The sequence below is a fragment of the Populus nigra genome, chromosome 4, assembly GCF_951802175.1.
Source record: "Populus nigra chromosome 4, ddPopNigr1.1, whole genome shotgun sequence".
NCBI classification, from domain to species: Eukaryota; Viridiplantae; Streptophyta; class Magnoliopsida; order Malpighiales; family Salicaceae; genus Populus; species Populus nigra.
Genome location: NC_084855.1, coordinates 3,946,259 through 4,000,813, shown reverse-complemented (window position 1 = coordinate 4,000,813; position 54,555 = coordinate 3,946,259). Strand labels below are relative to the sequence as shown.

The 54,555-nt window shown below is 33.2% G+C and overlaps 7 protein-coding genes across 7 annotated transcripts; 2 read left to right on the top strand and 5 right to left on the bottom strand.

Moving 5' to 3' along the window:
• Positions 1 to 3,285: 3,285 nt before the first annotated feature.
• Positions 3,286 to 6,364, bottom strand: LOC133690903 (GDSL esterase/lipase At4g10955-like). The gene is made up of 2 exons (XM_062111182.1): positions 5,853 to 6,364; positions 3,286 to 4,506 (listed from the first exon to the last, which is right to left on the bottom strand). Exons 1-2 carry the CDS (start codon positions 5,993 to 5,995, stop codon positions 3,483 to 3,485), a joined length of 1,167 nt encoding a protein of 388 aa, XP_061967166.1. The 5' UTR covers positions 5,996 to 6,364; the 3' UTR covers positions 3,286 to 3,482.
• A 1,007-nt stretch (positions 6,365 to 7,371) lies between these two features.
• Positions 7,372 to 8,639, top strand: LOC133690605 (uncharacterized). Its single transcript, XM_062110834.1, has 3 exons — positions 7,372 to 7,684; positions 7,944 to 8,015; positions 8,097 to 8,639. The coding sequence occupies exons 1-3, from the start codon at positions 7,495 to 7,497 to the stop codon at positions 8,393 to 8,395; spliced, it is 561 nt and encodes a 186-aa protein (XP_061966818.1). The 5' UTR covers positions 7,372 to 7,494; the 3' UTR covers positions 8,396 to 8,639.
• A 1,675-nt stretch (positions 8,640 to 10,314) lies between these two features.
• On the bottom strand, positions 10,315 to 13,201 carry LOC133690604 (cytochrome b561 domain-containing protein At2g30890-like). The gene is made up of 4 exons (XM_062110833.1): positions 12,335 to 13,201; positions 11,964 to 12,125; positions 11,282 to 11,430; positions 10,315 to 10,972 (listed from the first exon to the last, which is right to left on the bottom strand). Exons 1-4 carry the CDS (start codon positions 12,473 to 12,475, stop codon positions 10,669 to 10,671), a joined length of 756 nt encoding a protein of 251 aa, XP_061966817.1. The 5' UTR covers positions 12,476 to 13,201; the 3' UTR covers positions 10,315 to 10,668.
• Positions 13,202 to 17,452: 4,251 nt separating this feature from the next.
• Positions 17,453 to 25,095, top strand: LOC133692296 (protein VACUOLELESS1-like). Its single transcript, XM_062113133.1, has 15 exons — positions 17,453 to 18,437; positions 18,520 to 18,810; positions 19,015 to 19,154; positions 19,626 to 19,731; positions 19,825 to 19,917; positions 20,938 to 21,027; positions 21,162 to 21,275; positions 21,372 to 21,479; positions 21,610 to 21,683; positions 21,940 to 21,994; positions 22,855 to 23,036; positions 23,733 to 23,862; positions 24,106 to 24,208; positions 24,475 to 24,572; positions 24,674 to 25,095. Exons 1-15 carry the CDS (start codon positions 17,652 to 17,654, stop codon positions 24,836 to 24,838), a joined length of 2,535 nt encoding a protein of 844 aa, XP_061969117.1. The 5' UTR covers positions 17,453 to 17,651; the 3' UTR covers positions 24,839 to 25,095.
• Positions 25,096 to 29,712: 4,617 nt separating this feature from the next.
• On the bottom strand, positions 29,713 to 34,594 carry LOC133690482 (3-hydroxyisobutyryl-CoA hydrolase-like protein 5). The gene is made up of 16 exons (XM_062110706.1): positions 34,376 to 34,594; positions 34,095 to 34,136; positions 33,819 to 33,902; positions 33,661 to 33,729; positions 33,209 to 33,272; positions 32,948 to 33,021; positions 32,792 to 32,875; positions 32,577 to 32,661; positions 32,341 to 32,426; positions 31,902 to 32,023; positions 31,745 to 31,805; positions 31,536 to 31,634; positions 30,636 to 30,737; positions 30,484 to 30,525; positions 30,048 to 30,154; positions 29,713 to 29,933 (listed from the first exon to the last, which is right to left on the bottom strand). The coding sequence occupies exons 2-16, from the start codon at positions 34,125 to 34,127 to the stop codon at positions 29,870 to 29,872; spliced, it is 1,176 nt and encodes a 391-aa protein (XP_061966690.1). The 5' UTR covers positions 34,128 to 34,136; positions 34,376 to 34,594; the 3' UTR covers positions 29,713 to 29,869.
• A 2,071-nt stretch (positions 34,595 to 36,665) lies between these two features.
• Positions 36,666 to 39,065, bottom strand: LOC133690606 (large ribosomal subunit protein eL20-like). The gene is made up of 4 exons (XM_062110835.1): positions 38,910 to 39,065; positions 38,693 to 38,808; positions 38,513 to 38,576; positions 36,666 to 37,298 (listed from the first exon to the last, which is right to left on the bottom strand). The coding sequence occupies exons 1-4, from the start codon at positions 38,922 to 38,924 to the stop codon at positions 36,957 to 36,959; spliced, it is 537 nt and encodes a 178-aa protein (XP_061966819.1). The 5' UTR covers positions 38,925 to 39,065; the 3' UTR covers positions 36,666 to 36,956.
• Positions 39,066 to 47,868: 8,803 nt separating this feature from the next.
• Positions 47,869 to 49,667, bottom strand: LOC133692266 (4-hydroxyphenylpyruvate dioxygenase). The gene is made up of 2 exons (XM_062113083.1): positions 48,468 to 49,667; positions 47,869 to 48,286 (listed from the first exon to the last, which is right to left on the bottom strand). Exons 1-2 carry the CDS (start codon positions 49,613 to 49,615, stop codon positions 48,100 to 48,102), a joined length of 1,335 nt encoding a protein of 444 aa, XP_061969067.1. The 5' UTR covers positions 49,616 to 49,667; the 3' UTR covers positions 47,869 to 48,099.
• Between the last annotated feature and the right edge of the window lie 4,888 nt (positions 49,668 to 54,555).

The window sequence follows — 54,555 nt, the reverse complement described above, 5'->3', positions numbered from 1 at the left end:
TTTTCTTTAAATATTTATACTTTATTTTTTAGAGCATTTATCATATAAAAATAATAATAAATATTTTTATTCTTGAAATTTAAAGTTCATTATCTCATTATTGCAATTCCTTAATAAAAAATCACTAACTTTATTATTTAAGAATTTCTAAACCCTACTAAAAAAGGATTGTTTTAAAGGTGTTGAGATTTTTACTACCAATCATCTACTTTTTGAGCTTTAGAGAAAAAAATATTGATATGAAACGATAATTACCCACTATTTAAACACTAAAAATTCTCATTACTGGGTATATTAAATTTTAAAACGTCATCAATTTCTTTCACCTTAAACCAGCATTAGGAGTTGACCTACTCCTTCCATGTAAATACAAACGCTGGCATTCTTCATTTGATTGGTTCAGTGCTTTGACAGTTAGAGACAGATAGAGAGACAAAGGGCACAATATAATATAAGTTGGTGAGTGGATGGAAATTCCTATTAAGAAATTGTAGTGAAGAAAAATAGAGATCATTTTCAGATTCTTTAATTTAATTACGAACTCTGTCTTGTCCTGTCTCCACAATTCTTAAGCCTCGTAAATACGTATATATATATATATTTATAGCTCTTGGTATCTTCCGCTTAAGCGAAGAAACCTGAGCAGATTTCGAACTAAGTAACACTGAAATAATGGGAAAGAGAGTAAGTCAAGCATCGACGAAAATCTCTAAGAACGAGAAGAATCCACTCAACAGCTTCATAAAAGTTTTGCGGCCGAAGGTCTATATCACTGACATCTCAAGCTTTAAGAGGCTTGTTCACGAATTAACTGGAAATGGAAGGACGATTCCCTCTCCACCACCTCCACCTAAATCTCAAAAAGTACTTGAGATTGTTGAGGTTGTAAATGTTGAAGCTCATGGAGAACCTGATCAGTGTAGCATGGAAACATCCTTGGATGCATCGGTTGATTTGTTTGGGTTTTGCAATCAGTTAGTCTCTTCTACCGAAGAACTAAATCAACCTTGCAAATACGGAGAATCTGAGAGTAGCATGGAAACGTCCTTTGATGAATCGGTTAATTCGCTTGAGTTCTGCAATAAGTCAGTCTCTTTTACTGAAGAACTAAATCAACCTTGCAATCATGGAGAACCTGATAGTTGCATGGAAACGTCCTTTGATGCATCGGTCGATTCGTTTGAGTTCTGCAATCAGGTAGTCTCTTTTACTGAAGAACTAAATCTACCTTACAATCACGGAGAGCCTGAGAATAGTATGGAAACATCCTTTGATGGATCGGTCGATTCGTTTGAGTTCTGCAATCAGTTAGTCTCTTTTACTGAAGAACTAAATCAACCTTACAGTCACTTATATTTTGATGACATTTCATCAGATCATGATCTAACGATAAATAAACAGACAGATTTGCTAACAGATCAAGATTTCGAGTCCCTGCTACTGGGTATCGAGCAGTATCCTTTCTCTAGCAGTTATTCCCAGATTCACCAGATAGAGGAGGTCAGCATATACGACTATGAATTATCAGGGATCTTTTGAAGGGTTTTTTCTTTCTGTAGAATAGCAGAAAAGCAAAACCTCTGCATGGTTTTTGCCTTGTGATATAAATCGCTTTTTTCTTCATTCTTAGTATATATATATGATTAATACACAGGGAAGGCTGTGTGCACCATCGACTCCCTGTGTATTCTTTGCATATATAGAGAGACCACTATTATGTTCTTGAATTTCTTTGCTTTGTATATTGCATGCATGCTGCTGTATAATTATGGTAGAGTAATATTATTTCCCCGCATTGCTTTGTAAATCTATTTTGGATTTGATGTGATTTCATGGTTGTTAAGATATTAAATCATTATTTACCTCTTTAATCCATGCATGCTAGTTTTGGTCTTTCTAGGTCATGGAACAATTGTTTACTGAGACCTCCTCTCAAGTTTCTATAACCGTGGATATATTGAATTTAGACACGCATTTATCAGAAGACAAATATGGAAAAAGAAAGTACGTAGTTGAGAGCTTCAGTAGGATCATTAAGAGGTTTTGAGAAGAAATAGAAGATGAGAAACATGAACAGAATCCAATTAATGGTGTATATATTAAACAGGCATTTACCCTCCCACCCCCTCTGGGTTTGGCTTATCAGAAGATGGTCTGATTAGGCTTATCTCTATAATTAGTTCTTGAAAGATATCTTCGCCTGCCTCTCTTAGCTGTTCTTGTTTCTGGTTTTCACAACTAAATCAGTTGGTAAAAAATTGTTTGGTGTTTAAACAATCTGAGTAAAATTAATTTAATATTGTATTAAAAACCAATATACAAATGTATTATATTCAGAGGCACAAAATTTAAAAACAAAGTAAATGATGCATTTATTTGGATGAAAAAAAAAATATTGCTGTCAAAGATTATACCCTCTATTATTCAACTAAATTGTCCCTTGCTTGATGGAAAACCTTTCAAGTTTCTAACACCACGTCCTTAAAATATCACACTACCCTTTAAGGTCTGCCAATAAAAAAAATCGATTTTTTTCTATGATATAAAAATCTAAAGCTCTAGAAAAAAAAAAAAAACTGAAGCAAGCATGGAGATATATGTGCTGTTTTTGATTTTTTTTTTCCAAAAAATTATTTACAATTATCTCAAACCCGAGTCAAACACTGGGATTTTTCCGGTGTTTACTTCTCCGACATCATTATGTAAAAAAAAATCTTTCAATGTGAGATTTAGAGGTTTTTAGGTTTAAAAATTTATCAATTAAATTTTTTTTAAAATTAATATTTCATTCAACCATAATTAGTTTTAGACATGTTAATGTTTATATTAAAATACTTGTAATAGAGAATATTTTTCAATAAAATCTTAACCTCAACTATAATTGAACCTTACTTTTTAATTTGAACTCAAATATATTTCAAACCAGTATTATTCAGATTCTTTTAACAGTTAATTGTTTGAAAATGTAAGACATGATGACCTCTATTACAGGACAATTAAATTTCCGCAAAAAGAAGAAAAAAAGTGCAATTTTTGGTACTAACATCTGAGAACCTCGCTGCAGTAAGATCGTGATTATGAATCTTTTACAAAATACAAGTAAGAGAAGATAAGTTGACAGAGAAGTTTTCATTATTGTGAGGTGAATGAACTTTTGCCATCTTCAAACTTCGGTATGGGGGAAGAAAATGAAATCTTCTGTCTTATTATTCTTCACACGTCAAAGAAAGAAAGGAATGAATTACAAAAGATTATTGTGAGAAGAAAAAAGATTAAATGATGAAATGCGGGTACAACCTTTCCATGCTTGAATTAGATGAACAAGACAATCTATGAATACAATTTTGCTTAATTTGGTCTTTTCTTTTTCCTTTTCTGTTTGCTATCTATCAGATACAGATTACAAACAGAGAATGGTAGTGTGAAAGAAACAGGAACGAAAACGAGGTATTTGGCAAATAACGAAAGCATATAACCTTATGTCATTGTGGCATTCGCTGTGTTGGTTGTGTAGCTGGGAAAGTATACAACGATTTCAGCTGCCTGCTCATGAGCTTGCTGTTATGTAGAGCCTGTTGAAGTTGCACATCATCAGACCACCATTGCTCTAATCCATGAGCCTCAAGAAACTTCTGTTTTCCCTTGGACATAACAAACAGCTTCGCAGCAACTTGCCCATTTGCAGGACCTGCATTCTCCTTGTCAGCTTCTTTTTTATCTTCAGTTCCATCCGGGTCAGTGTAGGAGCAGCAGATGTAGTCGCTATTGTTCACGTAGAAATTAGGCGCCCAATTTTTTAATCCCATAGAAGTTTTGTAACCCAAAAGAGGTATCCAACCCCTCAATCCTAAAGTAGAGGTCTTCTCTCCGTCATCACCGGTTGCCTGTGTTTCACCGTTTGAAGGAAGCATTGACTTAAATCTCTTCCAAGCAAACCCAGCCTTCTCTCCTATGTTTCTTAAGCTCATTGCCATGGAAACAGAAGGTGGGTTAAATAAATGGGCCTCCACATACACACCTTCTTTAGCTAATGCTTTTCCCACCTGGAGAGCAAAACCAGCCCCCAAGGAATGACCAGCAACACATACATTGCTGCTTCCATACATTTCAGCAACTGATTTTAATGCCTCCAACGCTACTTTGAATCTGACAGAACCTTTCAAACTTTCCCATGCCAGAAAACGGAGGTCATCCTCAATATCCCTCCGGATTGTTGGGCCTTTGAGTAATGTTCCTCGGAGTGCTAAAACAGCCTTTGGTGCTCCGCTGGGTCTCATAAGGACCATGTCAGCTAATGCTGCAGCTCGATCCCATTCTAGGACCGCACCAAATATAGATCCATCTCTTTCATCGATTAAGGTTTGGGTCAATTTGTATTTGAAGCCTCGCCACCAATTTGGAGCTAGCGCATTTTCTTCTGTTCTGTTCTCTTGTCTGTCAATTTCAAGCAAGTAAACTGCTTGAATGAAGCAGGAAAATACAGTTCGCTTGTAGTTCTCTTTCTTCCTGTATACAAAGATCATCTATGAGAAACAAAATATCATGGATATTGATAAAGATCATATATTCTGACAATAGATTGCAGGCAAATTCTGTAGGTGAGTATGTTCCTAGCAATTGAAAACCACCAATAAGTAATGTTCCTACTTAAGTTGTATATCAATGAATGAATGTGTTTTTACCATAACTGGAGGAGAAGAATAAAATGCAAAAAAGGCAAATGAGATGCAATAAACTCATTATCCGGTCATAACAAAGGAGAAATTTAAACCATTTACCAACCTCCTTAGGAACAAGAAGAAAAGAATATTGCATTTTGTGAGCCAGCAGATTAGGGCATGATTCTGCATTACAGAACCCGAAATCACTGATAGACAATCACAAAATCATCATTGATAGGAAAGATCCTCACGCACCCAGCTCACATATATATGTTCCTCCTCCAAATGATCACAAAGTACATATAGCTAGGGTTTTGCTCCTTTACTAACGCATTCTATCATTCAAAAAGGGCTCGAAATCCACGACTGGACAAACTTTAAGAAATCCTAGTCTTTCACTTGCTCTCCGCTCTGCCCTATACTCTTGTTCGAAGAAATTACATGAAACAAAAGAACAAAGCTAAAAATATGCAAGATTTATATCCCGTCAATGATCTCCACGAGTAATTAATTAACCAATTAGCCTCTAGAAGTCCAAGATTCAATGACCTCTACTACTAGAAATCTTGTTCTGTCCTAGACAACAACGTTCTCCAGCAAAGGAAAGTCCAAGAATAATTAGAACAAATAACTAAATAGCTACAATCTCCAAATCCAAACATAACCCGAATCCCACATTCCAGCTAAAATTAAGGAATCCCGGTAATTTGGTCTCAAAAAAATGATTATTAATTTATTTTGAGTATTGATGAAGGAATCCCACTGATGGTGGAGTCTCAACATTGATTATGTGATTATATAATCCACAATCACCTATCACAAAGAATAGGGGAATACACAATCTATACCACCAGTTACATTAAGTAAAAATAAATAAAGAAATCCAACAAAAAACCCCAGCCCTGTAAATCCAGTACACTAAATTCAACCAAAGATCCATCTGATTGAAAAAACTTACCAAAACTATCCAGAATTGATTACCATCTATAACAACCAGGACACAAATATGAACTTATAATCAGGCAGCATAAATAAGGAAGTTACTGCATCAGTATCTTAAACCCAGATGCCCATTTATGTCATGCTCTATGTTTCTGATTATTCAAATCTAAAATTGATCAAAACCCACTTATTACTTGTACCCACACGAAGAGAAAAAAAAGTAGTAAAACTAATAATAACAACACTGACCAACTAGAACTGATAAGGTCTCTCCAATTAGGAGAAGCCACATTTCGAGGTCCGGAGACATGAAACGCATATGGGTGTGCTTCTTCTTCTTGAACCACCACCATATCCCTCTCTTGTACTTCACCACTACAACTGTTTGCCATTTCCAGTTTATCCTTCTCTTATTCTCCGTATAGTTTGGTTTCTTGAGACATAGACAGAGATTGAGAGAAGGAAACTGTGCGTGGATTCGGTTTCGCTGAGATTTGATAAGTTGCCTTCTTTCTCAGCTTTTTAATTGGTTAGCTTTGCTTACATGGAATCTGATTCTCTCCCTGTTTGATTCAATTGCTACACTATTCAATTTCTTTCTTTCAAATCACATTATTTGAAAGACTAACGCCTGGACTCGCATCCACAACGGTCATATTTTTCTCCAACGTTGTCGGTTTATAACTAAATGACTTTTTTGTCCCTGGAAAGTGTTTTTTGTTCCCGAATGAGTATGAAAGCGTGTGTGCTGTGTCTACTGTCTCTGTCTCGGAGAAGGGAAAGGAGCCAGCCAGCCAGGTTCCTTCCCCGGGCTCTATCTTCCACTGGAAGTAAAGTTGATGGGTTGTAGGGGTATTTTTGGTATTGACGATGGGACCTTCTGGGGTCTTCAGCTTCGGCTTTATTCTGGCTGTGGTTCTTACATTTTAAAAATATTAAAAAATTTTATTTTAAATTAATAATTATTTTGATACACTAATTTTAAAAGAAATTTAAAAAATTAATATATTTTCAAGAAAAAAGAAGAACAACATTCCTATATATCCTTGAATGGGTGGGTTACAGTTGTACGCTTTTGATAGGATGTTAATGGTTACGTGAACACGCTTTCTTTGGGACATACTATTTTCTCTTTTTCAATAAATTGTTTTTCTATGGTGATTACAGTTTTGTTGCGGATGATGAATTAAGGGGTGTTTGGCAGTATTATAATATTTATTTTTTAAAATATTATTTGTTTGAAAATATATTAAAATAATATTTTAAAAAAATTTTAATTATTTTTTATATCATCTAAAAATTAATAATTAATAATTAAAAAACCGAGTATGATAGTAAGGTGGCTTTGTGGTTGATTTATTCAGAAAAATCAAAAAATAATAATTAGATTTTGCTGATTTTTGTTTAAAAAACTGAATCTTTTGATTGATTCAGTCCTGATTTTTTTTAAAAAAATTCCAGTTTAATTATTTTTAAAAAATGCTGGAACAATAACGACTCAAAATCTCTAATCCATCATGAAATCTCCACGTGTGCGTGAATCTGATCCTGACCGTTGATCATCAAGATCCAATACAATGTAATGAAAATAGAAAATAACAGTAAGAGAACAAATAACCGGGAAGCCCATCTGGACTCCGATGCACTGGATCCCGACCTCCTCCCAGGGCCCATACAAGTTATAATTGTAAATTGTGGAAGAGAGCTCTTCAGATTCTGGCCTGTTTATTTTATTTTGAAAGAAAAGAAATAAATATTTCAGGTGGCTAAAATACGGGAGAAATTTGAAACTAGAACCTCATGAATTATTATAGCCTCACAATTACAAAGCAAAAGGAACTGAATACTCGAAATCTGTGGTAGATTTTTGACAAAACAGAAGTAATAATCCATGGCCTTGAATTTCAGTGCCTCTTCTCTTTCCCATGTATCCTCTTCTACCACCGGCCCTCAGTTCCTAATCCCAGCACACAAGCACCTCCTCAAGCTCTACCCCTCTTCCTTCTCTTGTACTAAAACCTCTGCTCAATCGGAAGGTGCTGCAAGTGGAGTTACAGAGCAAGACCCTTCTTCCTTTTCAGGTATTTTCCCTGTTGTTGCTCTCTTTTTAGTATCTCTTTAAGGTTGTTCTAGTCAAATTTGTTAGTACAGTGCCAAAAATTTCAAGAATTCCAAAGCAGGAGAACAATTCAGAGCCCTTAATGCTAACGTGTTATTTACTGCCAGTCCTGGTTCCAAATATTGTAAAATTTCTTGTTAAAACTTTTTGAAGGTTATTGAATTGGATAAAGGATTTGGTGATTGACCCTATCGTGTGATTTTAATGTTTTTGCATTGAAGGGTCTCTGCCTTCCACACGCACACAGCTCGATCTCCTGGAACAACTCACCTCTGCCACCCCACCCGCTGATGGTATGTGAATTTTATCTCTACAAATCTGTTCCATTCATTTTAGATCAGCAATAGTCTGAATTTACTTGCTTCACTGATCAGGTTATGAGAGTGATGGTGGTTCTGGTAAACTTACAATTCGTGAGCAGCTGGCTCAATTGGTTGGAGAAGGAGATAATGATTTCAGCATTCCATTGGGTAAAAAAAACTTGAAGAAAGTTAGTGCCAAGTTCTTAACTGTTTCACAGAAGAGAAACATTAGAAGACAAGCTTACCTAAATCAAGTATCTCAAAGGAATGATTCAGTTTTCTTTGCCACCATCGGAGCTTTCATAATTCTTCCGCCGATTATAATCTTAGGAATTGCCATATTAACTGGTTATGTGCAGCTTTTTCCATGATACTATACTCCTTAAATTGTTGTAGAGAAATTATAGCTTGATACTCCCATATATAAAAAGCTGTTGCTTGTTAGCTAGTTAGTTATAAGGTTGTCATAAGTTTCACATCTTAAGAGGAAAAAAAAAAGCTGAAAACTATGAAATGAACTGTTGATAGCATTAGAGTGCTAGTATATTTGAAGGAAACGAAATCGTTCTGTTTTGCCATCATCACATTTGAAATACAATTTTGTTCTTTTGTTTATGGTGGGTGTTAGAGACCAGTCATTGCAAAATCTTGCATCTTCATAAAGAGAGATGATGATAAAGGTGAAAGAGCCAGTAATTTCTTGAAATGATGTGATATACAATTTGAAATTCTCTAATCAGTGATGGCATTTAAGATGAGTTCTTTAACACCGGCTAATGTCTACCTGTTTCATATGAGGATTTGGTGGGTATTGAACGATATCTGACACAAGATTTGTCATAAATCACTCACAGACTTAGTTTCGTGTCTCTCATTTTCATGTCTGCCATAAAGGTGTGATGAACACTATTCTAAATGTGTGACGGGTTGTTGAAAGCTACAAGCTAGCATCAGTGGTGAATGTTGACTTCAAACTAGAGAGAGAGAACCTTCCTTGCACATCTAATGCTATCATGCATTTTCAGAAAACTTCTGCATAAAGAAATCAAATACATAAATTTCATTTAAACTCTAGAACCTTGAAAGTGACCATCTTTCTGCTTGATGAGGACGAAGTTCAATTCTTAGATAGTGAGACTCGCATCTTGGGAGAGAAAAATTCATTTCTCTGATTCATCAATCAGCTGCTTACAACCATGTACACTACTACTCACCAATGGTGATGCCGTTTCCCCTTCCTTCAAATCCAATTTCTGCATCATTCTGTTTTTAACAGAGTATCAGATCAGCTTCTCTGGCTAATTCCCTATCCTTTTACTCCCAGCTAAAGTCATTTCTCAGGAAGGGCAAAGATCCGCTGTCTTTATGTATAATTTCTCCGTTTCTGAACCAGATCAACTTTAGCTGGAGCTTTTCTTGCACAGCATATCAATTATTGCTCATGATTAGTAAATATAACAGGTCCTGCCAACATATGAATACAGTCCTTCCTGCAGAAACTTTAGTAAACTGCACATTTGCTTAACAGCTAGTAACTATTTTATATCTCAAGATTATTGAGAGAGATTCATCAAGACGTCTTAGTTGCCTCCTTGTTCCAAACGGGCAAGCAATGGTTTTTAATAGTGTCAAGCATGTACAGTTGCCAACGGATGTCGCTGTTTTCAACACAAAGATGTGAAACCAGCCACCAAAGTCTGGAAGAGAAACAAAAGATTAATAAAGCATTGTAAACACACCACAAGAGAGGAAGAGAAGAGTGAGAGAGGAAAAGTAATCCCACAAAATTATAAGGTATTTGTGAGAGAGTAAATAAGGTGTTTTCTCCTATTAATAGAGAGATTTCAGTTGTTTTCCTATTAGTAGAGAGAGGTTGTAATTCTCACATTACTTACTAAAATCCTTCTATACTTGCCCGTGAACGTGGCCAAATTGAGTAAACCACGTAAATTCTTATATGTCTAATTTCTTATTTTATTCTACTTTTTATTTTTTATTTTATCAGGTTTGCATGCTATTATCTTAACCAAAGATACTTTTGATCCCAGCGGGATTGTGAACGAGGACACAATAATTAACAAGGCATTATGATGGCTTAGAGAGAGTAAAGAGGAACTACAGAGCTTGATAATTATTGTAAGATCCAAATTTCTCTTTCTTTTCTCTTGACTTGTATGGAAAATAAACAGCAACAGCTTTCTTGTGAACCATATTACCATCTACCAGATCAGATTTATCCTCTCAGGATTTCTGTTCCACATCGTCTTAAATTATTATCAAACCAGTTAGATATCGGAAAACTGTATTTATACTCCATGAAAAAGGAAACCATAGATACAACGCTAAAATCCCAACATGGTCAAGAAATCTATATTCAAATTTACAACTGTTGAACAATAGTAGTTCACCAAAAATGAAAAGGCAAAAAAAGAAGAAGCATAACCCATCTTATTAAAACTTGCTAGAAATCTCCGATCCAACGTTCAATGCTTCCAAATACGGGTCCTTTGCAGCGGAGAATATCCAACGATAAGAAAAACTAGAGGTGGGCATAATTCTCTGTTAGTAATATCTCCAAGTTCTCCTTTTAAAATCCTATTATAGCGGGGCCATAATTGTTTTCAACGGCATTTTATCTACTTTCTCAGCAAGACTCGGTTGTTGATCCCTTTTGCTTTTCTCCTGGAGAAATTACTTGATGAGTGGGCCTCAATGGTTCCAAAATGACTCCTTGCTTATGTATATAATCCCATTTGTCTTGGAACAGGTAAAAGAAAATAATGAAAGAGACCTCGGTGGTGAAAACTATAGTCCAAATATGTATTCTTCTTGATGTTTTCTGATGGTAAGCTTGTAATCCTGTGTATACGTTGACGATTCCCAAAAGAGATACCGCAGTTCCAGTTATCCAGTGCACAAAAAACCACAGACCTCTTCCTTTAGATCCTCTGTATATGAAGACATTACATATAAACTCAGATTCTTAGCTAATTGAGGCTGGCATATATTATTTAACTTCTCATTAATTACTACTCTTCCAATGTGTTCTTTCAGCACTTTCTATGACTAAGCATCAAATTGAGATACTTAAATAGTAAATGTAGTATATATATGCCCTTCATACTATACGGGTAACTGATACGTCTAGCCTCAGGTGACTTCAACTAGCAGGCCTGGAAATGGCCGAGTGAGGTTGAGTAAGTTGTAAATGCCTAAGAATATGAATATAAAAAATACAATGAAGCCCGATAGCTTACCTCCTCGGTCGTAGAAACCCAATGAGTGCTTGTAACCATACCATACCATATAGGCCTACGCCTATTCGTTGATGGTGATTGTCGAATGAGTTGTTGAAGTTTTTTATGGACATTACTGCTCCCGCTGTGGAGAGAAGTACAGAAAGCATCTGCTGAACACAAATTACTCATTCAATATATACATGAAATTCTACACCATGGTCATGTAGTAAATTTAAAAAAGTAAAGTTGTTATCCTCACTCGTGTGTAAGATGGCTTTACCTATTCGTTTGTGAATGGCCTAGAGACACCTAATGTCATAATTCAGTACCATGAGTATGCTAAATTAAGATCATAAATCCATGAACTGCCAATCAACTATTACTTTATAATCATCGTCTTTACTTCCCTCTCAAGTAGTAATGAGATTAACAACAAACCGTGGGCTACATAAAATACTTGCAGAACAGGAAACAGTTCTACTTTGTTTCTCTTTCATCATCATTAAAAGCTAAAGAGTGGGGTGTCGACCTTAAATAAACAAAGCTCAAAGCTTTAGTGATATCTTTTTGTAACCTGTACAGAGATACTATTTTACATATGAAAGTAAAAGGAACAAAATTAACCTTAATCGTGGGAAAATTGAAGAGGATAATGGAACCATAGTTACAAAAAGAAAAAAAAAGAGGAGAAAGAACCTGCCTGCGAAATGGAATGAACATAGAAAAGAATCTTAAGCCGTCGTCCGCATGCCTCTCTGTGTGACATTCTGATAGCGATCACCCCAACAGGCATTAGAAATCCCATTGAGGCCCACAGCAGAAACCCATGGAGTGTAATCTCGAACAGCAGTTTAGGACTTGACTGTTGTTACAGAACATCAGTCAGTTTTATTGGAATCGCAAGATGGTAACGGGCTAGTTTGTAAAATTGAAATGAACGTGGCATATGTATAAAGAAAAAAAAATGAAAAAAAAAAGAGTGCAGAAGATGATGAATTTCAATTCTGAAACATCAGGAATTAGATAATAAGAACTTCACCTAAAAAATAACTATAAGCAAAACATGAATACCTTATGAATGATGTTCTTGTTGCTAGTAAGATTGCCTGTGGTTTTCAAGTGTTCTTGAGATGAAATGACAAATGGTAGGAGAAGAAGAATAACAAGACTCGCACAGATGGTGAAAGAAACCAGTTTCTGTAGAAGTTGCATTGTTTTTCAGAAAGCACAGCAAAGGACTTTCTGTAATTCTTTTTCTGCTATTGACACCGTGAACTCCAGTTGGAGGCTAAGAGGTTTGGTGCATTAAAATGATGTAAAGACACAGAAAAAATGGAGCAGTAGCGCAACTGAATGCGTTTTTGATGTATTTCTTACAAGAAAGGCAGGTTCAGCTTCATGAATTCTCTCCAGATATAGCAATACTAACTTGCCTTATCGAGAATTATCGGTAATTTCACCTTTCTCTGCTTGCCTGCCGCATACAGATATACCAACTAGACAGGCTTCTAGAATGTTATTTCAAGAAACAATAATGCTCATATGTTGAATTTAAGAATTTCAGGATGAAAGGTTATTTTTACCAAGACAAAGTAGGATGTTTTAAATACAGAACTCTATGTATTGCATGGAGGTTGATGCTTTTAGGTGGGGGGATTCGACTTTCGAGTAAGAAAGAGGTTATGGGCATGGCATGGGTTGCAAATTTCAACCAAGTGGGGTTCACTTTGACAGACCTTTTGATTTAATGAAAGGGAATGTAGGAATCACAGAGCAAAAGGAAGGTCGGATTTCAATGGAGGACAGAAGTTTGAATTTGTAAAGTGAGTCTATGAAGGTTACACTAGCAGACACTATCTTCTGCTTTATTCCCGCGCTGCTTGGCATACATATAGCATTAGCGTCATGGCATGCTAGAAAAAACCAATACACCAACCCACAAAACGAAAATAATTTGATAAAAGAAAACACAAATACATTTTTAGTTTTGTGAAAAGATAAGATGATTTTTGGATTGCATATGTAGTAAACTTTAGTGCTAAATAATGGTTTATCGGCATTTAAATAGACAACCTAGCTAGGCGGCTTTCACTGAAACAGATGATTTCATAGACATCCATCGTTTTAACCCCTTGCTATTTTGGCAGGCTTTTTTCTCCAAATCATCATCCTACAGACCAAACCAACCTGTAGCATAGATAACTGATAAAGAATAATAAAATCCTGATGAGTTTCTCTGTTGGTATTTACAAACACTTAAAAAAAGACTTGCTCCTAAACGAAGGTACGTAGCAACTCTCAAATCAAGAAAGGTAGACCAAGACAAGCTTAGCCCATCCACACAACTTTTTAGCTGTGAGAAATCTAGCAGTGATTGCGCATATAGCTGAAGTGGTCCTTCCCTTGTCAAATACTGCAGCTGATTTTCTTCAAGCTCATGATGAAGGTTTGGAGTTTCTACCTGTTTTACACGGCTAATTCCTAAAGAAAGAGACAAGTAATTGTCTCTAATCAGTTTTGCATGTGATTCATTCCACCCACCCCCATGCCACCGTTTCTGGGCGTATGTACCCGCTCTTGCTAGCTAGATCTGAAGCATCGCAGCTCAAGTAGTGGTTGATATGAGGCGTATGTGCTAAAACCATCAAACCTAGATTATGGTTTTACGGACAAGACTTGTGACGCATGCATGGTTTAAAGTACCCTAAACATTTACAAGGACACAGCCCGAAGTACAATAATCATGTGGATCGCATACCTATATATAAGGTAATAATATAAGCTTGCTGTGATAATAAGGATCGATACAATCAAGAACTCCAGCAATAATAATAATCATCATAAATATAATAAGCTAATATCAGTATTGGAACTAGTTTTGATTAATGTCATCACTAGTTAGAATAATTAGTGTCATGAATTAAATAGATAACAATATATTTTTGCTTTTAAATGTTGTTATTAATCATCTTTATAGTGTGAAATAGCTAGTCATAAAAGTTTCATTTTATTTCGATTGTAAAACTCTGACTAATTTCATGGGTTAACTCAAAATCTAAAATGATTCAAGTTGAAAAAATAGATAAAATAAGAAATGATCCGATCAAAAATCTAAGTCGACTTGGGATAAGATTCGTTCAAGACTTAACCCTCAAATTATGGAATCAGCCCGGATTGACCCCGACCTATTACTTAAACAATACTCGAGTTGATCCCGGATTGAGTTTCATTCCTATGATTTTATCAATTAGGAAAAGAGCCAACCATATCATTTTGTGATACATGTCACATGTGATTCAACAGCAACGTTCACCCGTATAATCATTACTGAGTTGAAAGGAAATCATAATGTATTTTTCAACTTGCTGTATGAGCTCATTCTAGTTGGAAAATCAATAGCGTTGAAAAATGATAAAAGCTATTCACCTGCCTTTATTCCAGAGAAGACATATCTGAATAATACAAGGCCGAAAACCCAGGTCTAGCGAAGGGAATGCTTCTTTGACAAAGTGGTTCTGAAGAATAATCGAGTGATTGTCCAAAGAAAAAGGCTCTGTTCTGTTGATTTGAGCTCTTAACCAACTTTATTGTTTTGTCAATGGAGGCTTATATGTTGAATGAACATCATGCTTTGGCCTTTATGTAAAGAGATTGGAAAGATGCTAGGACGACTAGAGTTTTTAACAGAATTGGGTGGCCAATAGAGACAGTGACAAGACCCTGTACCCAATGAGAATGATCGGTTTCATGCTGTTCTTTCATAATTAATGATCGGATCGAATGTTTCTCAGAAATAAATAAATAGATAGATAGATAGATCCTTGATTGGTGCCTCCAATGCTGATTTATAATTACTGAAGATGGCAATCAGTTCCATTTTGATTAACTAAAGTCGAACTTGATGATTTCTGTCCTTCTCACTTGAATACCACTCGATTTTTATCTAATCAGATGGGGAATTGAGTAGCAATGAGTTCATCTTCTTAAATCTATGAATTTTCAACTTAAGAGATGAAAACTTTTTAATTTTTTACTTGAAAGATTTAGTGGTTATTATTTATACTCTCTAAATTTTGTAATTTTTACAAAGAAAAAAAGTTCATGTAATAGATATTTACTTGAAAAGTTTTTTGGATCTACCATATTTGGTAAACCTATATTTTCATAAACTTGGCTAACTATGAAGTCCAATTTTTTTAAGTATGGCATGTTTGTCAGACCTATGTTTCTTTCGACTTGGCTAACTGTCACGTTCAAGTTCATTGGATCTAGCATATTTATTAAATTCACGTTTTCTTGGACTTGATTGACTATCAAGTCCAAGTTCTTAGGGTCTAACGTGTTCGTTAGGTCCACGTTACCTTGAATTTGGCTGACTGTCAAACCTAAATACTTTGGATTTTGCATATTTGCCAGACACATTTTATTTAAGAAGATTTTTATTTATCTTAACAAAAAACTAAATGATCAATTTTCAAAGTGTTTTTTGCTTAGAAATATATTGAGATAATTTTTTTATTTTTAAAATTTATTTTTAACATTAACACGCCAAAACGATTTGAAAACACTAAAAAAAGTTAATTTAAAGTAAATATAAAAAATCAAAAGCATTAAAAATAGATTAAAATAATATTCTTTTTATTTTTTAAAATTTATTTTTGATATTAGTATGTTAAAATTTTTTAAATTTTTAAAATATATTTTGTATTGTTATATCACGGTAAAATATTTAAATTTTTAAAAAATTATTTTAAAACGAAAAACGAAACATTCTCGTAATATCTCCTCACAAACCCCAGTAAAGTCAACCCACAAATCATGGTCGTGTACTGGTGCTAGGCTTTATCCTTCGTGCAAGGCAGACTAGTTAAAAAATTCGGTTACTGTTCATTTAACATATTTTTTTGAATCATTTAAGTTAATAGCTTTTTGCGTTGTGGTTTTACGTGAAGTTTATTATAGTTTTTTACTCTGATAATAATTGATTTTTAAAATATTTTTATTTAAAAATATATTAAAATAATAGTTTCTATTTAAAGGGAGTAACGCTGAGGTCACATGTTTGACACTTATGACTGTGGCATTTGCTTTTAAATAATAATTATTTTTAAAACAAATGATTGACAAAGAAAAAATATGTTCAGGTATGCAGGCTTCTGTATGACTGAGAGGTAAGTATTTTTTATTTGGTTTGATTTTTATAAAAAAAATAATCAAATTGAAATTTTAAATTTTTTTAAAAAATATAACCGAACTGAAACCGGTTTAGTTTGGTTCGATTCTTTTAGGATAAAAACCGGTTCAATCCAGTTTGGCTCGGTTTTGATTCGATTTTTTTCAGTTTGACTCAGTTTTGGCTATGGTTTTTTTTTCTAGTTTGGCTATGTTTTTTCGGTTTGAATTTGGCTCAGTTTTTTCAATTTTAGATTTATAAAACCAAACCGAACTTGTCAGTTTTTTCAAAATTTTAATCAGTTTAATCGGGTTTTTTTCACAGTTTAGTTTTTTCAGTTATTTTTTTTTGTTTTCTCGATTTAATCAGTTTTTTGATTTTTTTGTTCACCCCTAATATGATACATGCCTAAGCTTTTTTAATAATGCCTAGCATAGTTCATGCAATACTAGGTTTTTTCTTATTTTTTTTAATAGGCCTCTTGGCTTTTCTTCTTTGACTCTTTATTTTTTGTTTTTTTTCTTTTAAAATTAAAATTTTTAGTTCATTTTATTTTTTAGTATTAAGTTGACTGTAAATTATTTTTTATATTATATTATAGAATAAAACATTAATTCAACCCAATCAATTTTATAATTTAGGTTGCAAATTTTGAGGTTGATCAAGGTGAATGTTTTTTTTTTCTAGAATAAGTTCATGTTGAGGTAACTTAAAAATTATTTAATTTAAAACTCGATATAGTAAAATAATAGGAATATAAATTCAAATAGCCAGCAGTTAGTAACTACATTAGCCAGTGCCCAGTAGGCCCTATGTTGCATTCTCAAATAGGACTCCAAATTCTCATGATCGAATACGGGCCCGTTTTATTACTCGAGATCGGCTTAAGGAGCCCACTACCTAAGCACGAGCCTATTAAGCCTCACAGACTACCCTTTCATCTTATGTAATAAAAATAAATTATTCTTAATAAGATTAAAATTATCTGAAAGAAAATGGATTTGGGTCGGGTTGGTTCGACAAGGGAAAGGATAACCCATTTTCAGTCGGACCTACAAATCATTTGCAGAAAACAATTGTAATCGATCATGATGACGAGAGCATTCCCAGCGTCTGCCGAAAAAGATGATCAGATCGTCCTTGTAACATAAACAGCATCGAAACCTCTCTAATTCACCGTTCAGAAACCCTAACTTCTCAAATTTTCCTCCTCCAATGTCAAACGTCTCTGTCGCGGCTGAATGGCAACTCCTAACAGACCGGTATTACAGAAAACCCGAACTCTACCCAATGCGATGGAAACACATAGACTTAAGCCGTAATAAAGTAGCCTGCGCACCCTTCGGCGGTCCAATCGCTTTAATTCGTGACGATTCCAAAATCGTCCAGCTCCACGCCGAATCCGCCCTCCGAAAACTCCGAATTTTTAACTCCGCTGGTGTTCTCCTCTCTGAAACAGTCTGGAAACACCCAGGCGGCCGATTGATCGGAATGTCATGGACCGAAGACCAAACCCTAATTTGCATAGTCCAGGACGGCACGATCTACCGTTACAACGTCCACGGCGAGTGTCTAGAACCTAATTTCTCCATGGGAAAAGATTGCTTTGAACAGAATGTGGTGGATTGTGTGTTTTGGGGGAACGGTGTCGTGTGCTTGACGGAAGCTGGGAAGTTATTCTGTGTTCCTGATTTTAAGGAGATTAAGCCTTGCAAGCTCGCAGAAATAGGGGTTGGCGTTGAGGAATTGCCACATTGTATGGCGGTTATAGAACCGCAGTATACAGTTTCGGGTAATGTGGAGGTTTTGTTAGGAGTAGGAAGTGGATTTGTGATTGTTGATGAGGATGAGGTGAGGTTCATTGATGAGGAAATAGTTGGTGGTGCCGTGCAGAAAATTGCTGTTTCCCACAACGGGAGGTTTTTAGCGTGTTTTATGCATGATGGGAGATTTCTTGTTATGAATACTGAGTTTATAAATTTTACTAATTATCAATGTGAGGTAATTTATGTTGTGTTTGGTTTGATCCTAAGGTTTAACTTGTGTTTTGTTTGGTTTTTTATTAATGTGTTGAAATGTGCAGTCTGCGCTTCCACCGGAGCAGATGGCTTGGTGTGGATTGGATAGTGTGTTGCTTTATTGGGATGATGTGCTTTTGATGGTAGGACCTTCTGGGGATTCTGTATCATATTTTAATGATGAACCTGTAATTTTTATCCCTGAGTGTGATGGAGTGAGGGTATTGTCAAATACGAGTATGGAGTTTGTACAACGGGTGCCTGATTCTACCGTGTCTATATTTAAGATAGGAAGCACGTCTCCTGCATCATTGTTGTTTGATGCTTTGGATCATTTTGATAGGCGAAGTGCTAAGGTACTTGTCTCATTGTTTGCAAACAGCTGTGCTTTACTTTCTTACTTAGACTAACAAATGGGTGGACCACTTGCTTAAAATGTTTTTATAGTATTCTTGCTTACATTTGTGGTCTATAAATGGGTATGCTGGCCCACATGAACCATTTGGTTATGAGTTTCAATAATATCTCATGTGAATTCCATCTTCCATTGTTTTTACCAGGCTGATGAGAATTTGAGATTGATACGCTCATCTTTGCCTGAGGCTGTTGAAGCATGTATTGATGCTGCGGGTCATGAATTTGATGTTTCCCGTCAGCGGACGCTGCTAAGAGCTGCGAGCTATGGTCAAGCCTTTTGCAGGTGATTTTGATTCAGAAAAAAAAGATATATACTCATTAGCTGTATATACCTCTCATGATGGCGTGAATTTATTTTGTTGTGTGATTCCTATCATTTGTAAAGCTTGACAAATTTTCACTAAGGCAAGAAAGCAAATTATGGTTGGCTCATCGAGATTGATTTCAATTTCATATTGCACTTTTGTTAACGTGGCAATGGATGGTTTTGGGAAACTAACTAGTCAGATTGTTGCCTGAGGCTATTGTGGTGCAAATTTCTATTTGGAACAGTTGCCTCTTGATGTGAACTGTAGTGAGCTTTACTTTTAGCATGAATCTTTTTTTTGTGGTGAAATGGAAAAATATGCGCTGATTACTTTGTGCTCATTTACTTGATTATAATTCGTAGCATCTATGATCTTAAAATAGTTTTTCTTTTTTTTTTCTTTTCTGATTTCTGTTCCCAGCATTGATATCCAGTTGGCTTTGGCAGCAATTTTAAACGTGACCACATTCAAGAGATGTGCAAAACTTTGCGCGTCTTAAACGCCGTACGTGACCCTGAGATTGGCATCCCTCTAAGTATCGAGCAGTATAAGGTTTATGATACTTCCTGACTTAAGTTGTCAATTTCAAATCTGAACTTGCTTGCTGCTTGTCAATATAATACTGAATAAACATTTTGTGGTCAGTTGCTTTCCGCACCCGTTCTGGTTGGTCGTTTGATTAACGCTCACCAACATCTTCTTGCACTGCGGATATCAGAATACGTAGGATTGAATCAAGTAAGTTTAGTCATAGATTGTCTCTTCATTGTTGCATTCTCTGGGACTTTGCCAATTAGGTTCCTCTTCCACAAATCAAAGCTTAAAACTGAACCTTGACCTAATTTCTTTGACGAGAAGACGTTAAGTGTTATTTTTGGGTAACATTCTATTGGGAAGATTTGTTGACTTTTATTAACATTATATTGGGTAAATTTTTATATATCATGAATACAACAAACCTTGATGTTCAACTAATGTAGAGCAGCTTAGGTTTGGTGGCCTACGAAAGAGTCCCGATGAATCAAGCTTGGAGAATTAGGGATTTTAGGTTGGAATTAGGGTTAGGGCTTGATGTATGTGGAATCAGGATTTATTACTGATATGTTTCAGGTGGATTTGGATTTTTTACTGTATCTGTAGAAACTAGAAAGTAATCCATGTTTACTTTAGCAGTAAGAAATAGCAGAAAAGATACTTAGAGAATAGAGAAGAGGAAGAAAGGGCAATGGCCACAACCCTCAAAACTAAATCAAAATATACACTTCATTCTATTATTGAAATCCTACATTACTTAGAATAGCTCTTTTAGAGGCACCAAAACCCCTAGCAGTCCTAAACTAAGAAGAAAATAGAAAACTTAATAGGAAAAGGAGACACGCATACTAGAAAAATCCTACTTAATGTTCTCGTTCCTAAATAAGCCAAGTTTCCTAAATAGATATAATTAAGTAAATAAAATCCCAAAGAAATCTCAAAAAAAAAAATTAAAATAATTTATTAATCTCTTTCCTTGGCTGCATCATCAGGAAACATTAGAGCCACTAATTGGTAATTGTTTATATGACTGAGTACTTGTGGCCCCTAGTTTTTGCATCCATTTTGTGACTAGCACCAATACTTGGACTTCCACAGTTCTATTATATACATGTACTCTGTTCTCTAACATATTATCAACTTGGTTATAATTTGCCTTCTAGGAATTCTAGAAAGCAAATCATTTATGTGTGCATTCACCTTCTCCTGATTGTTTTTATATAGGAAGTAGTAGTAATGCACTGGGCATGCGCAAAAATAACAGCTTCATTAGCAATTCCTGATGCAGCCCTCCTTGAAATCTTACTTGATAAGGTTTGTGCTTCTCTTGATCATTGTTAGATTAACATCAAAAACTCTGGAAATCAACAGCTCTCTTCTTCTTGTGTTTTTTTTTCTTCTTCTAATGTCAATGCAACACATCTGAAATGATGTTCTTTGAGTTGCAGCTGAAATTATGCAAGGGCATGTCCTATGCAGCTGTTGCTGCTCATGCAGATAGGAGTGGCCGCCGGAAGTTGGCTGCAATGCTTGTTGATCATGAACCACACTCCTCAAAACAGGTTTTTTTTTTAATATATTATAGTAGTTGTTAATATTGTCCTTTTGAAGAGATGACTGTTTCTGAGGTGTTACTGATTATATTTTTTTCACTTTAGGTTCCTCTATTGTTAAGTATTGCGGAGGAAGAAACAGCTCTAGTGAAGGCAACTGAAAGTGGTGACACTGACCTTGTTTATCTTGTCCTATTTCATATCTGGCAAAAGGTAATTGCTTCCTCTAAATTTTATAGACTAGCTTCTAATTTTGGGGATGTATAAATGGAGCATAAGCAAAAGTACTTATTGATTCATCAATCACTTGAACCATCCTAGATTATTTTTCTTGTTTATCCAGAGTTCAGCCTTGGAGTTTTTTGGAACAATACAAGCCAGAGCCCTTGCTCGTGATTTATTCATAGCTTATGCACGGTAGGTAAAACATTCTAGTAGATTTTTTTCTAAAACTAATTTTATGATTTGTGTGTTTTTAATCTGTTATAAGAAATCAATTTGCAAAGCTTTTCTCATCCAGTAACCAATGTCATTTATCTGCTCAGTGCATACTGACATGTTTTTTCTTCCCTTGTTTCTCATGTTGTATAATAATGCATGAATCATTGGAAGACTTTTTTCACCTCCCTTTTTACTGCATGATTACATTTAGTCCCCCCCCCCCCCCCACCAGGTATTATAAACATGAATTCTTGAAGGACTTCTTCCTATCAACAGGACAACTTAAAGTAAGTTCAAGTTCTTCCCAACTGGTTAAGAAACAGTGAATTTTTTTCTGTTTTATTTTGAATTGACTTCATGGAATAGAGTAGCAAGTGATAGTTCGGTATTCATATGCTGCTTTATGTAAATGTGTGATAGCTAGAAAAGGGGTTTTATTTGGTGATGAATTGCCATAACGAGTTCATAATGGTTCTACTCATTTAGCATGGTAAAATAAATTTAAAATGTCAAAAACAATCCTTCATGCTTGATGCTTGATCCTTCTACTAATTTCCTTGTATCCATGTGAAATTTATATGTCATTGCCATAGAAAGCATGTCATCATGACACTGTTCCATAGCTAAAGGTTTAAAGTTCATTAAAATCTCAATCAGCTTAGTGGGTGCAAATATGATCCTCTAATTTGCAATATATTGCAAGTAAATGGGCTCTATGTGCATGCATGCACATGTGGGTTTTCTGAGGGAGGCAAATATGGTTATGGATGACAGACCACTCCGGGTTTAGCAAACAGTAGTTTCAAATTTTAATGTAATTTGACTAAAATGAGGCGATCCAATTTCTTCAGGAATCAATGACTAATAAATTGCTATGAAATTGTGATTTGTATGTAGGATGGGCTTCTCTTTCCATGCATACACACATATGCAACATCATGAACTGGGGCAGGCTTTACGTGCCTTTTGTAGTCCATGATGCCCATCAATATTTATTTTGTTTGTCAAAGCTTAAATTTGTGTGCATACTGATTACCCATTGACGTTGTTTATGTTTGAGTGTCTAAAGTTGTGCTGAAGATGTGATGCATTTATTGTTAATCATTTGTTTCTCTGTCCTAATTTGTAAGTTTAATTTGGTTTTTAGGAGGTGGCTCTTCTCCTATGGAAAGAATCATGGGAAATAGGGAAAAATTCAATGGCCAGTAAAGGATCCCCGCTTCATGGTCCACGCATAAAACTCATTGAAAAGGCCCACAATCTTTTTTCTGAGACCAAGGAACATAACTTTGAGTCAAAAGCTGCTGAAGAACATGCAAAGTTACTGAGGTAAGATGCCAACTAGTACCACCAAATATGTTGTTGACCGTTTGTTTATTCCATTTTTCTCCAAAACATTGCATATTATAGTAGTTCATGTAGTTCTATTATAACAGTTAGATGCAAAGAAGATGTAATGTATTCTTTCTTTGGAAATTAATATAAAAAAGATGCAAAATCCAATCAATTAGCAGTTAACCCTGCTATAAGAAGTGAAGGTTGTGTATTTATGGAGAATTTTCTGGTTTTATAGAAACTAATAGCACTTGGAAAACATGATTACTAAATGATGATTTCTGTCTTTTCTATTTTTCAACCACTAAGTTTATCAGATTCACCACTTTGAAAACCAAGGGCGCTGTTTGTTCACCTTTTACTTTATCCCTTTGTTATTCATTGTTTTAAATGTAAAGACCTGTATTTTCTATTTGGGAAAAGTGTTAGATAGTAAACATGTTTTCTTTAGATTTTCCTGGAGAAATGATTTTAGAATGAAGCTGATAACAGAAATGAAAATTAGAAATTTTTTTCTGATATGACACACCCCCCCCCCCCCCCCCTTTCTTTTTCTTTTTTGTTCTAAACATCCCTTTTATGCTCTATTAAAGCCCCCCTTCAATTGAAAAATCTCAATTTGATTCTCACTTGCTGCTTTATAAACTTGTGTGAACTCTTTTTCCTTTCTGATAATACCATTTTTTGCAGAATTCAACATGAGTTAGAAGTCTCTACAAAACAGCCCATTTTTGTTGATTCAAGCATCAGTGATACAATTCGAACATGTATTGCATTGGGAAACCATAGAGCTGCTATGAAAGTGAAAACAGAGTTTAAGGTCTGTTTACCTCAGCATGCTGGCTCACTATTTGAAAGAGTAAAATCGAGGTTTTACTGGTGCTTCTTGCCATGAATATAATATATATATATATACATGAGTTTTCTTTTGTCTGTGTGCTTAACTGAATTTTATACACTTGGCTGATGTAACAAAAATATTGTTTCAGTGTCTATAAGTTTGAGGCTTTTTTTTTCAGGCCACAATATTCATCTTTTTTTATGTGACATTTACTTTACTCAGGTTTCTGAGAAGAGATGGTATTGGCTTAAAGTTTTTGCTTTGGCAACAATTAGAGACTGGGATGCTCTAGAAAAATTTTCGAAGGAGAAGAGACCACCAAATGGTAAGATCTCTTGGTTGTTCGATCTTGAAGGACAACTGAAGGAAGTAAATTAATTGATGACATCTTTCTTGCTTGGCAATTTTTCTTCTACGTTTCTTCTTGCATAGAATCAAAATGCGTTGGGTTTAAATTAGCAACTTTGATTATTGGGATGAGTTTTTAATTGGAAAATCATTGCAGTCAGACATTTTATGTCTTGTTATATGAAAGTCATGATATTTTGCATTTTTTTTTTTTTTTGTGGGGGGGGGGGGTGCATCTGATAGGTTTCAGGCCATTTGTGGAGGCATGCATTGATGCGGCTGAGAAAGGTGAAGCTCTGAAATATATCCCAAAACTTGCAGATCCCAGAGAAAGAGCTGAGGTAATCAGACCATGTGCCTTTTTTTCTTCTCCTCCTTGTATGTGTTATTCGTCACTTTTGTTTAGATCACCTTTGCTCAGGTCCCTCTCTGATTTTTACAGGCATATGCTCGGATTGGCATGGCCAAGGAAGCTGCCGATGCTGCTTCTCAGGCAAAAGATGGTGAATTGCTTGGTCGATTGAAATTGAGTTTTGCACAAAATACAGCTGCTTCATCAATTTTTGACACTCTACGAGATCGATTGTCCTTCCAAGGAGTTTCATAGTGACCTGAAGCTTCATATTCCTTTTCTTCACCTTTGAGTTTTGAGCCTGTTGTATGTGTGGTGTGCATATTCTCTCTTCCATGTAGATTTATATGAGCTATCCCTACAGTGTGTTCATACAGTTGATGCCATAGAAATTAGCTTCATCGAGTTTTTGCTTGTGACCTTTTATTTTGTTCAAGGGTGCATTATTTCCCTTGCAGTTTTCATTCTTTAGAACGTTTTCCAAATTATTAATGAATTAACTTTAACTATAATAGAGGTGGTGAAATCACTGTTAACCGCGCCGCTTTTCACACAAACAAATTATTGAGTCTTTTTTTCTCTATATATTTTTTTTCAATTACATTTTTATAAACCTAGATTGATCGTCATTTTAATCAGGGTTTTTTTTAATAAAGTTAAGATTTACGGATAGACAGTCAAAGTAAAAAGGGTGGAGAAATGGTGAAAGGTGGTTATTTCAGTCTTGGGGTGAAAAGTTTAGTTTGGTCTTTAAACTTTTAAATTATAAATTTTTGGTTCTTTCATATCCTTAAAATTTAATTTTTGTTTAAAACTTTATTTTTTTAATTTTTTAGTTTTTGTTTTGAGAGAAGAAAGAGTTAGTTTTTATATTTTGATAGTAGAAAGAAAAAGTCTTGGTTGATGTTGAATTTACCCATGAAAAATAAAATCTTGGTGTCAATGAGTTTTATTTGACAAGACGAGTTTATTCCAAGTATTATTTGCTTTAAACCTTGCTTGAGATGGTACATATACAAGTTAGAGGGATTTTTTAGTTTCAGACTGATTTTGGATTTTCATGGTGATTTTTGAGTTGTTTAAGGTCATGAATAAGTTTTTTTAGGGTGTATACTTGTTTAGGTGATTTTAGGTTAAAATATGGTTGAAAGATGCTTTTAAATTAAAATATACTTCTACTTTCCAGCAATCTCTAGTCGCTGGAATTTGGATGGAGTAGATGATGCATTACCTATTAATTTGTTTTTTCAAAACATTTAAGGGCATTCACCCCTTAAAAAATAAATTAACTAGGCCTATAACCATGGGTTGATCCAGACTTACGTGCCTAAGCTTTTTTTTCTTTTTTTTCCTTGTATTTAGTTTTTATTTTTTTATTGGTTTTTTTCAATTAGATCTTTATTAATTTTTCTTGCTTATTTTTTTTAATTTTATTCTTTAATATTTTATTAATTTTTAATTGAGCAACATAATTTGTTTTGGTTTGATATTTGTAAGCTTATCGCGATTTCAAACAAAGGCCACAATATTTAGTTGGTTCTCAATCTTGAATTTTTTAAAAAAATAACATAGTTTGGTTAAAATTTTGGGAGAATGGCATAGGTTATAAAAATATTTAGAAAATAGCATAGTTTGAACTAGCAAGAGAGGACTATCCTTTTTGTTTTGGTTGTTTCAATTTTAATTCTTATTCTTTTGATTTTTTTTCTTGACCCTTTTATAAAAAAATTTATTTGTTTTCAATTTTATTTTTCAATCAAAGTTTATGGTGCATTATTTTTTTCCAATTTGATCCTCATTCATTTGATTTTTTTTCCTTTTATTAAAGTTATTTTTCTTTTTAATTTAACTTCAAATCAAAAAGAATTTGTCGCCCCCTCAATATTTTTTTTAATTTTCACCCTTATTTTTTTAATTTTATTTTTTTATTTGAGATCATTTTATACTTCTAGTGTAATGACCCGAGTCACAGGTTTTGATTATTGACGCAAGTCAAAATCCTCTATTTTTTCTCATTTTCTTTTTTAACTTCACCGTTCGATATTATTTTTTTATAAAACAAAATTGGCTTTGTGTTTTTCCTCAATTTCTTTTCTACCATGTTATTCCGATCTTATAATCTAAAACACGAGTTGACTCGCCCCTTATCATCCAGGTTACAAGTCTACTACACTAACTCGAGTTCACTCTGGTCAATTTTTTTTTATTATTTAAAATTTGAACTTTCAAGTTTTTTTTTCCAAGTTGTTGTGCACTTTATTTTTATAAAACTTTTATTTGTTTACTATCGTTGCCTATTTTTTCACCAACTAATTAAAATAAAACAAATTTATTTAATGTGGTCGGGCTTATAGCTAAAGTTCATTTGTTTTTCTTATTTCTTTTAAACTTGCTTGTGTCACCTAAACTATCACTGGCTTTTTTTTTTTTTAGTTGATATCTTTTTTTAGTATTTTCTTACAGTTAATATACCTCCTATATGATTATTTTTTTATTTTGTTTATTTAGTCATTTTTGAATTGAGGGTTTTTTTTTAAAAAAAATGTTTTGTATGTGTTTAAGTTTTGAAGATATTGTTCTGATTCATTTATAAATTTTTTAATGTTTTATATTGATGAGCTTCATTTTTTAAAATAAAATAAAAATTATTTAAATATCCCATGTGTCTATTTTCATTGTTGTTTGGTCTAATAACAAATTTATTTTCATAAATAAATTTAGTTAACATGATCAGGTGAATATCCCATGTTGTGGGATCAAATATCTTGATCTGTATTTATATCTTGATTTTTCAATTTTCATGTGTTTACACAGATATTTGATCAATTTATTTAATTAGATGTTTGCATAAAAAATTTTATTTGCACTTAAAATTTTTATATATGAAAAAGCACATCAATAAAGCTTACACATTCATTTAAAAAAATTACAACTCGTGGCTCTATGTGGGTTAAAAAGTCAGTTATTATTATTAATTAACAAAAACTAAATGAATTATGCTTTCACTATGCATAACCTCACAAAATACTATTCATTGCAATATTTTTTATTTTTTTTAATTTATGTTTTTTTTTCTAATTTCATTCTTCAACTCTTAGTTTACCAGAGATTGGACTTTATGACTTGTTGTGATTTACTTTCCATGTGGTCATCTCAATTTCATGTCTCATGTCATGGGTTTGATGGGTTAATTCGACTGACTTGAGTTTTTTTATCTGTTTTTTATTTGGTATTTTTTTCAGTTTCATCCTTTAACATTTTTAACATTGGGTTGATTAAGAATTATGTTTTGTCATTTGTTTCGTTTTATTTTCTATAAGGTTATCCTGGTCTTGTGACTCAAGTTACGAGTTTTGTTAGTTAACTCAGGTAGACTCAGATTGTTTTATGTGTTTTTTTTTTAGATTGATTTTTTTCAAATTTTATCATTTAATAATGTGTTTATTGAGAAATGTTCTTCATAATTTGTTCGATTTGCTTTCTATGAATTTATCTCAGTCTTATAATCCAGGTTGCAAGCTTGGCTAGTTAACCCGGGTTAACCCAAGTCGCAGGCTAGAAAGGTTAACCCGGGTTGACTCATGTTGTTTTTTTGATATAATTTTTATAAAATTATATACCCCGGTCTCATGACCCAAGTCATGTGTTTAAGGGGCTAGCACGGGTTGACTCGGGTCATTTTTTCTATTTTTTTTAAATTGAGTTTTTTTTTCAATTTCATCCTTCAACATTGAGTTAATTAGAAAATTAAGCTTCATAATTTATTTTGATTTATTTTCTATGAGGTTGTTCTCATGACTCGAGTCGTGGATTTGGCATATCGACATGGGTTGTTTTTTTGTCCCTTTTCAATTATATTTTTCTAATTTCATCATTTTACATTGGGTTGGTTGGGAATTGAACTTTATAATTTATTTTGATTTGTTTTATATGGGGTTATCATGATCTCATGACCTAGGTCGTAGACTTGGAAGGTTAATTTAAGTCGATCTAATATATTGTCACATCAATATTTTTTTAAAAAAGGATGTTGTCTTGAATTTGTCTTAATAGTCAAACTATGTTTTAACTAGTTGTTCAAGCTCTCTTTAGACTCGTCAAGTCAACCGAGTCATATTGGGTCAACTCCCAGATGACTTAATTTTTTTCTACTAGAAAAACATTAGTTATACTTGGATGTTCTTTATTTGTATTGGAAAAAAAATATTCAACTAGCAGCGTAGCGAGCTAGCTATTTCTATTGCTTAAGCGGTACAAAGTCATTTTGCCACAAGATAAGAATTGTTTTCCACACATTCTTCAACAAGATGAGCTTTCATTAAAGCTTTTTAGTTGATGAATCGTTAGTGTCAAATAATCATCTCAACTCAAAAGTTTAAGTTGTTAGGTGAGATCATAAGAATAGTTTTATAAGATTTTTTTTTCCAGATAAGAGTAATTGTATGAAAAGAAACAAGTTGTACAAAGTATAAGGGGCATACCCCCAAAAAGTATAAAAGCTTGTTTCCCTGGTCTATCTAGCCAAACAAGGAAAAGAAGCAAAAGCTAAAAAAGAAATTAAAAAAAAATTACAAAAGCAAATTATGATGACAAATAGCAGATGAGTCAGTCGATTGATTTTGAAAATTTCCTTAACCGATCAACCGATTGATTATATATAAAACTATACTAAACATAATCTCGAAAATAGCAAAGCAATGGTATCTCATGACTCTCGAAGGCACCAAAGGGATCTAAAAATAGTTAGGAAACCTTGGTTTGAGCTCTACCAAACAGGCCCAGACCAAATAAAATTTTAATACTATATTAAAATATCATCTCTACCTAAAAACTAATCTACCAATGTTAAATAAAGTCTTAATATCTAGATAGTGGTAGATAATGATGTCGCAATTAATAGGAGTGGTCTTGGACTCGGTTGAATCTATGGTAAAAGAAATACGTTTTACTAGAATGTTGTCATAGGCTCTACTTTCATGATACATAAGCCAAATAATCTCTTCCGGATAACATGCACAATATTGAGAATTTTATTTCCCCTGGAATACATAACATCAAGGCTTATTCCAACTATCTTCTCAGCTTGATTTTGTATTTCAAATGCAATTTGTGCTATGAAACTTCTCCAGTGCAAGGAAATTCGAATAAAATTTCATGAGATATTGTCACACTAGTCATCTTAATACAAAACAAAAAAAAAAGACGGAGAAAAAAAAAAAAACACAACCAGCTGCCTGAGATGCGGATTGATGGCCTACAACAAGCTTCTGAGCTGGGAAAAGAGATTTATTTTGCTATTCCTGTTGCATTTAGAGCAGCATAGGCTGAGTGTTCATATTTGCCTTCCCACCTGACAATTACATTTTTAATACGGAAACATCAGGCTTCAGCAAACTACTGAGGACTTGGGGATTGAAAAATTGTGAAAGGTAGTTCTGAACTAAAACTCTGAAATCATGCTGACCTGTGCTTTTCGTTTTCAGGAATTTGAAGCTCCAAATTATCTTTGAACGGCTGGAATACCAGGTCCACTTTAGAGTCATCCACTTCGTCACAAGTTGGTGGGTCCCACTGTATAAGTTGATTGTTTGCAAATATTAAAGGATATAAATAATAAATAAAATATATAAATATATGAATACTTCTTTTTTTGAAAAATAACTAATACTTCATGCTTTACCACCTTATCAGGGAAAGAAAAGAAGCAAAAAGCCAAAAAGATTGAATACGTTTACAAAATGGCTAGATGTTTCTCTGTCATTTATCTAAAATTATACCTGACCTCCACAGGGTCAAAAGTAAAAACAGTGGCCAGATTGATTTGACCTTAACAATACCAGCATATGCCACATGCACACGTGAACGCGCGTGCAAAGGAGAGGGGGGATGGGGGGGAGTACCTTAGGAGCATTATCCTTGTCAATGGTGAGAGCCCGAATACCCTTTTCACAAAAAAAAGGATAGCTCATTAAAATGTGACAAATTTTTTTGTTATGGAGAGTTATTGATTGTCAGATGTTTTTTACATGTAAAAAACAACACAAGTCATTACCTCATAGACATCAGCAGATATGGTGGTTCGGAGTATGTTCATTGTTAGTCTGAATTCCTTCTCAAGACACTCAGCCAGTGTCTGCTTCCTTCCTTCACGAATCTGGAGATGTTTCAGAAAATTAGTTGCAGTAGCAATGGATCTAAAAATCATCTCTAGAGAAGACCAGTTATATTGCAATTCTAATCTAAAGTCAATAGCCATTCCCTAGTTATATAAATGTCAGAGGTAGAGAAGAGCATCATCTGTTGTGCCTGATGAGGAGGCTCAGATGAAAAGTTCAGGCAATCTTGGAGTATGAACTTTAAAACAAAAAACCTGAAAAAGAATTCAAAACAATAGAAGGCAAGATACAAGAACATCAAACAGTGGTCTACAAGAAAACTTGTGTCATTCAGCAGTCAGCAAAATTCTTTTCCTCAACTTGTAGTAAGAAATCCAATTTGAAAAAAGATCTACCAAAGAGTTGCATTCAAACAGAAAGAAAGCTCTGCAGGATTCCATCCCGAGAATGGAATATGAATCTTCTCATATTTGGGAGGGTAATCCTGTTTCAAAAATCAGGATCTCCTTCCGCATGTCCCAAATTAAAATATACACATCTGTCAGTCTGAACGTTTTAAAAGGGCTTTATGTTTCAAAGATTGATGGTTAGATAATTGCAAGCCATTTATTCCACAATAGAATCTGGTGATCTAGTTAGATTCACATGCCCAAGGTGCTTGAGCCTTTGCAACTAGGACTCGGTAAGACCAGAGGGTAAGCATTGCATTTCTAGGAGTCTGAAAGACAAGTAGCTCGCCAAGGACTATTATTTCTGATAAATTCAAATTCAATGTAGTAGGAAGCTGCCCGCTTCCATGCATGATATCTATTACGAATCATATATTGAGTGATTACCGATCTGAGAGTGATTTTCAATCCAGTAGGGGATGATCTTTTCAACCCTTTCAGTATTGCACCTATCCATCCATTTCCATCCTTGCTTGCCTCAAGTCCCTGGAGCGGAATATCATACATATCACATTCATTATGATCATAATTTGCAAGTGGATTCTGTGAGAAATTTCTAAATTGGAGAGGGGAGGGTGGAGGGTGCAGGAACTTACAAATGATTTGATGATATCTACCACAGTATCCCTTGAAAAGCACTCATCAATAATTGACAACCTTAAAAAGTAACAAACTGTAATAAGTCCCATCACTATGAAATAGAAGAATTCATGAAGGAAGAGAATATATGCTTTACTATTCCATAACTATTACTTGTTTAAAACGCTGTCTTCATCAAGCTGTATGTCCACAGAAAATTCTTCAATAACAGATTTCACTGCATTCTCATCACCAGAGTTCAAGCTTATAAGACGCTTCTCTAGCTCAGGCAGTTTCTGACATACAGAAAATAAACAAGATAAGTACTTCAGTGAATCACTACAGTGAATGAAATAGAAAGGTCAGCGCTCCTTTAGTTCTTATTTTTATTATTATTTCTAGTTAGTTATTCAATTATAACTAAGATATTTCTGGACATCTTCCTGAAGGAAGATTGGAAGCGACCATCTTGTAGTAAGCATGGGATTCTGTGTTCAACTGCTTTTGGAGTCAACCTACCTCTCATCCAAAAAATAAAAAAGAGTTTCTGAAACAAATAACGATTCCAAGACTGGGATATCAACAAATACAAAGTAGTATAATTCAAACTAACCTCAAATGGGACAAAATGAGTTGCCATTCCAGCAGCGACCAATTCCTTACCATTCAGCCTCGCACCTGTCAAGGCTAAGAATTCCCCTGTACACAATACCATGACTTTCTGAGTTTTTTTAACACATTGAAGTACCAGAAAGAGAGAAGTGAGTGGCATTCAAGTCATTAACTTAAACATTAAGAAAATAAAGAGAACTCTTAGCAATGCTTAACTTTCCCTATTTGAATACTCACCCAAATGACCAGGGAGACGAGATAGTATGTATGAGAAACCACAATCAGTATGAAATCCTATACTTGCTTCTGGAGTGGAAAAAACCTATTTGTTCATTGTAGAAACTAGAAAGATTTAGTATGCCAAATCAGAACGAAATTCCAAGCCTTATACCACAAAGGCTACAATCGCTAATCTATGCATAGAAATACCCCAACAAGGACAAAATACCCACAGTTTTCTCTGTGACGACTGAAAACTTCATCGGGACCATCAATGATGCACCTCCTCCCATTGAAATTCCATGGACGAGAGCAACCTGTTATTGAAATGAGGTTCATCATTCTGTAAGTACCTTTGGATATGTAGGAGAACAAGTCCAAAATAGTACCTGGGTTTTCTTATAAGTATGGATGTGATGGCAAAGCCAGTACATTCTGTAAACCACTTCAAGACAAGAATCCTCTGCCAAAAGGCACCATATTTACAAATTAGCTTCATGCGTACAAGAAAGGGAATGACCTCATACATAGGAGGAAATCAACAACTCTGTTTAGTGCAATGACTCGCGAACATGTGTAGCTAAGGAATTATAATTGATGCCAAGATAAAAATGGGAATCTAAAAGTTAGTTTCAGGGAACTGTGTTTACTTGATGTCCTGCCATCATAGAACATTCTTAGATCCCCACCAGCAGAAAATGCTCGCCCAGCACCCTGTATAAGGAATAAGATCGCTGTTAAACTTTAACAGGAAAAAATTGCACAGTGATGGCAGTCGTTAGTTTGGTGCTGGTGGAATTGTTAACTGTTGAACAACACTTGATTATCCCACCCTCAGAAGGGTTGCCTTTCTCATAACTCACAAAGATAGATAATTGACCCACAGGGTTCCACTGTATCATATCATAACTTATGAAACTAATCACCTGATCCTTCTCTTTTTTTCCATGATTATTTTTACTTCTCTCCAACTTTTTTATTTTTTTTGGATGAACTTTATCCAACTTCATACTTTAAGTGCTTGATATACTCAGTAAGCCCGTGACACAACTGAGCAGATAGAGCAAGTTAAGTTGAATTTTCTGGAGGTATCAGAACTAACCTTGATTAATATAAGTTTGGTGTTATCATCTTTTTCCCATTTCTCTAAGAAATCTGCCAGCAGAGAAACCTGAATGGAGTAAAAGAAACAACAATTACATACAGAAATCAAGCTGAACCAGTTGCCATTATAACTTGGGTGAAGTTTACTCAGCATACCACTTTTGATGAAATAACATTCAATTGACGAGGCCTGTTCAATGTGATCAGCCTAACATGATCTATCTCTTCTCCAAGAACAACCTAAAATAGCAATTACGACAGCACCCATTTTATACTAATCAGTTACTTTGGCGCCAGTTGGGGCAAATCCAACCATAGATAAAGATTTGAAATCACACACACATAATTTGATAACAAAAATAGGAAGCGGGTAAAGAAACCAAAAAGACAAAGACGGATCTTATATAACTGAAACTTGCAGAGCATATATACCTGCTCTTCTGGGTTAACAACTTCTTGAGCCATTTCAAGAAACTGCACAAACAAACAAAGGATAAGAGTTCAAGAAAATGAAACAAATTTCCAATGGTATGGACCATGGATGATTGTTTCACTCAGAAAATGGGAACACTACTAAGATAGTAATAATCTGGCTTAGAACAGAATGTTCATTTCATCATCAAATAACATACTATAAAACAGAAAGATAAAAGCTGGCATTAGCATATATGATCATTGATTACATAAATCAGAAGGGTGAAGAGAACACTTACTAAATGAGTTCAAGTTGGTTGAGGAAAATGATAAATGAAGCAGCAGCAGTAGGTGGGAGGGTGAGAAGTGGTGGTGGGGGTAAGCATATAAAGAAAGAAATGTGAGTGTCGTTATTTTCACCTTCTAAATAGGGGAATTTTCATATATATTTTCTTACCGCCTACCTACCACCCCCTCTCCTACACTGCTGCTAGCTTAATCTTTGACTGTTTATTCTTTAATATTTGTAAGATTTGATCAGAAATAGGTTGTCTAGTAGATTGGTTGTACAGGTGGTGCTTGGTACTTGAGTCATTATTGCCAGGTGTCAAATGTTTCTCTCGAGAAAAAATATAATGCGGGGATGGGTGATAATAGCTCTTGGACTCGGAGGATGAAAAGGTGCCACGTGAATAAGCTTAGCCGGTAACTATCAAGAGGACAGGAGCAACCCGCCCGCCCGCCCGCCAAGAGGAAAAACTTGAAGGAAAGATGGGTTCGGGTCGGTCTTGCTGGTTATATCGTTTGCTTGTTTGACGAGTTGCCAAACGGTCTTGCTTTCCGGTCAAAAAGCCGTTGACCGTTACCAAACTTCAACAACCCAACAAAACTTTCAACACCGTCGTCTCAGAGGAGGTGCCATCTGTTCCAATCTAGGTGTTTACGACAAAATGTTCCTACGCTAAACATTTAACACTGCCTCGCGTCCCATTACTAATAACACCGAAATGTTAGATAGAACACGTTGCAACCTCACATTTGAGTAGGTTTACTGTCCTCGCTACGATACACGTGGCAACCACCCACCAGTCAAAAGAAAACAAGTGCATGAAGTACGTGTTTAGCATTTTGATGAAGAGTGTTTTCAGAAATATTTTTAGAAAAAGCATTAAAAATATTCAATTTGATGACTCTTGAAAGGCAGCATGCATCGCTTGAAATTATTATAAGAAAAGCTAAAATACGTGGTTTTTTTACTAAAACACTGTAGATGCCATAGTGTTTTTTTATATTATTTTTTTAATACAATTTTTTTTGTTATGATTTTTTTAAAAAAATTAATATTAAAATAATTGAGAATTTATCCTTTTTTTTAAATTTTGTTATAATTCTTTTTTAAATTTATTTTTGTCGATTTTGTTTTTTAATATTGGGATAGTTGAGAATTTGACTTCATAACCTGCTTCTTTTTATTTACCTTTCTATAAGGTTAGCATGGTTTATGGATTTGCCATGATAACCCAAGCTGCCCTCGTTTATGAATTTGGTGGGGTGTTTTTTTTATTGAACTTGATTTTTTTATCGTCTATTTTTTCTTACATAGTTAAAAAAATATAGTTTTAGAACAAAATTATGTTATTAAATTTTATAAAATCTATGGATCTATTCATATGTTTGCTAGTTGACTTGGTTCGTTTGTTTGACAAGTTTAACTCTTTTTAAATTAATTTTATGTTCATCTTTAGATAATGGATTAATTGGGAATTCAATTTTATAATTGGTTTCGTTTCGTCTTTTATGAAGTTATTACGATCTAAAAAAAATATCTCGATATTGAGTCGTTGTTAGAACAAAATTATGTTATTAAAAATATCTATTTTTGTTATCATATAGTTAAATAAAAAATTGTTTTAAAAAAACAAATTATAATCCTAGTAGAGTCCATAATACAATTCACATGTTTGGTGTACTAGTCTGACTTACTCGATTCACAGGTTTAACAAGTTTACTCACCATTAAGATATGCTTTGTTTTTTTATTTTATCTTTTAATTATTTTTAAATTTCATTATTTAATATTAGATTGGTTGATAAATAGATTATATTATTGATTTTTTTTTTTTTGCCTTTTAGAAATAATTATCTCAATTTTATGAGCATTTATTTTTATTATATAATTAAATAAAAAAATTATAAATAAAGTTATTAGATGTAATAGAATTCATAACCCGAATCATGAAAGTTCAAGATTGATCTAATTTATTATTAACTTAATATTTAAAAAAATATATATATCATCATCTCAATATTTTTTAAAAAAACTATCATTTGAAAGTTTTTTTTAAAATTTAAGTTATATTTTTATCAATCTTTAAAATTACATTAAAACATATAAAATCAATCAATTCAAGTTAGCTTGCCCACAATTTAATTAAAAACTTATATTAGATGTTTTAATCAGGTTTAATAACCCTGTTAAAAAATCCTTCAAACTCTTAATATTTTTTTTATATTTAAAAAAATTGATTCAATAAGTGCAAGCCAATATTCTAGTTGCTCCCTAATCAAAATCAATACGAGAAGCACCAACTTCAGAACACATTATCTTCAAAACTGGAAAGAACATTTTCATAAGCACTTGACAGCGCCAATACAAGGCACCAGAAAGTTTCCATGAGCACAAAATTCAAAAAGAAATTAGGCAACTTAACAGAACACATGAGCTTCAAAACTTGAAAGGGTTGACAACAGTAGATGAAGAATAAACTCCCGGAAGCAATGGGTTCTTGAAATAGATCTAGCTCTAATCCTCTCTAGCTCAACAATCTATTCAGCCTAACCAGGTCGCAGATCGAAGAACCAACAAATTAAACCAACCAATTTACATAAACAGGTTGGGCCTGGATGCCTTGTATGTTGTCTTGAGCTTCCTGGTTGGGGGTCTAACCTTCTTGAACACCAATGGGAACTTGATTTTGGAATTGTGGAACTGCTTGGTGCTCTCTCTCTTGCAAAGCTTTGCAGGGATGGTAGCAGTCTTGATGATCTGGATGCATGGTGACCTAACCCTGTGGCGAGATGCCATCTCGTTGTACATCTGTTCAACAGCACCATTCAGAGTTGTATCCCTGTATTCCTTGTACATGTTGTGATAACCAGTTCTGCTCTGGTATCGCAGCCATATTCCATAGTTCTTGATCTTGGTAGGATTCTTCTCAAAAATCTACAATCAGAAATTAATTATTTAAAGACCACTGGAATAAAATAGAACAGCAAAGAAGCAAAAATGCCAGTGATTCTTGTCCTTCCACAGGAAGACTCATATACAAGTATAACAAATGTTGCTAACATTTCCCTTTTAAAGATGGATTTAAATCAAGCACAGGAAATGTATTTTGTGACACCTAAAAACTAGAAAGCACTGGAATAGATGGGTATCACGGAAGAAAGTCATTTCCTGTGAGTTGATTTGACCAGCTAATCATGTGACCTTCCCTTAATTAAAAGGAAGTTTGAACCCCAGAAGCATAAACAAAAGAGCTATAGAATGTTTATTAATGTAAGATTCAAAATCTCACTCTTGCAGATGCACTTATGCAGAAGGCAATAACAAAGACAGGTAAAAATAATTATTCCTGAGATATCCTTTCAGAGGTTCTACATCTCGAGAGAGTAAAGTTTAGTTTCAACATTTAGGTTATAACTCGCCAATACTATGAGCTGAAGAAAAACAAAATTGAAATCGCAGGCCTACTCCATGCAAATAGCCTGGATGCACAGATTATAGATTTGGTGGGAGCAATCAACGCATTTTTTCCATGTTGCCAGGATTCACACCAATGCATGAAAATGCAGGTGTTTGAGCCAAGGTGCATGTGAATAAGTTTTGTGATTTAAAGATTTAAGTAGCTAGATTTTTTTAGTTAAGGGGTGAGTAATTATGAGCTGAGCCAATCTATTGGTACTAAAATTCAGTTTAGTATTCTTCGGAACTAAATAAATTTCCTTACAAGTTTAACACTTTCATTGGTGCAACTTTATTAAAGTTTCCCACTGAATGAGTTAACATAGTTCTAGGAAGTTAAGTCTAGAATTTCATCACATTAACCTGGAGCGCTGAGGACATAGTTCATCCCCATTTTAGCTCCAAGTCGGCGTAATTTTAAAACACTAATTTTCATTTATAAGCTGTTTAATCTCGATTAAGGACCCCCAACTTCTGAATTAAATGGTTATCCTATCCTATATAATGGCAAAACTTTATGAGGTTTTACTACATTGAAAATGATATTTCATTCCCCACTTCACTAATGTCAACGTCCAGAAACACCTTCATAAAACAAAAAAAAAAACCCTTCAAGGCCCAAAATCAGTTCTTATCTTACTCATAAGACAACATCATCGGACGCTCTATAACGAATGTAAGATCGCACGTACCTCATTTATGGCAAGAATTTGTCCATTGCTTTTCTTGACCTTCTTAAGCTTCCTCAAGAAGTACCTAAAACTCATCAACCATCATAGAATCAGAAATTTGCGATCATAATAAAATACATACAAAAGACTCAAAAAACCATCAAAGATAGATTATTTAGGAAGGGAAGAGAAGACACATACCAGAACTTTGATTTTGAACGGACCTCGTTCGTTGCCCAAAGCTTCATGCGGTAGATCTTTGGATGCTCATCGGACTCAGTTGGAAGTGCTCTCCCGACCACTTGGTACTGGTGAAACTGTTTCCACGCAAAACACAAATAAAAAAATCAAACATCTTGTCATTGGAGCCATGAAAAACAGCAGAATGAGGAGGTCCGAGGATGTTGATGTTACATACCCTGAAGGAAACCATTTTGTGACGTGCTTGAGAGAGAAGCAGCCGGGTTCCTCAGCTCAAACGCCAACTCTTCCTCCCTGCCTCAAAGTTTTGGAGGAGCATATAAGTGAGTGTAAAACCCTAGTTTCGTGTCGCGGTTAGGGTCAGCTCCGAGCCCTAAAATGTTCTCAGCTTGGCCCAGATATAATCTCTGATCCAGAACAAGTCCAATCAGCTCCGAGCCCTAAAATGTTCTCAGCTTGGCCCAGGTATAATCTCTGATCCAGAACGAGTCCAATCTGCATATTAATCGTGGCCCAAAAACACTTATTAGTCCAATTGAGCTTCCAGGGCCCAGATTTAGGTCTCGTTAGGCTCGCAGGAGGCAGTTCAATCCAAGCGTACATGAGGAAAATATCATACAGCCAGGCCCAGCCAAGAAAATACGTACATGTTGCATATTTTTTTTACAATAAGTATATTTTGTATGTATCTTCTCGAAATTTTCTTGGTATATCGTGTCATCTCTCTACTAATTTTTTTTATTGGATGATCAAAATATTCTCATATCAATTTATTCACCGACTAAGAATAAAAAGATATACCTCGTGCGTTTATCTAAATATTTTTAATTATCTTAAATTAAATAAAAGATCCATAATAAAAATAAAAAAATCAAAATACTATTTTAATATTAATACTTATCAAAAGAGCCAATTCAACTCAAAAACTTAAATTGTTAGGTACGGTTCCAATTTTATATTATTCTTTAACACGTCCTCTTAAGTAAAAACTTTTTTGGGTTTGAAACTTACATAAGTCCATATTATATTGTACTTAATTTTTTTATCAAATAAATGGAGATGGTGAGATTCAAACTCGTGACCACTTGATCATCAAAGCTTTAGATATCATGTCAAAAAACTAATTCAATCCAAAAACTTAAGCTGTTAGGCAAGATCTCAAAATATGATTTATATTATTCTTTAACACTGTATCAAGCATGATCCGCTAGTTTTTTTGAATAATAAAAATAGATTAAATAACCAAATTTAAAGGATTAATCAATTATTGAAAATATAAATCTTATCTCTAAACTATTTAGATTTTTGTATACATCATCAATAGTATTCATATCTTATAATTTTTGTTGCCTTCTTAGTTCTTATCCGCAACATAAGAGGAAGCATGCTAGGTCACGGGTTTGCCGGCCAAGTTGCGTCATCGGAAAGAACTGTGACAAGGAAGGCTATGGATGGATTCTCACTCTAATCCCAACATCATGTAGAATCTTTCCCTGAACTAGGCAGAAACTAAAGAGTCACAATAACTACTATTACAAGAGTAAACCTAGATGACATTCTAGTTACTTCACCAGGTTTATTTTAAAGTTTTTTTTTAAAAAATAGATATAAAAAATAAAGAGAAAACTTAGATGAAGATATGCTTATTATGTTTTATTTTTTATGGTTCTGAATTTAATTTTCTCTCTTTTACTTATGTTTGTGTATTTTTTTAAAATATATTAACTAATAAAATATTACTAATTACTGCATCCAACATAAGACTTTTCCAGTTGACATCCTAAAGATTTCTGGTAGTCCTTTTTAATTAGATTGTCAAGTATCTTTCTTAATTAATACCAAATTACATTACTTTTTTTTTGCCTAAAATATTTTCAGAGCCAATTTTATTTTATGAAATTATAGGCCTATTTAGTGAAAATACATATTATTCATCTTTATTTTCTTTTTTCAATAAAAGATAGAAAATGTGTTCATCCATAAAAAAAAAAAACAATAAATAGTATCTCCACGTAAGAAATAAATGCATCAAAATATAGCTATTTATCACGGAAAAAAAGAAACCATAATTTATAATATTCATTTTAATACTCATTATTTGAGATATATAATTATAGAATATATCACTTTCATTTCATTTAAATTACAATAATATTATGAAAAGGTTATTGTACACACACATACAATATTTGTATTTTGTATTTAATATTTATCTTGTTTTATAAAAACTTGTAATTGTTTTACCCTCCTACAATTGATCTCTATTTGGTATTGCAGTTCAACCTTGCTTTTGAAATTTTGTTAAATTTTGTTTAGCTTTAAATTAATTTTTTGAGGTGTTTTTAGATCGTTTTAATATGCAGATGTTAAAAATAAATTTAAAAAAATAAAAAAAATATATATTATCTTAATGCATTTTCGAGCAAAAAATACTTTAAAAAGCAACATATATTGCACTCTCAAACAGGCCCTAAATCTAGATTTTAATAACCATGATAGTGTGAGGACACTATCCCTTTAACGAGGAAAAAGAAATAAGCTTGATCACTATATTCTTTGAATGAAATTTGAACTTACCCAATGAACTTAAAGGCCAACCTAGTATCTTGAATAATGAGTTAATCTCTCAGTTTTATTGATTTGAAACGTTTTTTCTAGCCAAGGTAGCTGATGGATAGTACCCGATACCTATAAAATATTTCATTTTATGAATTTAAGGATTCTTTAATACTTAAATGAATATCTTTTAAAAAAAATGCAATCATTTTTTAAAGAAGAATGCTAATAATATATATACAATAAACAATAGAGAAAAAAGAGAACCTGCTATTGAGAGATATCATGCTTTTTCTTTATAGCCTATAAAACTTGTCTTTTTTTAAAGAGAAAAGGTTAAAATGTTAGTCGTGTATCTTTTGTTCATCAAGATAAAAAAAATATATGTCTTATTAGAATAAAATATTTTTGATATATCAGAATAATCATAGAGCCTAAGATTCTTGAGATAAAAAATATCATAGACTTAATGCTTGACTAAGTTCGAAGATAATAAATTTTACAGCTCATCATAGTTATACATGTTTAAATTCAGCGTTTAGCTGAAACTAAAGTTGCCGAATTATTACCTTGTTTGTTGTTACTCTTGTAGAAAAAAAGATCAAGCTAAAAAAGCAAAAACACTAATCAATCACTTTGGAGCAAACTCCCAAATAATCCCATGTCCATGTCTAAGAAATTATCCAAAAAAAAATAGCAAAAGTGCGTTAAGATTAATGGCAGCATAAAATTGCAAAAGGCATGGTGTCTGCCGATCGAGTTTATGAACTCTATCTTCCAGGAGCAATATATAGTGAGACTATTTCTTCTTCTTCTTCTTCTTCTTTTTAAAAAAATAGTGAGACTATTTCTTGGATATGAGCTTGAGCATCTTTTCAAAGCAGCTAGCATCGTATGGGATCTTCAGCAATCCCTCTTGCTCGAGCCCGTATTCTTGAGCTGACATCTCGAGCAGCTGAGCAATGAAAGGATGCTTGGTTAACCTCGTGGGTAGCAAAAATCTCTCCATCATCCCCTCGCTGCCTACCAGAACTGGAAAAACACCTTTTTTGTGGTCGAGCTTCATCTTCTCACGCATCCCGTCCCTGTCTAATCTCACATAGGAAGTCGAAGAGATGGAAGCTCTCATTGTTTGCATGCTCGAACTCCAGGCTCTCCTTTGACTCTTTTATATAGAGATGGAGAGGGGTGGTGCTTGGGCTTCTCAAAGGCCACTTGCATTCTATTATATCACAAGTACCACTATTCTTTTTTTAAAAAAAATAATTGTTTGATTGTCCCTCGACTCTAACCATCAGGTCCATTACACGAGGATTAAAAATTTCAATCTTAACTAAGTTTTTAATATAGCACATTACGTGTGTTGATCTGATTTACTTGCTATATTTTCTTAATGTCTTGCAGACAGAGAAGCTTGATTGGCCGTAATTTTCATATAATAGTTTATGATGAGTGGAAATTTCATCCTCGATCGACTATTAAAAAAAAATTAATTAAAAAAGTTTTAATTTAATCGAATTGATATGTAATTCATTTAAAATAACCTAAAAAACAATTCTATATGGTTTTTTTTCTTCAACTTAGTGTATTTTTAGATAAAACTATATAGGCGACACCCGCTACGTTGTGGGTAGAGTTATTTTTTTTTAGCATAAAAAATTAATGCCATATAATAATAGTATTTTAAAGCAACAAGAAAGGTTTAGGATTCGGGTTATTGATTCAAGTGGGTTCAATAAAAATCAAAAGAATGAAGATCAAAATTAATACAAATACAAGCTGACATGACACTTTTGATTTTTAAAAGGGTTGATGCAAAATTCAAGCCCAACCACGACTCGTCTATGTACATGCACCTAATCACTGGAAAAAAAAACGACGCGATGCTTCCAACACTGTTGCTAAAGGTAGCGCTTGACCGTCAGGAGGTGCCGCACTCGCAGTTCAAAAAGCACGAGCAGCTTCTACTTGTTGGTGCATGCTACACACTCGCTAGCCACTTTTTAATTTTTAGTTATATTTATATTTGTTAAGAAATTGAATTGTATCTCATTTAAATTGATTATAACTGAAAGAACCATTAGAAAAATACAAAAATACTCATTGATGTTAGTTTTAATTATTATTTTTAAATTTACTTTCAAGAGCAGTTTTGTCATTACAATATGCAATCAAGGTGTAAAAGACTTAAAAGCCCTTGGAGCTTGATTTTATTTTGTTCTTGTTTTTAAAGATATATAAGTTATTGCATCGTGAATAAAAAATGTAAAGATACTAATATGTTCTCTATCAATATAATTTTTATATCATTCCATCCCAAAGACTAGTTCATTAATTTTTATTACGGAGAACGATGCATTGCCTCACAGGACACCGTTCACACAGTCACTTATAGGTTTTTTTAATTTCATTTTCTTATTGATATCATGTTCATCTCTTTTGTTCGATCAAAATCGAGCTATATTTATATAATTTATATTATTGTTAATTTCAGAACTTATAAGATTAGTCGAGATACATATAAAATAATTTGAACATCTACATTAATTAGTTAAAAAAATTCAAGCTATATTTGCATGAATACTCAAAAATTTATAAAAAAACTAATTTATCACACCTTGGCATGATAACTCTGATGATTAAGAGACTCTTTTAATTATTTATCAATCTTACATCTAAATAGAGAGATTGTTAACATTAATTTATTAATATAACTTCTAGCAATGTTAACTGTAGATATAAAAGCCTTTGAAACTCCTAAAATATCCATCGTAATTAATTTATGAAAATATATAAATTAATGCCAGCATGAGGTGCTTAATCAAGGGTGTTCAAGTCAAGGAATTATCCAAAACACTAATTTCCAGTAGATTTTACTATGTCGCAAGACACAGAACACCATTCATTAATTACAAGTGTCATGATTTTTTTTCCCTTGTTATTTTATCTTTTGTCTTGCCTTCAAGAATAGGGTGGTTTTTTTACCGTGATATAAATATTTTTAAAGATTATACAGGGTTATTTTAATAATTAAATTTTTAAATACATAGTAAAAAAAACTAATATAACCCTTTAAAGAATTATCAAATACTTTCTGCTAAAGGACATTTTTGTATTTTTAAATTTTATAGAATTGTTGGATTACAACATTACCCTTACAATTTGAATTTTTTTTATCATTTGCTTCAAGGGCTTGGTTATAATTTTATTATGATTTGTTTGTTAATATTGTTTAGTTTCAAGGGTATTTTCATTTTTTTCACAAAAAAATAAAAAAGCTGCTAACACATACCCTGCACGTGTCAGAGCATCAAATGTTTTCAATTTTACTCCTTATAATTTTTTTTTATTTTTGAAATTTGGTTCTTATTCTTTTAATTTATATTTATTTTATTTGAGATTACTTTTTATTTTTTTCATTAAATTGCATCATCCTTGGGGTTTTCCTATCAAATTCTATCAATATTCTTTTTGTTGTTTTTGCAGATTTTTCTATTAATATTTTTATACTAATCTCACATTTTATAATTAAATTGGTTGAGAATTATGTTTATTGATTGACTATGGGTAAAACATTCCATGAGATACAACTTTTAGAGGTTAAACCAGATTTAAGAGGTTTGTCCTGTTTTTTCTTTTTTTTTTTTAACTTTTGTTTTTTTATTTTTTTCAGTTTAATTCTTTTTTTAACTCTTGTTTTCTTATCTCTCTCAGTTTGATTCTATTGGGTTAACTTTCGATAATTTTTTTTTCTATTTCACCTCATCATTTTTTAATCTATAAATAATTTATCATATTATAAATGATTTTCAATTTCACCCCTCTATGATTTTTTAATCTTTCAAGTTTGGTTTTAATTCTTTTAATTGCAATTTTTTTTTGTTTGTGATAAAAAAATTTTATTTCATTCTTATTGAGTTTTTTCCTGTCAGATTTTAGCTCTATTTTTTTTGTTGTTCTTTTTATCTTGAAAGTTTTTTTATTCATGGTTTTTTTTTAATGATTTCATCATTTAAAATTAAATTGAATAACATTTAAGATTCTTGATTGAACTCGGGTCCATAATTTAACAAATTGTAATTTTTTAGATTGAATTAAGTTTAGAAGGTTCGTCTAAGTTTGCTTGGTTTTTTTCTTTTTTTTAAAGCTAGTGTTTTCTTCTTCTTCTTTTTGAAGATTGACTCGTTTTGTTTTTCCAGTTTTCATTCGATTAGGTTAATATTGGGTTGTTTGATAATTTAAATAGACTTGGGTATGGTTTTTTTTTTATTGTTATTTTTTTATCAGTTTATATATTGTTATTAATTTTTTTTGTAAATATTTAAATTACTAATTTAACCAATAATTTAGGAGTTTAATTTTTTTAACCTTTTATTTTTTTTATATTAAAAAAATTTATTCAACGCTCGTTCAACCTATCTAGATTATAACTCATATTACCGTGCTTGTATCGACCTCCGTGGTTTTATTGTTGTTGTCGTCAAATGATAGCGTTACACTGGACACTATCTTTTCATTATTTTTGGCCTTGCTGCTTTTTTTTTCAGGTTTATTAATTTATGAGTTTCAGACACAGTTATCCTAATCATAGATAACAATTAATGAGGCGATTATTTGTACAAACAAAGTATACCTTTAAATAAATCTTAACTATGAGGTTGCTAATACAATAATTACTAAAAAGCTACATAATTATTAATTTTAAAACTCATAAGATTAATCAAAATATAGACAAGCTAGCTCGGACACCCATATTAATAATAATAATAAAAGAAAAAAGAAAAAAGAATATACCCTTGAATATACAATGGAGACTTAATTATAATTAATGGTGATGTCAAGACACTATTCTCTTTTTTTAATCCATCTAAATCCTCATCCTCACACACACACACACACACACACACACACACACACACACACACATATATAAATCTTCTTTGATGTGATTATTTATGATTTTTAATCTGAGCATCAAGTAACACGCAGTTTTGTGAATGCCGAGTATATTTTAATCACACCTCGCATGCTTTCATGCTGATCTCCATTAATTGTTTGAGATTGATTTTCTATTTATTTATAATTTATTGTTGAAGTACAATTTTTCATAAAATATTAACTTAAAAGTGAAGGCATGTTATTTTAATTAATAGAAAAAATTAAAAGGTGCGCCTAAATTGTTGTGGCTATATTCACAAAATACTATTTATTAAAAAAGTATTTTGTGATCATTTTTTTCTTTTTTTATTTAATTTATTTTAATTTCACCAATTAGTAACCTGATATTTTTTCCCTAAACTACCGGTTTCTTTTTCCATTAACCATATCTTTAAAACAAATGTCTAATAGCTGACGCCGCTAAACTATCGGTTTCTTTTTCCATTGACCAGATCTTTAAAACAAGTTTCTAATAGCTGACGCAACTAAACTAACGGTTGTCTGTTTCCTGCTGCTGCTCGTAGCGTTTCAGTGCTATGATCTAATTGAATTACAAAATTTCAAACAATCTCGTTGCTTCGATGATATGGTAATTGTTCGTGAAGAGGAGATAGTGGACATAGAAGATTTATTGCAAGGGACAAATGCATTATTTGACATCATGGATTAACACTCACAGTGACAGAGCTGGAAAAGCACTCTTTTCTATTTTAAAGATGCGCCGAGCAAGGCGTTCATGGACAGAAGTGCCAGCGGTGTGCTCCCCATCACACCATGTCATGGGAGTAGAAGACAGCTGCTGGAGTTTTTCAATTCATATGTCGAAACGGATGATGGTTCACCGGAACCCATCGAAGTTTGATACAAAATCGTGTTGAAATGAGAAAGATAGGAGACAAGTTGCAGACACAAACAGTACAAGATCTCACGGGATTCCATTTTTTGGCTTATATCAGCTTCTTGCACATTGGCGGAGGCGAACGTGTTGCAAGTGAAGAAACAAGGGTGTAGCTGCTGGAAATTAGGGAAGAAATTGAGTTGGGATTGATTTTTGACCGTCAGGATAGAAGGTTTGGTGGAAAAACTAATGAAAGAATAGTGGTCCTGGACCCTTTACCTCTCTCTCTCCCTCCTCCTTTGCTCTTCTTACCCTGCTGTTTGAGAACGTTTCTCTGTTGATATGACGACCTATTCGCAGGGATCTGTGTATATGTTCAACACCCATCAAACTTGTACCAGAAGGCATGATAATGACACAACATCATCCAAGATTTTCCCAAATAGAGCCTGTTCTTCAAGAATTCATCCAGTCTTAGGTGGGAAATAAGATTGCCAGTGATCCCATATCCATGAATAAAAAGAAGTTAAACCGAGGCCATCGTCTGAAAGAAAATATCGATGGAGTTCATCTCTGTTATTACTTCATTGCAAACGGCAGCAAAGCCAACGATTGTTCTTCTTTGTAACTTGTTTCCCAACTAGGATTAAAGAGAATTGTCAAGGAGCTCATAAAGGGTATGGCTTTCGGAAAATAAACAGAACCAGTAAACGAACAGAGAGGTTGCGTGATGTTAATGCAATGCACGACCAGTTTTAGCCTCCGATTTTCCAATTTCCAACTCTACAAGACTACAATTGCTCTACATGATTCGGAAATAAATAAATAAAAGAACACTGCAACATCAATCGAAGTTCATAATTCTTTTCAGCTTGCAGTAAAGTGTCATCCTGAGTAGATACAAACGAAATTTTCACCATGCGTCAACAATTTGCATTGAAATTGCTCGACTTAACAAACTTATTGCATAACATCATCTTAGCAGAATTAGACGTAATAGTACAACGATCCTGGCTTCATCAACCAAATCTCTTGCATAGAGTGTTCAGAAAGAGCAGCCAAGAGAGAAAACAATTCATCCTGAAGCTGTTTCTGCAATTATTTTGGCTCCAAGTGTCTTTTCATATTCCTCAATCGACTTGAAGAGCTCTGAGAAATTTCCTTTCCCAAATCCTCCGCATCCACCCTTCTGGTATTCTTTGCCCTTCTCGTCCTTGAGCATGCACCCAACTCTCTGAATTATCTCTATAAACATAGTTGGCCTGCCAAAAACACAATATTATATAAGTCTCCTCAAATCTTCCAAGCCTAAGGCCTAAAACTTATTCAAAGAAATAAGATAATAATAAATTGACTCAAAACTATCCAATCCTATAAAGCCATACATGAACTCTAAAACCTAACGAATACAATTCAATGAAATCAAAGAAGTTCTGCAAATACCTATCACCGACAGGCTTGGTGAAAATCTGAAGCAAAGTCCCCTGATCATCTCGATCAACCAAAATCCCCAATTCCTCACACTCCTTAATCTGCTCATCGCTCAACACATCCCCAGCTCGACTCTTCAGATTCTTATAGTAAGTGGGCGGTGGCGAAGGCATGAACTCGAATCCCCCAACTGCACTCCTCTTCCTCATCTCCCTCAAAGTCCTGAAAATATCCTCACTCACAAGCGCCAAATGTTGCAACCCAGCCCCTTCGTTGTGCTCTAGATAAGTCTGTATCTGACTCTTCCTTTTGGTCCCAAAAACCGGCTCGTTCATTGGAAACAGTACCGTCTCTTCGTTATTAGCCAAAACAACCGAATTCAGTCCACTCTCGCTAGTCCCAACATCCTCCGCCGTGAACTCTGCAAATTCATGAAAACCGGTGAATTCCTTAACGTAATTCACCGCCTGAGCTAATTCAGGAACGTTTCCAACCGCATGGTCCAATCTCCTAATCCCATAATCCAACGGAAAAGACGATGCTGCCTCGAATGCCTCAAATTTGGGCAAAAACCAACTACCAGGGTCAGAGTCGTCGCTTTCAGAATTCCCGTAGCTCACATATCTTAACACAACGTCGCCGTAGAGGTGAACCTCGGCGACAACGGCACGATTATCGAGGAGGACTGGAGAGGCTGATGGCTTGGCACCGTGCGCGACGCTGGTGGTGAAAGCCAGCTCGGCGTCGTCAACCTCGATGGCGATGGCGCGGACTGCGAGGCCGTGTTTGGCGGAGAAACCGCGGCTGGTTTCGTGGTTGAAGGTGGGGATGGAGGCGGTAGCAGTGTGGGAGAGGTTGTCCATGGAGGCGATGGAGGGAGAATACGGTGCGGTGAAGAGGAAGTTTAGGTCGCCGGAGCGGAGGAGATAAGAGGCGTGTGTGGCGTTGCCTGTGGAGAGGTCGGATTTGGCGACGATGGGCATGCCGAGTCCCCATGAGAATCGGCGAGCCGTATTTGTTGCGTCCGTGCACCAGAATTCTATGTGGTGGAACCGGTTAACTTTAAACCGGTCGGACCGTGGGTTGGATCGAACAAAGCTTGAGAAACCAGCTAGCTTAAACCCACCTGGTGTCTCCGATGTCTCGTTTTCTTTGCCCATTGTTTACTTGCTCTCAATTTTTCTGGTTTGCTGCCTTTTCAACGGGAAGGAGACAGGCTTTTAAATTATAAATTAATGTTACAAGTTGAGGTCAATTGCCTTGTACACGTGGAGGTTTGGGGATGGTCAGATCTTGTCGTGTTTAGTAAGATATTCTGAAACGTGACGCCTGTGGATTTATATGACGTGTCAAGTTAATCGCTCTCGTGTTTATCGACTGGAGTTTAGAGATACACCTGTCGAGTAGAGGGGATTATGCGGCGACAGACCGTTCAGTTCTAACCTCGTTGATGAGTAAATTATAACTTAGTCCTTATTGTTTAATAAAATTAATTAACCAGTCCTTCTTATTTCATAAACTATATATTAATCCTGTAACTAGCTTTGATTATTATTTCATCAATAATAATTAGATATTTAAAATTGTTTCTCATGTGGATTTCTTTGGTCTGCTTTGATTCTTAGTTTCAAGAAAATTCTTTATAATTCTTTTTTTTTTCTTTTCCAATCATAACCTAATTTATGATGGAGGTAAATAGCTCTTGGTTTTTTGTATGGAATTTATGTTGAAGTGTTTAAGAGTTGAGGAAAAAGAAGGGAAAAAATTACAATGCTATTAGAATTTAGTCAGAAAGAGAGATATACTAGGGGGGGGGGGATCAAAATCGGTCACAGCTAGAGAATTTACAGAGGGAGTAGGTTGTAACAAAATTAAAAACTATGAGGACTAATTAATTAATCTTATTAAATTACATGTATCAAGTTATAGTTAACTCAACATTAATCGATGGACATCGGATATGTGACGCGGTCGGGGGAGGTTAGATAGCGGATCCAACGATACGTATTCAGCAAACGAAATTCGGCCATTAATCCATCATTTGATAAAGCAAGACCTTGGTTCAGTTGTCAAGTCAACGACGTTTCGAATAACAGTCATTAACAATTGGTGGTTCAGATCAGTTCACGGAATTTTTTATTTTGAAAAATAAATACCCCCGTTATTGCGATGAAACGTGATTTTTATGTGTTTTTTTTAATATATTAAAATGTTTTTTTTTATTTTTTATACAATAATATCAAAATCATAAAAAAAAACCTATAAAAAATTAATTTAATATTTTTTCAAGTTAAATACATTTTTAAAATGGACTTAAACACAAAAATAAATAGTGCTTTAAGTATATATTAGTAATGTGGTAGGTGTTTTTTAAAAAAATTAATTGAAAATATATTAAAATAATATTTTTTTTAAATCAACAAATTAAAAAAATATATTTTATAATATGGTATAGAATACTACTGTAAATCAAAATGATAAAGGCCAACCGTCACCAAACCGCCATCAAAGTTAATTCTTTTTTGTGGTTGCAAGGATAATGAAGGAAGTGTATTGTGCAAAAAATGTGAAAAAATTGTGATGTCACTGAACAAATCTAAAATAACAAATAAATTTTTAAGAAAATTATTTTACCCCTGAAATATAGTCCGGTGATTTTTTTAGAATAAAAATATCAATTTACTATTATAATTCATAATAAATTAAAGCATATTTATAATGGTTTTCCACACCAAATACTTTACGTTAATAATGGAGCATGGGAAATGAGTATCATGGAAGCTCAAAGATCTCTAAAAATGAATAGACTGGATTAATTGAGCCACCATGTATGAAAAAAATAATTTTATAATTGAACTTGTTTGGTATTCTGGTTGGAAAGTGTTTTTAAAAAATTTTTATTTTTTATTTTTATTTTAAATTAATATATTTTTTATATTTTCATATTATTTTAATACGTTGATATCAAAAATAATTTTTAAAAAATAAAAAAATATTATTTTAATATATTTTAAAAAATAATTAATACCGTAATCTCCAATTCTATGTTCGAACATCAGATCGTAAAATAGTCGCAAACAGCAGGTGAGGTGCTAGGAGGCATCACGATGTGAAGACCTGAATGCGCGCTTGCTTTACGCATTCGCGGCGAGAGGCTCTCTCAACGATTATTGTCTTCTTTTATATATATATATATATGAAAAATTTCAGAGTAAATTATAATTTATTCGCTGCGGTCTCTACTTCCTCGAGTTTTTTTATTCCAAAGATTTATCAAAATTAAAAAATTGATTAGATAGTGGGCCACGGGCACAAGGTTTTTTTTTAAATGTAAAACAATTGATTAAAAAATTGATTAACACCTTATCTATTGAAATAATCTTATAAAAAATAATAAAAAAATTTACAAGGACTAAGATATGATAATCTAATGTAAAATGATAAAATTAAAAAAATAAGTCCATTCGGGTTTACTTAACTAACTTGTTACATATAAAATGAGACCGGGATAAAACAATTTGAAATTAAAAAAAGGTCATGAAAAAAAGTTAAATCAATAAAAAAACTTAAATCTATCCAGGTTCACTAACCCGAACCCGGGATAACCCCAAAAAAATAGAAAAAACAAAAAGTTTAAGAGCTAATAATTTAATGTTAAATGATGAGAGTGAAAATAAAATTAATTTTAAATAATGTGGAGAAATTGTTTCGAAAAAAAATCAATTTGTAAAATAGAAATAAAATACCAAACTTAAACTAGATTAAAATTCAAAACTAATAACTCAAATCATGAGACCAAGATTAATTTGTAGAAAAAATAACGAGACATAATTCCTAATCACAAAAAAAAAATCATATAAATAGCAATCAAAACACCGAGGATCAGATATAGTACAAAAACTAAATGAAAAGGAAATAATAATTAGTGGCTAAATTTAAAACAAAATAAATTAAGAAAATGATAAAAAAATAGCAATCAAAATAATGAAGACCAAAATTATTAAAACTTAAATGAAATAAAATATTGATGGGTAAAATTTAAAATAACAATAAATCAAGAAAATGATAAAAAAAACAATCAAAGAATAAAAACAAAATTGAAAACAAAATTAGATGAAATAAAATACCCATGGATGAAAGTGAGAAAAATATAAAAGTACATAAAAATAAACACAAACAACAATCAAAACAATGATGGTCATAGTTTAAATAAATACAAATTAAAAGACACCATTGAAGTTTAGAAGATTAAGCATGATTTTTTTGGGTAAAAAAAAGAGAAGAGAGGAGAAGAGAGAGAAAAAAAGTCCATTACAACTCAACTACCATGAACTGAATAACACACTCTACCTTTACTAGCTGCGTCGTAACAGGAGCTTTCAAGTAACACCATGGTTGATAGTTTTTTTATTATCAAACGTTGTTGCACCTACTGCTCAAAAGTTGTTGGTGGCATTCACTCGCTCGAGCACGTGTAACACGCGCCAACAATTGTTTCTATATAATATTTATTATTTATTAAAAGACTAGTTTTTCCTATGCATGTTGAAAATAATGAAAAAACCATGATGAAAATACAAAAAAAAAACCCTTGATAACATGTTTAGCTTTTTTTTGTTGAGAGATAGTATTATAATCATTTAACTGTTTTGAAAAAAGCAAAAAGACCATCACGCCCTTGTTAGCTTGATAGTTGTTTTTTTAATTATTTATTTCAAGGGTAAATTAGTTATTTAATCATACAACAAAAATACATAGATATCAGGCTCAACCCAGGGGTTGACCTAGCCAAAGAGTCGGGTCCTGGGTTACACGGGTTGACCCGGGTCAACTTGAAAAAATAAAAAAAAATATTTGAAATTTAATATTTCATATGAAAATTTTTAAAAACAATCCATGTGAATATAAGCTATATATGTTACAAATAATGAAGTTTAAAAGATTATTTTAAAATATTTTTTATCCTATGTTAAAAAGATATTATATTGGTATGTTATCTTTTCAAATTGAAGTATTCAAGTCAAAAAGATTTTTTATCCCATATTGAAAAAACATAATTTTTTTTTTTTGTGAATATAGAATATATATATATACTAAAGTGCTTCAAATCCCACATTAAAAAAATATTTTTTTTCTTGTGATTAAGAGTATATATACTAAAGGGTTTCAAATCTCACATTTAAAAAATAAAACATTATTCTAGTATTTATATAATAAATTTCGAGAAGGGTTAACAACCAATTATATATATATATATATATATATATATATAGTTCTCTGGCCAGGAGAAAAAAACACATTAAAAAAATGTCTCAATTAGGTTTTGTTAGATCGCGTGGATCACAGGTCAACCGGATTTTGTTGAATTTTTGCTCATCTCAATTTTTTATCTTATCCAGATTGATTCAGTTACCAAATTAATTTTTCAAGTCAATCTAGGTTTAATAACTATATAAAAATAAAAAATAAATGGAGATATCATTTACTCCTATTCAATCCGGAAATATCAATTGAATCCGTGAAAATACTATCTCGCCTGTCACCTTTTACCTTTTTAAATTATAATTTACAATCTTTACCTGGATGTGTTATATTAAATAATTTATAGTCTTAATTAACTATAAAAAAAACTGCAATCTTTTTCTTTTTATCAGTGGACAAACAGATCCAAGCATTTCGATTGCAGATTGAATAAATTATGAAAAAGACATGTAACTAACCCCATACGATTTTTCAATTAAAACAAGATATTTGAATTTAATTAGCAATTAAACAACGAAAGGGATATATATATATTTTTATCTTCTAATAGTTATTTTTTAAAGTATTTTTTATTTAAAAATATATCAAAATATTTTTTTATTGTTAAAAATTATTTTTGAAATTAGCTATTAAAACAAAAAAATAATTTAAAATAATAAATAAATAAAATAAGATTTAATTTTTTAAAAATATTTTTAAAAATTAAAACACAAAAACAAATGAAATTTTAAAACATTGATTAAACGGGGCAATAAAAAATCCCACAATCCTTATAAATAATTTCTTGTTTAATTATTCTCATATAGATTCCAGATAACAAAATATAAACCGTAAATTC

What these genes read in the sequence shown, in the direction of transcription:
- LOC133690903 (XM_062111182.1), bottom strand. Translation starts at nt 5,995, where the DNA reads ATGGCAAACAGTTGTAGTGGTGAAGTACAAGAGAGGGATATGGTGGTG. An exon ending in GACCTTATCAGTTCTAGTTG is followed by an intron (nt 4,507 to 5,852) that starts GTCAGTGTTGTT and finishes CTTTGTATACAG; the next exon opens with GAAGAAAGAGAACTACAAGC.
- LOC133690605 (XM_062110834.1), top strand. Translation starts at nt 7,495, where the DNA reads ATGGCCTTGAATTTCAGTGCCTCTTCTCTTTCCCATGTATCCTCTTCT. An exon ending in AGACCCTTCTTCCTTTTCAG is followed by an intron (nt 7,685 to 7,943) that starts GTATTTTCCCTG and finishes TTTGCATTGAAG; the next exon opens with GGTCTCTGCCTTCCACACGC. An exon ending in TGCCACCCCACCCGCTGATG is followed by an intron (nt 8,016 to 8,096) that starts GTATGTGAATTT and finishes TTCACTGATCAG; the next exon opens with GTTATGAGAGTGATGGTGGT.
- LOC133690604 (XM_062110833.1), bottom strand. Translation starts at nt 12,475, where the DNA reads ATGCAACTTCTACAGAAACTGGTTTCTTTCACCATCTGTGCGAGTCTT. An exon ending in ACAAGAACATCATTCATAAG is followed by an intron (nt 12,126 to 12,334) that starts GTATTCATGTTT and finishes CTGTAACAACAG; the next exon opens with TCAAGTCCTAAACTGCTGTT. An exon ending in ATGTTCATTCCATTTCGCAG is followed by an intron (nt 11,431 to 11,963) that starts GCAGGTTCTTTC and finishes TGTGTTCAGCAG; the next exon opens with ATGCTTTCTGTACTTCTCTC.
- LOC133692296 (XM_062113133.1), top strand. Translation starts at nt 17,652, where the DNA reads ATGTCAAACGTCTCTGTCGCGGCTGAATGGCAACTCCTAACAGACCGG. An exon ending in TATTTCATATCTGGCAAAAG is followed by an intron (nt 21,480 to 21,609) that starts GTAATTGCTTCC and finishes TTGTTTATCCAG; the next exon opens with AGTTCAGCCTTGGAGTTTTT. An exon ending in ATCCCAGAGAAAGAGCTGAG is followed by an intron (nt 24,573 to 24,673) that starts GTAATCAGACCA and finishes TGATTTTTACAG; the next exon opens with GCATATGCTCGGATTGGCAT.
- LOC133690482 (XM_062110706.1), bottom strand. Translation starts at nt 34,127, where the DNA reads ATGGCTCAAGAAGTTGTTAACCCAGAAGAGCAG. An exon ending in ATGTTATTTCATCAAAAGTG is followed by an intron (nt 33,730 to 33,818) that starts GTATGCTGAGTA and finishes TACTCCATTCAG; the next exon opens with GTTTCTCTGCTGGCAGATTT. An exon ending in CCTGAAAACGAAAAGCACAG is followed by an intron (nt 29,934 to 30,047) that starts GTCAGCATGATT and finishes TGTAATTGTCAG; the next exon opens with GTGGGAAGGCAAATATGAAC.
- LOC133690606 (XM_062110835.1), bottom strand. An exon ending in CGTTCAAAATCAAAGTTCTG is followed by an intron (nt 38,577 to 38,692) that starts GTATGTGTCTTC and finishes GATGAGTTTTAG; the next exon opens with GTACTTCTTGAGGAAGCTTA. An exon ending in AAATTCTTGCCATAAATGAG is followed by an intron (nt 37,299 to 38,512) that starts GTACGTGCGATC and finishes TTCTGATTGTAG; the next exon opens with ATTTTTGAGAAGAATCCTAC.
- LOC133692266 (XM_062113083.1), bottom strand. Translation starts at nt 49,615, where the DNA reads ATGGGCAAAGAAAACGAGACATCGGAGACACCAGGTGGGTTTAAGCTA. An exon ending in ACCAAGCCTGTCGGTGATAG is followed by an intron (nt 48,287 to 48,467) that starts GTATTTGCAGAA and finishes TGTTTTTGGCAG; the next exon opens with GCCAACTATGTTTATAGAGA.